The sequence below is a fragment of the Camellia sinensis genome, chromosome 11 (genome assembly GCF_055761805.1).
Source record: "Camellia sinensis isolate YWXY chromosome 11, ASM5576180v1, whole genome shotgun sequence".
NCBI lineage: Eukaryota > Viridiplantae > Streptophyta > Magnoliopsida > Ericales > Theaceae > Camellia > Camellia sinensis.
In genome coordinates this window covers 159610001-159682089 of record NC_138971.1, presented here as the reverse complement: position 1 = coordinate 159682089, position 72089 = coordinate 159610001, and the positions used below count along the sequence as shown (strand labels likewise).

The 72089-nt window shown below is 35.0% G+C and overlaps 4 protein-coding genes across 4 annotated transcripts; all 4 read right to left on the bottom strand.

Annotated features, from left to right (window-relative positions):
* Positions 1-592: 592 nt before the first annotated feature.
* On the bottom strand, positions 593-3857 carry LOC114300796 (transcription factor MYB114). The gene is made up of 3 exons (XM_028245663.2): positions 3589-3857; positions 3328-3457; positions 593-1017 (listed from the first exon to the last, which is right to left on the bottom strand). The coding sequence occupies exons 1-3, from the start codon at positions 3728-3730 to the stop codon at positions 702-704; spliced, it is 588 nt and encodes a 195-aa protein (XP_028101464.1). The 5' UTR covers positions 3731-3857; the 3' UTR covers positions 593-701.
* Positions 3858-36275: 32418 nt separating this feature from the next.
* On the bottom strand, positions 36276-42055 carry LOC114300793 (splicing factor-like protein 1). Its single transcript, XM_028245660.2, has 2 exons — positions 37916-42055; positions 36276-36631 (listed from the first exon to the last, which is right to left on the bottom strand). Exon 1 carries the CDS (start codon positions 40365-40367, stop codon positions 37953-37955), a length of 2415 nt encoding a protein of 804 aa, XP_028101461.1. The 5' UTR covers positions 40368-42055; the 3' UTR covers positions 36276-36631; positions 37916-37952.
* Positions 42056-43467: 1412 nt separating this feature from the next.
* On the bottom strand, positions 43468-48202 carry LOC114300794 (sphingomyelin phosphodiesterase). The gene is made up of 4 exons (XM_028245661.2): positions 46482-48202; positions 44686-44832; positions 44347-44463; positions 43468-44243 (listed from the first exon to the last, which is right to left on the bottom strand). The coding sequence occupies exons 1-4, from the start codon at positions 47952-47954 to the stop codon at positions 43641-43643; spliced, it is 2340 nt and encodes a 779-aa protein (XP_028101462.1). The 5' UTR covers positions 47955-48202; the 3' UTR covers positions 43468-43640.
* An 18318-nt stretch (positions 48203-66520) lies between these two features.
* Positions 66521-68017, bottom strand: LOC145802812 (uncharacterized). Its single transcript, XM_082895605.1, has one exon. It carries the CDS (start codon positions 68015-68017, stop codon positions 66521-66523), a length of 1497 nt encoding a protein of 498 aa, XP_082751731.1.
* Between the last annotated feature and the right edge of the window lie 4072 nt (positions 68018-72089).

Here is a 72089-nt window from a genome sequence, read left to right as displayed (position 1 = left end):
GGTGTATTTTATAAAGATTGTTTATAATTTTTTTTAAAGAATTTGTTTCACTCCGGTGTTTAATATAGTTTTTATTTATAATTTTTAAGACTAAATATTTTTAAAAAATTGAAAGCTAAGAAATAAATACTTTTAATTTATCAACTTTAAATTAAAAAAAAAAAAAAAAAAGAGAGACAGAGAGGGACTGTACCAAACATGCCTTAATACCATTCAACTAGCTTTTGGTTCAAGCTGAGTTCTAAGAAAATTTATTCACAAACAAATCTCAAACAGTAGAAGTTTACGAATCAGAAAAAATACCGAGAAATTGTTTCAAATTTTTCAATGAATTGTTCATATTTCAAGTTTCTAATGTGGGTTCATTATTAAGTAAATCTTGACTATTGATATGAAATTTTGAGTATTTTTTAAGTGTATATATATATATATATATATTTGGAATGATAGTGCTGCTGAATCTCAAACGGTTATGTTTAGAATGGTACTTTTTTTTTAAAATTTATATATTATTATTCAACGTTGTCTCGACCATTGGATTTTTTACTGTCCCTCACATGGTAGACGGTAAAAAAATTCAGTAGCATAGAAATGTCTTAAATCACAAGTTTATTCAAATTTACTGAAAAAAAAAAATATTATTCAAAATTATAGAAAAAATTTTACGCCAACTTCACAAACTTCTTACATTTTACAAAACCTTACCTTTTCTCAGAAATCCACTGGCCATCATCTAGTTCAAGAAATTTATTCACCCATTCCAACCCATTGGTACCTTCTGTTGAGAAATCAAAGAATTCATTCACATTGAAGGTAACTTCTGGATTCCTACTCCCTCCCCCGCCTTCTCTCTCTACCTCAGAGACGCCGGCGGCGGCTTCTGGGGTTGTTCTCTCTTGTGCTGTTGAAGTTGATGTTGTTTTTCCTTTATTTATTTTCTTGTTCAAATGAGAATTCCAGTAGTTCTTGATCTCATTGTCTGTTCTTCCTGGAAGTCTTCCCGCAATCAACGACCACCTAATAAACACAAAATAAGCCAATTCTATTCTTTTTTTAGCTTTGCTTTATAATCTCACAATTAAGGCTGCAAAACAAATCTAAATATTTTGGCTTTTGTTTAGTTGGTTAAAAACTTGTTAAGTTTTGAAGCTAATCTTGAACACTTTACTATTCTGATTGGCTCGATTACAGTCATAACTTGCTTGACATGCAACACTTTTAGGCCCCGTTTGTTTTGAGAGATAGAATGGAGGGAATTAATAGTGAGGGGATTATTAGTGAGGGAATTGATAGTGAGGAGATTGATAGTGCGGAATTGTTAAATTATTTTTATATAAAATAATAAAACAAATAAAAAAATATAAAAAAATTAAACATTATATTTAAAAAAAATTCCCAATATATAAAAAATAAAAAAATTTCTAATCCCCTCACTATTTTTCTAATACCATCTCTACATCCTCATTACCAATCCCCCTTCAAAAAATTCAAAAATTCTATTTTCTCTTCATTTTTGCACATTTTTTAATAAAAATTCAAAAATTCATTCAAAACATATTAATTTTTTTTGCCTCATATTTTAGCTAAAAAATCAAAAAATTACTAAAATAGTCTGTTTCCAAACGAAGTCAGTATAAATGATCAAATTACTCATGCTCGGCTCAATTTTAAGTTTTTTTGAAATGGGTTAAAAAAATTAACAAACTAAATTTAAATACATTTTGAAACTCGGTAAGATCTCAATTCAAGGTTGAATAATGCTCACCTTATTTCAGTAGTAAATAGAATTAAACTCACATTGTCACTACAAAGTGCTCACAAGTTTCTATTTAGTTAAAAGAAGTAGATATATTAAGTTGTTGAGAGGAATCACTCCAAGCCATTATTTGGCTGTTCGTGAATGATAAGTCTTATTTTTTTAAGTCATCATTTGGGACGTGGGTTATTTTTTTGATTTTTTAATTATTTTAATTTAGGATTAAAAAGTCTCGTTTAAAATGATTTTTATGATTTTTGTGAGAAAAAATGAAAAAATTATGATTGGAATATGACATTTTATTTTATTAATTTTTTAATTTATTTTATTTTTTTATAATTATTTTAATCCAATCTCTCCATACCAAACGAAGCCTAAATATGGCCTCTTTTGGTAAGTTAGTAAAAAATCAGCTTCTAATTTTTTTTATCAATTTTAGCTCACATTACTTTTCACATAACTTACTCACAAAAAAAACAAAATAAACTAAAACAATCAAAAAATTAATTTTTTACCAACTCCTCAAAACACTCCTATATCAGGTTACTATTAAACATGTCTTTTAATGTGTATGTTCAAAATTTGTGTATGTCTTTTAATGTGTATGTTCAAAGAAAAAATGCTTGGGAGCACTAATTAGTGCTCCCACTAATTAGGTGGCAGTGGGTCCCGTCATTAATGATGTGATGTTTTGGTCTTGAAATTGTATTTTTTTTTTTTTTACTTTTTTAATGCATTAGTGCTATTAGTGATGGTGTTTTTAGTGGGATGAATCATTGTTGATGTTCAAATCACTAGGATTTTGATCAGTCCACATGATTGAATATGGTAGGCCCACTCAGCCTCCGTTTGGAAAGTGAGTTGATTTTTTGACTTTTTTAACTATTTTAGCCTCTGTTTGGCAAGATGGTTTTCAGGCTTTTTTGGCTATTTTAGGCACAAAAAACAAAATAGGCTATTTTAGCCATAACAAACAAAACATCACATCCAACCTATAATCATTACATTCTTCTCTCACAAAAAAAGTCAAAAAATCCAAAAAGCCAAAAAGCCCTTCCCAAACCAAGCTTTTTAGCCCAGGCTAAAATAGCCAAAAAAGCCAAAAAGCCAAAAAGCCAACCTACTTCCCAAACCAAGCCTTAATCTGGGTTAAAAAATTTGATTTGAAAAGAATTTTTTGACTTTTTAACTTTTTTGACTTTTTTTGTGAAAGAAAAATATAATGATTATGAGATGAATGTGATATTTTATTTTTTGTGACTAAAATAATTTATTTTATTTTTTGTGACTAAAATAGCAAAAAAAAAAAAAAAAAAACCGTTTAGCAAGCTAAACGGAGCCGACAGAAGCTGATGGCAATAGTGGAATTAGCGGGCATTATTAAGACTTCAGTTTCGAAAAATGTTTTTCACATTTCAAAAGTAAAAAACTTTTCTGCTTCCAAATGAGTTTCTTTTCTTTTTCTATAAAAATACTTTCTGTTAATTTTCGTTTTCGTCTTACAAAACGTCTATCGTTTTTTTTAATTTAAGATAAAACTTTTTTCAAACAAATGAAACATTGATACTAACCTGTTTCCCAATAGCTTATGAAGCCTAACAATCAAGTCCTCTTCTTCATCAGATATGTTGCCTCTCTTGATGTTTGGTCTTAGATAGTTCAACCATCTCAATCTACAGCTCTTCCCACATCGATTCAAACCTACAACAACAAGAAAACCTGTGTCAACTATCTCATTCTGAAACACTTTTCCAAATATTTTTTTTGAATACGTAACATTATGTTATTGAATGTAAAAATAAAAATAAAATGTAGATGATGAAGATATAAACCTGACTTGGTTGCTACCGTCTTCCATTTCTTGGCACCATGGACTTCAATATACTGAGTCAGTTTTCTATCCTCTTCAGATGTCCATGCTCCTTTGTTATAAACTTTCCTACCAGCTCCATTATTCACATTCCTTGGTGCCATGAGAGAGAGAGAGAGAACTAGATGTGTGTTTGATGGGAGAGGGAAGGAGAACAAAGCTCTGTGGTCTGCAAGAGAGAGACAGAGAGAGACCAAGAAGTTTGTTGTTTGAGGAACGAGACAGCGAGAGCTCAATATATTACCAAGGATCCTCTAGAGTGAAATTTTTTTAAAATTTTTTAGAAGGTTATATTGTGTAGTTGAGATTTACTGGCAAGTCACATCATGTGACTTGCCAGTAAATCTCAACCATACAATGTAGCACTTTAGGAAATTTTAAGAAAAAATCACTCTAGAGGATCCTTGCTCTCAATATATCGAGGGCTAGGGCTCAATTTTTTGCCTATAATTTAAATAAAATTTTTAAAAAAATTAATTTCTTAAAGTCTTGTTTATAAATGTTATGGTAATTCATTATATTTAAGATTTTTTGAATCAATAAGTTCTATATAATAAAATTGAGAATATTATCAATTTTTTTTTAATTTTTAAAATTAAGAATATTATCAATTTTACATGGCTTTGTTTGGGAAGTGGGTTGGCTTTTTGGCTTTTTTTGCTATTTTAGTCTGGGCTAAAAAGTTTGGTTTGGGAATGACTTTTTGACTTTTTTTGTGAGAGAAGAGTGTAATGATTATGGGTTGGATGTGATGTTTTGTTTGTTGTGGCTAAAATAGTCTATTTTGTCTTTTGTGACTATTTTAGTCAAAAAAGCCTCTTCCCAAACAGAGGCTATAATATTCTAGATAATTGTTTCACAAACTGATGGAAAAAAAAACAGAGCATGAGATTAAGCGTTTTTGCCTTTCTACTTATTGATTTGATTTAACTATCTAATAAAATCGAGAATATTATCAGTTTTTTTTCATTTTTAAAACTGAAAATATTATCAGTTTTTCATTTTAAAAAGTTTTTTTTCCTAGTTTGTACATCAATATTCTATCATCATGCTCTTTTATAGATATAAAATTTTCAGTTTTGTACAAAAAAAAATTTAGTTCTTCAATTTTTTCATAAAAAATTAGTTTTTTTTTTTTGTGCACATAATTTTTTTTAAATTTTTTCAATTTGAAAGTTAATGATTTAAAGTTTTAAAAATCAAAATAAATATCAAATCAGCATGTTCCTCTATAAATAATCATAAATGATGAACAATTATTATTTAAAGGATAATTTCGACTATTCAAAATTTAATGGGACTTGAACATTTAAAAAATTTTAATTAAGACTTAATAGAGTATAAGTTCATAAATTAAGATTTGTGTATAAATGTCAAAAAAAAATAAAATAAAACCAATTTGACCTAATTTAATTGGCCTCTATGATTCTCCTAAAGATTCAATACCAAAAGAAAAGTCATGTTTCACCAATCAAAAATAAAATAAAATAAATAAACGGAAGATTCTCAATTTTCAACTCATAGGCCCCGTTTGTTTTTTGTACTAGCAGTACACTCCGGAGTGATAGTAATGAACAGTAAAATTAGCTTAGGTTTGTTTTGAATTTCTGATCCGTAGTCCCTTTGGTTTAGGATAGGCCTTGGGCAACAAATTAACAGTCTGGGCTGGGAGAGGATATTAGCGAAGTAGTCCGTTCGAATTGGATGTTACCAGACGTCCGCTCGGAAGTTTGGCCGGTCAACTATAAATTTTTTTTTTTTACTTGTTGGGTATTTTTTTTAAACATTAATGTTTAATGTTTTTGTATTTTTTGTTAAGTAAAAATTATAATTTTATTTGTTTTATTATTTTATATAAAAAATAATTTAACAATCACCACACTAACAACTATCATCAAAACAAATACAATTTTACTAATCCTTTTACTATCAATCCCCTTCATTCTACTTCTGAAAACAAATGGGGCCATAATCCTTGTATTATATCCTAAGACTCTTGCATGATTGAAAAAAAAGAAAGGTAAATTACAAATACACTTTTAAAGTGTTCTTATAATATGGATTGGCTTTCATAATTTAAAAAATTACAAATATTTTCTTATTAGAATTTTTATTTAACAAAATTAACCAAAAAAATGAAATTCCTAACTACTCTCCTATATAATAATAAAATTATTTGAATTATTAATTGAAATATATTTATCACATCCTTAAAAATTATTAATTGACTTAATGATTTATTAATAAATTGAATTATTTGTTATAAAATTAGAAACTTGAAGAGGCGTGATGTAATTTTCAAAATCACATGGAATAATTCATATTTTAAGTAAATCTTAGTAGATATATTTGTAATTTATCAAAAAAAAGTAATGATACACAAATAAAAAAAATATATTCTTAATTTATATATTGAATAACATGACTGAATTAAGACTTGTCATTTTAAAATGGAAAAATGATTGAGGGCCCGAAATGGCTTGGCTCGAATGTGGCTCGAATTTTTTTTTTTTTTTTTTTTCTGCCATTTTCGACGCAGAGGAAGCGGAGGAAGAGAGAGAGGGAGAGGGAGAGAAAGAGGGAGAGGGAGAGGGAGAGGGGTCGCCGCCGTCTCCGATCCGTCGCCGATCGCCGCGCCTCCGCCTCCGTCGCCTCCGCCATGCCTCTGCTCGCCATGCCTCTGCTCGTCGCCTCAGCCATCGCCGATCGCCGCCTCTGCCATCGCCGATCGCCGCGCCCCCCGCCTCCGCCTCCAGCCCATTTTTTAGGCCCCCTCCAGTCCCCCTCCTCCCCCTCCCCCTCCCCCTCCTCCGTCTTCGTCTCCCCCTCCCCCTCTCCGTCTTCGTCTCCTTCTTCTGCTGGAAAAAAAAAAAAAAAAAAATTAAAACCACGAAACGACGTCGTTTCGTGGTTTAGGGGCATTCGGGGCGGAGGAATTCGGGCCCTGTAGCATTGTTGTTTAAAATGGGTATATCATACTTTTCATGCTTGAATTTTTATTTTACTCCCTCGTCTTCTAAGTGAAATAATCAAGTTCTCAAACTGTAATCTATGTTTGAACGTGGTTTTCTCATTATTTCACTGTTTAAAATTTGCGTGAAAGTTAAAATATAAGAAATCAAAATCAAATTTTAGTGAAAATTGAACTATAAAAAGTATAATTTGTGATACAAATATTTTCCTATAATGCCTTTAAACTGTGCTCACGTGATGCACATTTTTCATCCAAATTTTTAACGGTTAGTGATGAAAATACTACATGAAAACAAGAGTTTATAATCTAAAGACTTAACCTTAAAGCGAATCTTGTTGCCACATCATTTTGGTAATAAATTTTATAATATTTTGATCTGATTAATATATTTTCTTAAAAGACTTCTAATTTTTTAAGATAGTGATAAGAAATTTGATAATAAAAGAGTTTTTTTTTTTTTTTTATCGGCAAAGTAAAAATTCATTAAAAATACAAAATTAAAGGTACAAAATAAGGTGCACCACCGAGAGAGGTTCAAGAGAGAAATTTTCCCTATTACTGCAACTCGCATCCATAAGTGAGAATCCTTGGTAGCTTTTATTGGTTAATTAGGGGAATTACTTGCTAAGTAAAATTCTATGATTCTCTATCCACCGTTCTTGCTGGAGAGGGAGAAAAGAAAGAACAGCAACTAACAGTCGTAACAATTTTGTGTATGTGTGTGTGTGAGAATGGGAAGTCCTGTGTACCTCATCAAACAAAAATAAAGTTGGTTGGGGCTGCGACTGTGTAGATTCAAATCGATGAGAACATGACGCTTCCAAATAGTCCTTTTGTTTTGCTAAAAAACACTAAAAATTAAAAATGAAGAAACAAAAAACACTTTTTCTTTCATATCACTGAGATGACCTTTTTTTTGATAACTCAAGTATCTTCAACCCTCCAATTTTTAGGGAAGCCAGGACTAATCCTAAGGGGTATTTAGCCGGTGGGAAATCACTGAGATGACCGAGTGATTCTATGAATCTGTATGAGAAAAGATTACTATAGTGCCGTTTTGGGAACAAAATAAAAAACCATGTTTTTGAACAAAATGTCCAAAAATGCAAGTGCCAAAAACGCAACAAAATTGGTTTGGGAAGTGCCAAAAACGCAAGTGTAAAATTACAAATTAGGGCCTATGACAAAAAAATAAAAAAATAAATTTCTTATGTTGGGTTAGGATATTTTGGTCATTTTAATTTGATTTGACACCATAAACAAATATTAAACTAAAAAAATCAAAAGTCAACTTTTTACCAACTTTCGAAATCACTTTTCAAAAAGCTAAAAAGTTTGGTAAAAAGTCAAAAGTCAACTTTTTACTAACTTTCCAAAATATTCCTAAAATATAGGGTTCACATTTAAATTGTTTGATGAAAAGATGTTTTGAAATGTATAAAAATAGTAAAATGTTTGATTGTTACAAAAATATACAGCAAATGTGATTATGAGAATGATTATTTGTTTTGGGAGGAATTACTGCCCAGTGGGGGCAAAGAAAAGTACTTACAAATCAATGAGAAAGTTTTGCCCTCACCGGATAATAATTTTCTCTTTATTTTTTATGATAAATGTGATCTAATATTTGATCAACTTATTTTTTGTAAAGTGATAATATGAATGATATAAATATCCAATATGAATACAGCGTATCCCTAAAAAAAATGGTCAATATGAAGGCTTATGTTACACACTTGTATTTTATCATTTATTTATATATAATTTTTTAGGTGAATACTTCGTTTGGGAAGTCTAACTTGAGACTTTTTTTGACTATTTTAACCACAAAAAATAAAATAAGCTTGTTAGCTCAATAAGACAAAATATCACATCTAATCAATAATCATTACATTCTTTTTCTTACAAAAAAGTCAAAAGTTCTTCCCAAATCAAACTTTTTAACGCCAAACTAAAATAGTTAAAAAAAAAAAAAACTAAAAAACTAAAAAATCAACCCACTCACTTCTAAAACGAACCTTAAAATTCCATCAAATTCTTATTGGTCCCAAACCCATTTTTTATTAAAAAAAGATATAAAAAAAACAAGAACAGCGTTAACACACAAACAAAATTTAAAAATATATTTTGGTGGGGAAAATGATTTGTCCCCCGAAATTCTTCTCCTCGAATCCCCCTAATGGCCAAAACGATGTCGTTTTGGCCATTCTCTTTTTTTTTTTTTTTTTTTCCTTCTTCTATTTTCGACCTGCAACGCAGAACAGGGAGAGGGAGAGAAAGAGAAAGAGAGAAGAAGAGGGGAAGAGATCATCGCCCAGCCAGTCGCCGCCGATCGCCCAGCCAGTCGCCGCCGTCGCCTAGGTCCGATCGTCGCAGTAGCAGCTCCGCCGTCGCCTCTGCCTCCGCCTCCTCCCACTGTTATGGCCCCCTCCAGTCCACTCCTCCTCCTCCTCCTCCTTCCTCCTCTTCTCATTCTCTTTTACTCCTCTGCTTTTGAAAAAAAAATAGAAATTAGGGGGATTCGGGAGAGCTCGTTTTCGAGCTCCCTAGCACGGTCCTTGTTGGTCCCAAATCCCTCAAATAACTCCGTTGCAGAGGCGGAGCCAGCCAGTGACAGGAGGGTCACTTGCCTCTCCTGTTGTTTTGATAATTACACCACTCCAATATATAAAGAATATATGTTATTTATTTTTAATAAAATTATAATAATAGTGTTCTTTTTAAAATTATGTAAAATATTTTGTATTTTAAAAATATTCTATTAAATTTTCTTTTTTATTTTTGTACACTCTTAGCTTATGGTTTAAGGCAAAAATTAAATTAATTGATAATTTATTTCCTATTATGAAATTTGTTTAGTTTATTATTTATTTTCATTAGTTGAATTGATAGTGTTGAACTTATTAATTGTAAATTTATTTGTTTGTTTGTTTCTATTGTTGGTGTACGGGAAAGAAATACGCCTTCTCGTATAATCCTGTTGACCAAGTCCACGCTCCTCCATACGACGTCGTTTTATCACCTGAAAACACAAACGTGAGCTAGCCGGCAGGTGTGTGCCGGAAACCTCTCCGATGCCTAAGTCAGTAAATTTGACAAATAGACAAAGCTCTATGTTTTCAGAAAGTAAAATTGTGTGTTACCTCCACCAAGGTGATGTTTGTGAGCTTTTATAAGTTTCGAATGGCACAATCTTAGTAGGACTTTTATTCCTCCATGCAGAGTCCTCCTAGGATTCATACTCCTAAGGATAATGCTTATCCTTTTACACCCCCCCCCACTGCTTAAACCAAGTGGGATGGTTTTTACTTTGGCCGAACTACGATATGACCGAAATAAGCTTGGCTATGCAGAGCCACTGAGTAGGCCGAACTATTCTTAGTTCGGTTCTGCTTTTACTCCTCATCTCGGTTCTCTGCTCAACCCATAGCACAGCTGGACCAAACTTAACAAATCGCGACCGGTATTACTCCTAGGTCGGTCTAACTCAAAAATACCGCTAGACCGACCTATTCAAGATACATCACGACCGGACTAACTCTGAGACCGGCGTAGCTCCAACTTGCCCGGACTAAAGTAGCTTTACTATTCTTGAGCCGAAGTAACTTTGTCTTTCTTGGGCCGGAGTAACTATTTCTATTGGGCCGGAGTAATCATTACGGCCTTTTTACTCAGTCGTTCGTACTTTGGGCCACAAAGCCCAATTCACAGCTCGGCCCAATTTTTCCCAAAAATTACCCTCTCAATTGCCCCTTAATTCCATCTGCACAACATGATTGGGATTACAAGTCTTCCAACCGAGCTGAAGTTCTTCAAGCCTTTCCAACCGAGCTAAAAACCCTTTAGCGTATCCAGCCGAGCTAATTTTACTCCGGGCTCTGTTTTGTCCGGTCAAAACGTCTCTTCAATCACGACTGTAACGCTTCCCTTTTCAATGACACGTGGCGGGCTTTTATAGGCTGGGGGCAGCTGTCACGCCGCCCTCGTACTACGAAATTTTTGAACAGTCCCGCCTCTTCTCCTTTCGTCCTTTTCACAAAACAATCCTACCCTTTCACTTTTGAATCACTTATTCTTCTATTCTTCGTCTTCTCTCTCTGTGCCTCCATTTCTTCACTTCCAAGCCCTTGCTTCTCATTGCTGCAACTACTCCATCTCCAGTTCCCTCTTCTTCAATTTGGTAAGCCAATCCATTCTCTCCTTCTGTTTTGCTTTTGTATCCCATTTTCTATGTTTTTGCGAAACATATTTATACATTTTTGTTTTTGCTTCTGTACTTTCATGAGAAAACCAGTAGAACTCATGCGTGTATGAATTATCCTGTAGAAAACTAGTCTTGGATCCAAAATGATATAGCAACCAAACTAGGATACTGTTTGTCCTATATAGGTAGATCACCTTAGACAATAACCGAACTAGAACTTGTAGAGATGACAGCAGCTTTAAAAAATATTCTGTTTCATCCTAGCCGAAATAAGATCACCGAACAAAGTTAGAATACATTAAACTAGGAACTTCAGTCTTCAACCGAGCTAAGCCTTTGGGGCTAAGCCAGCTTTCTTAGTTTTTATACCAAACTTAGAAAGCTGCCCCTAGAGGCTCAACCGAAGTATCAAAACACATAGCTTAACCGAATTAAGTCTTCGGGGCTAAGCCAGCTTTCTCAGTTTTTTAGACCGAACTCAGAAAGCTGTCCCCAGACGATGAACCGGTCTAACCTGCTCAAACCGAGCTACCAAACCTTTTGATGAACCGAGGTAGAACCAGTCCATTAGGCCGGAGTAGGACTCATATACCTTGCTTTTAATTTGTAGCACGGTCCAATGATCTGTGCTTAACCCCTTTGTTTTCTACTTTGCAGACTTAGGTTACCCAGGCACTCCTGCGTGCGCTCAACCGAGCTACCGAGCACAATTTTTGCACCGATATAACTTATTCGTAAATTAAACAACAAATGGGTAAGTATAGGTATCTAGTAGAGACCCCTGGTGGTATGGCCGAATTCCGAAGGGATTATGGCATTCCAGACGATGTACACCTTACCCTAGCCAAGCCGGATATCATACCCTGGGGCGAAGCAGGCTTTGTACCTTTTACCCTGCTTTCAATAATAGAGACCGGACTAAGGTTCCCAGTCCAGCCTTTAATTTGTGAGTTTCTTAGGCAAACCAGACTATGCCCAACCCAGCTATCCACCAATACATACCGAATAATAATGGGTATAGCCGAGCTAAACCGCCAAGCAGGCCTGAACCTCGGTTTAGCCGAAATCTTCCACCAGTACTCCATAGGTTCCAAAGAAGATGGCTAGGTTTATTACCTTAGGATACGCCGCCGTAGAGAAAAGATAATACAAGACATGCCGGATAAGGACGTTAATGATGATGACTTTTTCTGGGTATCGGGCAATTTTGAAGATCAGCAAGCCCAAATCCCAGGCCGAAGTATAAACTGGAAGAAAGGAAAACCTGGTAGAGTTTACTTCGGTTTTATGTATGTTTTTTCTTGTACTTTGGTTTCGGATGTCATAACCGATCTAACAGTTGTATCCTTTTTGCAGACTCAGCTAATCTTGCTTCCCATTATAGTTACCCAAATCTGAACACACTCCGAGCCGCATTACGTGTTAAAGAAAGGAGTTGGGCTAAGCTTCTAATCTTTGAGCCGACCTACAGATATAGCGGTTGCCGAAAAGCCCGAGTGACCAATTTCCTTCTTGAAGACGCACCTGAACCGGACCCAACCTTGCCCGAAATACGACTTGTCCCACTAACCGCTGAAGAAGAGATGGCAAAGAAAAGCAGAGTTAGGGCCCTTCTGACCGTAACAACCAGGGCCGAAGTACCACCATCAATCCAAACGCAGCCTGCCGTTGTGGCCCTCCCCTCTCAACAGCCTTCTTCATCTCACCCCTCTAAACGCGCCCGATCTACATCGACCGAATAGCAACTTGTCGATGAGGTTGAAGCCATCCCCCAAAGTCCTCAACCTACCCTTCAACCGGAGCAAACTGACCGAACAGAATCTTCCAAATGGGCTCCGAAGCTAACCTTCAACGACCGAGATATCAAAGACTCTGATTCGGTTGTTGCTGAAAAAGATCATCAATTGGCCTTTAACCTGGCCAAGAGTGTGTGCCTTCCTAAAGATATGGAGCACCACCTAAAGCAATTAAACACTGAATTGAAGTCCATCCGGTCTTCATCGAAGTCCATGATTTTGGTAAGTAGCTTTGTCCTTTTTTCTGTCTAATTTTTCCAACTTTTACTTCGGCTCAAGGGAAGTCTTCGTTCTGTCAGGCCTTACAGAAAAATAACATTACTTACAAGAAAGTCCAAGAGCTTAGAAAAACCACAAGGCAAGCAATGGCGGAAGCCGAAGCAAAGGTGGCCAAGCTAGATGTAGCCGAAAAGAAAATGGCCGAGCTGGAAGCTGAGAACGGCCGACTTGCCAGTCTGGTTAGTTCGGCCGAAGCAGAGAAGCAGAAAGCCGCCATCGCTATGAAAGACAAGTATCTGCGCGAGTTGGTAAAGCTTGAAAAGAGAAAAGATACCGAAATGACTCTACTGAAAAAGAGCGCGAAGGGAGCCGAAAAGCAGGGCTACAAGAAGGCAGAGGATACATATGTCAAACAATGCGATGCTGCCAAGGGGCTGTTCTTTAAGTGTGGCTGGAGGGCGGCTGTTGAGAAGCTCGGTCACGATCCACAGACCGAGGTTTTCAGCCCTCCAGCCTATTTTATACCGAGCTCCCTTGCGGACTATGCTAATGCCCTGCAGCAGGAGTTTCTAGAAGACTCAGATTCCGACGACTCCTCTGCTTCTGAAGATACTCCGGTTGTCAGTGCAGACCCATCAGTTCGATTGGAGCCCATGGTGGAAGACCTGACTATTGAACTACTAGGTGAAACCGTGGTTCCAACCGAAACCACTCTGGCAACCGAGACCGAGCTCCCTCATGAAACCGGTCTTCAAGTTGATGGTGATGCAGCTTTTGATGCCGAAATGGAAGAACTTTTCTCTTGATTTTGTACTTTTTCCTTTTGTTACCTTTTGTCCTTGTAATCGGGCTATGCCCCCTTTGTAATTACCTTTCAATGAATGAAAATTTTGTTTGAACTCTTATTCCGGTTTTGATTCGTATGCTTGCATTTGTAATGTCTTGAATGAAGATTTTACTTGAACTCTCATTCCGGTTTTAGCTGGTTAAACTATGCTTACCAACCAACCACTTCTTAGCCGATATATTTACTTCGGCTGAGGAGTATACAGTGTTTATTCCAGCTAACCATTCTTCAGCCATACCCTTACTTCGGCTGAAGAGTAACCAGAGTTGGTTTATTCCAGCCAACCACTCTTCAGCCATACTTTTACTTCGGCTGAAGAGTAACAAGAGTTGGTTTATTCCAGCCAACCACTCTTCAGCCATGCTCTTACTTCGGCTGAAGAGTAACAAGAGTTGGTTTATTCCAGCCAACCACTCTTCAGCCATACCCTTACTTCGGCTGAAGAGTAACAAGAGTTGGTTTATTCCAGCCAACCATTCTTCAGCCATACCCTTACTTCGGCTGAAGAGTAACAAGAGTTGGTTTATTCCAGCCAACCACTCTTCAGCCATACCCTTACTTCGGCTGAAGAGTAACAAGAGTTGGTTTATTCCAGCCAACCTCTAAGTTAGTTTTTCCAGCTAACTTAGAATAATGTTTGGTTATTCCGACCAAACGTCCTGCAGCCTGGATCCTTATCCTGGGCTTAGGAAGGGTGTTGGTTTATTCCAGCCAACCTCTAAGTTAGTTTTTCCAGCTAACTTAGAATAAAGTGCTTGCAATGTACCTAATCTCCGCTAAAGCTAACTTTTACAAAGGACAACTTGTGCTGAAAAGAATTGCTTGTTTTTATTGAAGAAAGAAAAAATTACATATGTTTGAAAGAGAAAAAGCTAAAAATAAAATAACTTGAGATTGGCTGTGTTCCATGGCCTAGGGATTGCTTTGTCATCCTTGTCTTCTAGGTGGTATGCCCCTTTGCCTGCTAACCCAACCACTTTGTAAGGACCTTCCCAGTTCGGCCCTAACTTGCCATCTCCTGGTACTAAGGTGTTTCCCATGACTTTGCGCAGTACCAAATCGCCGATCTTGAATTGCCTTGGATGTACCTTTTTGCTGTATTTTCTGATTAACTCTTGTTGGTACGAAGCAATGTGAACCAGTGCTTTTTCTCTTCTTTCTTCCGCAAGGTCGAGTTCCAATGTTATGGCTTCTCCATTTAAGTCTGGATCAAAGTTTTCGCTTCGAATTGTGGGGAGGCCAACTTCTAGTGGGATTACTGCTTCTATTCCGTAAGTTAAGGAAAATGGTGTTTCTCCTGTTGATCGCCGAGGTGAGGTGTGGTGTAGTAAGCCCATAAAACATGAGGAAGTTCATCCGCCCACTTGCCTTTTGCCTTCTCTAGCCTTTTCTTTAGTCCATCCAAGACGACTTTATTTGATGCTTCTGCTTGACCATTTGCTTGAGGATATGCCGGTGTAGAATTGTAGAACTCTATCTTGTACTTTTCACAAAAGCTTCTGAAGATTCTGCCGTCGAATTGTGTGCCATTGTCTGAGATTAGGGCTTTTGGTATGCCAAATCGAGTGATGATGTTTTGCCAGACGAACTTCTTCACATCTTTTTCTTTGATTGATGCCAATGCTTCTGCTTCAACCCACTTTGTGAAGTAGTCTGTTGCCGCGAGAAAGAACTTCCTGCCGCCGGGTGCTGTTGGAAGTGGTCCTATTATGTCTAAGCCCCACATTGCGAAAGGCCATGGGCTAGTCAATGGTAGGAGTTCTCTAGCTGGTTGATGTATTTGATGTGCGAATTTCTGGCATTTTTCGCACTTCTTCACATATTTCTCTGAGTCTACCTGCATGTATGGCCACCAATAACCTTGCGAAATGGCCCTGTAGGCTAGTGACCTTCCTCCTTGATGGCTTCCGCACACCCCTTCGTGTATTTCGAACAATAATGCTTCTACTTTGTTGGGATGAACGCACTTTAGGTAAGGCCCTGAGAATGACTTCTTGTATAATGCCAAAGATGGAGATAGCCAAAATCGCTGCGACTTCGCCCTTATTCTGTTGGCTTCTTTTTTCTTTTCTGGTAGGATGCCATCTTTGAGGAACAGGATGATGGGATCCATCCAAGAGGGGCCTAATTCTGCGCAACATACTTCTTCTGCTTCGGGGTCTTCTATGCTTGGTCTAGGTAGGTAGTCGATTAGTAGTGGATGAGGTATGGAGGAATCTGCCATTGAGGCGAAGCCTGCTAGTTCGTCTGCTCTGCTGTTTTCCTCCCTGCCGATTTGCTCTATCTTTACTACTTCAAATTTCTTGATCTCTGTTCTGACCAACTCTTGGTACTTGGCCATCCTATCATCCTTCGCTTCATAGTCGCCAGAAATTTGATTTACCACCAGTTGTGAGTCACTGTAAACCATTAGTTCGGTGGCCTTCATGTAGCATGCTGATTTGAGTCCTGCGAGAAGCGCTTCATACTCCGCTTCGTTGTTTGATGCTGGGAAACAAAGGTTGATTGCTTGCTCTACAACCAGGCCGTCTGGGGAGATGAGGACTATGCCAAGCCCTGCACCATGCCGGTTGGATTCTCCATCCACAAAGAGCTTCCACATCTCCCCAACGAACAACTTCCAGCACGTGGAGGGGTCAGATGATGTCGTGGGGTCAAGGATGGTGTTTTCTTCAAGGTCCATGTTTGCTGTCTGCCCTTCGTCATCTGATTGTACTGTTGGTGAATATTTGTTTGTTTCTTCCTTGTTGTCCTTAGTCTGGTCTGCCTTGGAGTTTGACTGAGTATCTTCTACTAGGGGTTGCGCTATTCCGACGTCAACTTCCGTCCCTAGTTCGGTTGTGTCAGTCAGGTCAACTGGGCAGATATGATGACTTCCAGGAGTAAACTCTGCGATGAAGTCTGCCAAAGATTGGGCTTTTATTGCGGTCCTGGGTTGGAACTTGATGTCGAATTGTCCCAACTCTACTGCCCACTTCAAAATTCGCACAGAAAAGTTTGCCCTCTCAAACAAAGCTTTTAGCGGAAAAGCTGTGAGGACAACTATTGTAACAACCCTCATACTGTTTACCGACTTATGACTGATTGATTACCATTAAACTGAATTGATTACGACTGATAATTGAACTGATTAAAGTACGGAACTGACTGACTGAAATTTAGAAACCGAATTGATTGAGTATATGTTAGTTAAATTGCATTCTATCTGTTTGACTGGATGATTATCTGTTCATGCTTATATGTTTAAACTGCTAATTGAAGGCCATATCGGCGGCCGAATTAGAAACCGATTGATGTTCCATGATCCTCAGAATTAATGTGATTTTATGGTATATTTATCTGAAAATTGATTAGGTATGATTAAATTGGATTAAAATAAGTTAATTGCAATAGTTGCTCTATTTACCTTATTGCCATTGTTAGTGGGCCCTTATTATAACATGTTAAAGCCTTGGTATGCTTGAATCAAACATTTTGCTCAGCTCATTTCTTGCTTTTGCCGACTAGAGGGAGAGAGTTAAGGGAGAGAGTTAGATTTCACCTCTTTTGGCTTGGTTTTGCTTGGAAATTGAAGAAATTGTTAAGGAGATTGCATATTTGAGCTCCCTTCTTGAACTACAAGACTAAAGGTAGCTCCATTGTCTTCTTGTTCATGTTTTGAGTTGATTGTTGCATGGTCCAGGTTAGATTGTAGAAGCTAAGTCATGTTTTGGGTCATTAATGTTGAATTGAAGCTTGATTGTTGCATGCATGTTGCCATTCTTGAGTTTTGAGGTTGTAAGTTCATGTTTCCTCACATGCATGTCCATAATTTTGTAATGGTCCATAATTTCATCATGTTTTGGAAACAATTAGCTCCTTAGAGCATGAATTGCAGCTTCAAAATTGGTTTGAATTCATGCATGTTTGCATGTTCTTCATATTCTTGAAAATGGGTTTGAATATGGTTTTAATTGACTCACCTTTGGGGCTTGAATTCATAAATTGAGCTTTGAAACTTGTTATACATTGAATTTAGTTATGTTTTCCAGAATTTGGGCCCAAGAGGTCGAGTTTGGAGTGGTAGAATGCTTGGTTTGAGCTTGGGAGGCAGATCTGGAAATTCCAGATTTGGCTTCCTCGCTCGAGCGAAGGATTACCCGCTCGAGCGAGCACCTTTGTCTAGGGATCTGCTCGAGCGACCATCGAGCGACCATCGCGCGCAAAATCTCAGCATCCAGTATTTTTACTGTTTTGCAGACCGCTCGAGCGAAGGATTACTCGCTCGAGCGAAGCCTTTGATTTTGGACTTACGCTCGAGCGTAGAAAGTCCCGCTCGAGCGAGGCTCCTATTTTCAGCAAACTTTGCAAAATGTTTTCTAAGTGTATTTTTGCATCCTCATCCCACCCTAGGCATTCTTAGGCCTAGTTTAAGGCATCTTAATGAGGATATAGATGTAGAACACACCAAGGCAAATTAGGGATTAAGTTATGATATTTCCCAACTGTGTAGCTTAGTGTGTGTTCAACCTGTGAACTGTGTAGGGTTGGCAACTGGGGAGACACGCTCTAGCATACTGTAGCCCAGAACTCTGTGAGTAACAATTGTGTAAAGATATGTTCAACTGATTATCTTTTGGATACTGAACTGAACTGTTTACTGAACTGGTATTATTTACTGAATGAATGTATGTCCTTTATTTCTGAACTGTACTGTGGCATCCTTAGTACTTACTGTTTACTATTACTGTTACTGCGACAGAATTCTTTGTCGGTTCCCTCGTGGAGCCACTACTGTTTACTGACTGATGGCCATCATTACTGTTCGGTCTTTTAAGACCTACTGTTACTGTTATGCTAATGGATGTACCACATATGACTGTTTACTGTACTGAACAACTGAAATACTGATTGAATTGAACTGTTTTCATTACTGTAAGGACATTCATTCTAAACCCCTTTACGCTTTATGTTATTCACTGGGCTTTAGCTCACTGCTCATATATATATGTAGGTGTACAGGCACCAGATCGGAGCTAGGAGCGTCAGGGTAACTCCAGTTTTGTCAAGCCAGCCTTTGTGCCTCACTGCGAGGTTCCGAGTTGCCATGCTATGGCTTTGGGGTGTTTTGTTTGTTTCCCCCGTCTGTCTCCATACTGTTTGGATTACTATATAGACTGTCTGTTGCTAACTGTACTGTTATAAAGGGATTAGGTCCCTGTACTGTGTGACTGTAAATTTTGTATAGACTGTACTGTTTGTGTATGTATGAATGCATGAAAAATCTTTTTGGCATACAGACTGTCACAACTCAATGGACACTATTTACTTACTGTATTGGCTTCCGCCAGGCCCTGTACTCTGTTTTACTGTATTACTGTTAAGCAGGCCTTCGGTAATCTCGGATTACTGGCCGGTTACGGTGCTAAACCCATAGGGCCGGGTTCTTTTCATCTATTTTTACTTCTACCAAGTCCTCCATTGCTTTTTGATCCGCCGCTTTGCCGCCATCTGCGAATAGTTCATTACTTTCCGGTTCTTCCACCGAATGAACGTATCCTTTGGCAGCGCGACTGCCATGCACCGTGGCGAAACATTACTTTGACATGATCTGATCTCCATAGACTTCTTCAATTATACCAGTGTCGTTGGGGAACCGCATTACTTGGTGGTAAGATGACGCCACCGATCGCATGACATGCAGCCATGTTCTGCTCAGGATGATGTTATAAGTGGAGGGGACTTTCAACACCCAGAACTCCACTTGTTTTGTCACGCTTCCTGCTCTGACTGGAAGAATTATCTTGCCGACGGGCCATTCTGGCATAGAGTTGAATCCAATCAGGGGAGACACGGCTGGCGCCAAGTCTTTGTCTTGTAGCTTCAGCTGTTTGAATGTTTCGTAGTACATGATCTCACATGAACTACCCTGGTCAATCAGAATCCGCTTGACATCAAAATCCTTGACTCGGAGAGTGATGACCAAGGCATCATTGTGGGGGCAATATATTCAATCTAAGTCTTTGTCCGAAAAGGACATGACGTTTTTTGTCTCTGTCTTCCCCTTCTTAATGGTAGGTTGGGCACTTTGTACTTCGCTAAAGTACTCTGCCTTTTTGATTGATCCCTTGAGCTCGCATACACGCTCAAGTTCAAAGATTCCATGTATTACATTGATGATGCCTTGTGGTGGGGCGTCGATCGGCATCCCATTGGGGTTATTATGATCCAGGGGGGCTGGCTGTGTCCCTCCTTCAATGTATTTGTCCAAGTGGCCTGCTGCCACCAGTTCTTCCAAGTGCTGTCTCAGTGGCGTGCAATTCTCAGTTCGGTGCCCCTTTTCTTTGTGGAAGGTGCACCGTGATCTGTCGTCATAGTCTTTCTGAGCTTCTCCCAGCTTGGCTGGCCACTTGACGAAAGGCTCATCTCTTATTTCGCTCAGAATCCGATATATGGGTTTTTTGAACACCGTTGTTATGGCAGTGCGGATTCTCAACCATCTTTTGTCTGGGTCTTCTCCGTTATCTCGTCTGCCACGCCCGTTTCTATTATGCCGATCTACTGCATTGACCTTTGCTGAGGTTTTCTTTTCTAGTACTGCGGTCGCACTAGATTTTGCTTTGGCACGTGCGCCATCCTCTTCTACCCTGATGTGCTGATGCACTCTTTCCATCAGGGCCTCCATGGTGAGGGGTGGCGTCATGGTGATCGAATCCCTTAGTCTGTTCCCGACTGGAAGGCCTCTTTTGTACTGTGCAATGGCGAGATTGGTGGGGCAGTCCCCAATCTGATTGAATGTCTCCCAGTAACGACTATTGTAGGATCTAAGGGTCTCTTTATCCCCCATGTCGATGGAGAGTAACTGGTCGATCTCCACCGGTGTTTTTGTGTTTGTTCGGAACCTTGTTACGAACGCTTCTGCCAATTGAGCCCAGGAGGCTATGCTGCCTTCTAGAAGTTTCTCAAACCAAGTCAAGCCTAGGTCGCCAAGACTTGATGGGAAGAGTATGCACATTAAGGCCTCGTTTCGTCTGTATATAGCCATGACTTGGCGGAAGTGGCTCAAGTGTGAGTACGGGTCCGTCTTCCCTTCATATGTGGTGAATTTCGGCTGAAGGAAGCCTGATGGTAGGGGCGCATTTTCGATGGCTGGAACAAACGGTGAATTCTGCAGTCTTGCTAATGCCTTGTTCGTCGGTTCATAGGCAGGGCGCGCGGTATTGGCATTCCCACCTCGACGCTTCCATGCATCCGAGGAGCCAACCGCTGCAAGGCTAAAACTCTATGTGGATCCCTTGCCCTGGCATCCTCCTTGCATCGTGCTTTCTCTTCGAGCACGGTTCGTAAGTCGGATGATCTGGGTAATTCCGTCTGTTTAGATCTGGTTTGGTGCGAATGTGAGGGCCAATATGTGCTTCCTTCAGTGTATGACCTTTCAGATCTCGTCCTCTCAGACCTGGAGTGACGAGTTCTGGAAGACCAGGATTGAGTGTCGCCTGTCCTGAGGGTTCTGCTCTCTCCTTGTGAGGGTGTAGTATTCCTACTACGATTTTCTGAGTGGCGGGGGGGCGTCTTGTTTTTGCGCCCCTCTCCTGTCGCCACTTCTTTTTTCTTCATCTGGCGTTTCAAGGCCTCCATGTCCGCCGCCATCTTTCTTATCAATTCATCTTGTTCTTTCACGCGGTCTTCCAGAGCTTGAGGGTCAATCCTCCGTCTTTGCCTGTCTGGACTTTGTGAATGAGAGCGATGGGGGCTGTTATTCCGCCTTCCCCTAGCATCCCTCCTGGAGGTATGTCGTTGGGGCTCCAAGTCCGCCATGGGAGGGACAGAAGGTAATCCTTCACGCCTTGCGCCCCCTTCTGGAGTTAGTCCGTCGACGGCGGACTGCGGCAATTCTTCTATGTGTGCCATTGAATGAGAAAATGAGAAGCTTAGTCAAGAGGTTTCGTTCTGTCTGTTTTTCCCACAGATGGCGCCAATTGTACGAGAAAGAAATATGTCTTCTCGTATAATCCTGTTGACCAAGTCCACGCTCCTCCGTACGACGTCGCTTTATCACCTGAAAATACAAACGTGAGCTAGCCGGCGGGTGTGTGCCGGAAACCTCTCCGATGCCTAAGTCAATAAACTTGACAAATAGACAAAGCTCTATGTTTTCAGAAAGCAAAATTGTGTGTTACCTCCACCAAGGTGATGTTTGTGAGGTTTTATAAGGTTCGAATGGCACAATCCTAGTAGGACTTTTATTCCTCCATGCAGAGTCCTCCTAGGATTCATACTCCTAAGGATAATGCTTATCCTTTTACACCCCCCACTGCTTAAACCAAGTGGGATGGTTTTTACTTTGGCCGAACTACGATATGACCGAAATAAGCTTGGCTATGCAGAGCCACTGAGTAGGCCGAACTATTCTTAGTTCGGTTCTGCTTTTACTCCTCATCTCGGTTCTCTGCTCAACCCATAGCACAGCTGGACCAAACTTAACAAATCGCGACCGGTATTACTTCTAGGTCGGTCTAACTCAAAAATACCGCTAGACCGACCTATTCAAGATACATCACGACCAGACTAACTCTGAGACCGGCGTAGCTCCAACTTGCCCGGACTAAAGTAGCTTTACTATTCTTGAGCCGAAGTAACTTTGTCTTTCTTGGGCCGGAGTAACTATTTCTATTGGGCCGGAGTAATCATTACGGCCTTTTTACTCAGTCGTTCGTACTTTGGGCCACAAAGCCCAATTCACAGCTCGGCCCAATTTTTCTCAAAAATTACCCTCTCAGTTGGATTAATAAAATTTAGTTGTTGATTATGAGTTTATAAATCATATTAATATAAATTTCATAATAACTATAATATTATATCTTACTAATTGAAAAAAAAATTAAATAAAAATGTATAAATTTAATAATATCTTATTATTGCTTATCGTAGGGAGAAAAAAAAAATATTATAATTAATATATATCCCTTATGCATTGGATTTCTGACTCAGCCGTTTCACTTTTTTTATATATGCAAGTTATATGTGGTGGTTTGTAAAGTTGTAAACAGTTAACTTTTTATTTTTTTTTAATTTATTTTAGTTTTTTGTGAATAAAAAATACAAAAAATAATATGTCTTAAAATAGATAAAAAATTAAAAAACACCCTATATATATATATGTATATGGAGCGCGGATTCACGACCGCCCTACCCAGCAGCCAAACCCAGCAGCCCCCAAAACGACGTCGTTTTGGGGGCAAATTTTCAAAAAAAAAAAAACGCAGAGGAAGAGAGGAAGGAAGGAGGGAGAAGACGGAGGAAGAGGGAGGGAGGAGGAGGAGGAAGGGGGAGGGAGGAGGAGGCAGGACTGGAGGGGGCCATAACCAGTGAGGGAGGAGGAGGAGGAGGAGGAGACGACGAGATGCGACTGTCGGCGACGAGCTGCGACGAGCTTCGATGGCGAGGCGAGACGACGATCGGACGGCTGCGACGGCCGGCGAGGCGAGACGACGATCGGACGGCTGCGCAGCCTCCTCCCTCCTCCTTCCTCCCTCTTCTCCCTCTCCCCTCCCCTCCCTCTGGTTTCCGTTCGAAGAGAGAGAAAACGAGAAAGAAGAAGAAGAAAAGAAAAAAAAAAAAAAAAAAAAAAAACCCCCAAAACGACGTCGTTTTGAGGGGCTGCCGGGTAGGGCGGCCAGGTAGGGCGGCCGAGGATCCGGATTCATGTATATGTGGGTGTTCTTTCTCTTTTGAGCTATATATAGCCTATAGGTTACTTCTGCCATAGAAATCTTATCATCTCTTTTCTGCCTGCCTATTTCTCCTTATTCTCTCTCCACATGGTGAGAAGACTTTGCATGATTTTCAACACTATGATTATTTTTATTTAATGCACAAATTTTGAGTGGGCCCTATCATCTTCAATCATGTGGACTGATCAAAATCCTAGTGATTTGAACATACACATTAAAAGACATACAACATACACATTAAAAGACATGTTTAATAGTAACTTGATATAGGAATATTTTGAGAAGTTAATAAAAAATTAATTTTTTAATTATTTTAATTAATTTTATTTTTTTATGAGTAAATTATGTAAAAAGTAATGTGAGTTAAAATTGATAAAAAATTAGAAACGTTTTTTACCATCTTCCCAAAAGAGGCCATATTTAGGCCTCGTTTGGTATGGAGGGATTGGATTACAATAATTATAAAAAAATAAAATAAATTAAAAAATTAATAAAATAAATGTCATATTCCAATCATAATTTTTTTATTTTTTCTCATAAAAATCATAAAAATCATTTTAAACGAGACCTTTTAATCTTAAATTAAAATAATAAAAAAAATTAAAAAATCAAAAAAATAACCCACGTCCCAAATGAAGACTTAAAAAAATAAGACTTATAGTTCACGAACAGCCAAATAATGGCTTGGAGTGATTCCTCTCAACAACTTAAGAGAATCCTCAGCAGATTTCCTAAAATTTTACCCAACAATATTATTATAAAATTTATTTTTTATTTTAGAAATCATTTTTTTCATCTACTTTTTCCAAAAAATATCATATTCTTTCTCTATTCTAATAAAATATTATTTTTAATTATTTTATATTTTATATTTTTGGAGATAGAGATGCTTAAGAACCAATGATGATTAAATAAAAAATAGTTTTATGTTTTTGAGGGTGAACAGGGGTGAACAGTTGCTCCTTACATATGGGAGCAATTGTAACATTTCTTATAATAGGGAGTTGCTTTAGGGGAGTTGATGGGGTTGATTTTATGAAAAAAAAAAAATAATTCCCAAAATAGGTAAGGAATGAATTAATGGGGATGCTCTAAGGCTTTAAAATAGTTGGATTGATTATCCAAAATTCATATACCTCACTAGCGATTAAGGGTTTAAATATTCACTTTTGTATAGACTTATTCTTTATATTCATTTAAAATTTCTTTTACCCAACTTTCTTAATAATAATATGTTATATTAATTTTTAGGACTAACTATCTAAAAAAATAAATAAATAAAAATTAGGACTCAAATTCCCTACTGTTCGGGTCTGTATTGCCCACTATGGGTCATGTTTCGATAATTCGAACCGTTCAATATGTAGAGCACGTCAAGTATTTTATTCCTTTAAAAAAATTAGGTTGATCAGATATCAATAACTACTTAATCAGATCAAATTTTAGTCAATAATTTATTTTGAAAATTATATTTACCATTGACAAAAATATGATTTGATCAAAGTGACTATCGATATCCGATTAAGGTGATTTTTTACAGTAATAAAATATTTGATGAGTTTTACACATTAAACAGTTTAAATTATTGAAACAAACTTGTGGTAATCCTACGAACTCAATAATATGCTCCAAGCTAATTTTACACTGGGGAGAAACTTACCCTAATTTTTGTTATGAGGTAATTCAATAGGTTTTAACGAAGCTCATGTCATAAATGCTCACCAAACCAAAGTCGATAAGACCAAAAAATATTTGGCATCATATATACTTACTTTTTGAGTTGTTTGTTGCTTATACTGTTTTTTTACATTGTGATGTGATTGAATTATGAGGTGTTTATTATTATAATTATGAGCTTAAACATTTCTCGTAGTATTCTTATGCAAATTGGTTTTGATTTTATTGGAACTTTTGCTATATTTTGAAGTTCTAAAAAGTTTAGTTAAAATTTAATAAAAAATGGATTTCTCGACAAAAAGGACTATTGAGAACCCCTTTGATAAATGGTTATATATTTATGAGAAAAATATATTTTATATATATATATATATAGTTTTTTTATGTCCAATATATTTTGAAGCATTACAAATTATGATTTGAAAAATATAAATATAATCCATGTTATTTGTGTAAAAAATTTTTCTTGTAAATGATGTTTGGCCTCACATTATATCTTGGCTCTTGTTGCTATATTTTTAAATTTTTTTTTAAATATAATGATCCTATATGTACGCATGCTATATAATTCTATATAAGAGGTAAAAAAATTGAAAAATGTTTTAAAAAATAATATTATACCTAGAGAGGCATATCCTATTTATTACTTTGCTCATATTTCTCCTTGACCCTTCTTAATTTTTGGATAAATTACACAAAATATAACAAGGCCTATAATTTTAACATAATTATATTGGGATTTTAGTTCACATAACATTTTTATAATTTGTTAGTCATATAGATGGAAAAATGATTTTGTTATCTTTTTTTTATTGAAACAAAATTTTTCCCTTTATTTTATCGTTGCATCATAACAACATTTATATTAATTCTAACTCCTTTAATCTAATTAAAAAGAAAATCAATATAATTATATGAGAAATGTAGATCTGGTTGTGTTTTCTTCAAATATCAAGGAGTATATATATCCTTAAATTTTTATTTTTTTAACAAAAAAAAGGGACAAAGAACGACAGTAAGGGGACCTAAAATCTGAGGGATCTGTTCACCTTTCGCTTCAATATGACTAAAATAATGGTTTTTTTTGTCTTGATCCCAAAGAAGGACAGAAAGGGACCTATAAATATTTGTCTTGATCCCAAAATAAGAGAAGCACAGTTCTTTATTCAAGATGTAACCCATCAATGGCAATAATAATACTCTGTTTTAAAATAATGGTTTTTTTTTTTTAAATGTTTGAGGGTCACAATTTTTATGGTTTAAATGGTTTAAAATTATTAAAACGACGTTGTTTTGACAATTTTAAAGTTGTTTTGTACTCAAAACGACGTCGTTTTGGCAATTTCAAACTATTTGAGCCACAAAAATTGTGGCCCTCAACCATTGCTGGTTTTTTTTTTAGAGAAATTTAATTTTTTTTATAATACAATTATTGAGTAATGTTTGAGGCCCGAAATGCTTGGCTTGAATGTGGCTCAAAATTTTGGGTTTCATTTTTTTTTTTCTTTTTCTTTTTCTCTTTTTTCTCTATTTTCTCTCAATGAAACAGACAGCAAAAGGAGACAGAGGAAGAGAGAAGAAGAGAAGGGGAAGGCAGAGGTGGGTGGATGGGTGGAAGAGAAGAAAGAGGGAGGGGGGATCAGAGACAGAGAGAGAGTCCGAATCACCATCGCAAACCACCGGTGCCGCCATCACCATCGATCACAAACTCCTCGAGCCACCGACGCCACCTGTGTGTATGTATACACACACAGATCTGTGTGTATACACACAGCACAGATCTGTATCTCTCTCTCTTCTCTCTCTCTCTCTCTCTCTCTCTGTTCCCTGGTCTTCTTTTCAATCAATAATGCCATGAATCTTATCTTTTCAATCAATAATGCCAGATTCACAAAGTGTTTGTTTGTGTTCCCATGCTCTTTTTCCTCCTCTGTTTCTCTTCTTTTTCTTTCTTCATCTTCTCCCTCCTCCGCTCTTCTCTCCTTTGAGTTCTGAAAAAAAAAAAAAAAAGAAGGTGCCAAAACGACGTCGTTTTGGCACCTCGAGCTATTCGAGCCGGAAGTCATTTGGGCTACCTAACAGAACCGATAATTATTACACTTTAAAAATGTTAAAATTTTAAAATTATTTATTGATAAATAATATATTTTTTAAATAATATAAATTATCATAATTATACTTTTTGTATTGTTAATGAATTTAAAAGAATGACAAAATAAGAAATTTATATTATTTTAGTTCTTGATTTTTGAAAATGAACTAATATTTTGAAATAATAAAAAATGAAATAATGGATTAATATTTTTAGACGGAGGGAGTATGGAAAATTAGTGAAATGTGCCTCTCTAACTTTGTGTAGTAAGAGAGTTTTAAGATTTTTTTTTTTTTTTTTTTATATTAGCTAAGGTCCCTCAACATTTTCATAGAGAAAATTTGACTAAGAGAAATTTTGCCTGACTCATAGAAATTTCAAAATTTCTCTATGAAAATTGAAATTTCTCCGAGTCAGGTAAATTTTCTCTTAGTTGAATTTTTCCTGTGAAAATATTGAGAGACTTTAATTACTATGAAAATATTATATGTCTTTTATCCTATAAAATCTTAATATTAGAGTCCTTAAAAAAAATTCCCAAATAATAATAATAATAAACATGATTTATTTGCGATTAACCAAATGAAAAAGATTGGTACACAAGAAAACAAATGTTAAGACTCTAAATATTTTATTAATATTTTCATCAAATGTCTGTGAGTGTGGGACTCACATTATGGGATGTTTTGAGAAGATGGTTAAAAGTTAGTCTTTTAAATTTTTTTGACTTTTTTTTTAAAAAAAACGTATAAAAAATGTAAGAGATTATATGACCAAAAATGAGTTAAAAGTTAGAAAGTCACTTTTAACTCACTTTTCTAAAAAGGCCTATATAATTTCCATACCTATATAAAATATTTAATAAAAATATTAATAAAACATTTAAAATCCTTATCATTAGTCACAAAGGGAACCTCCTCCCAATAGACCGAATGACGTGGCACCGAACAAATCCAAAAAAGACTCCCGCGCATCAAACTCTCTTTCTCACTTCCCTAGGACTACAAACGAACCGAATCAAGCTAAGTTTTGTTGAGTTCGAGTTCGACTCGTTTACTTATCGAGCTCGTTTATTAAACTCTAACTCGACTTAATAAGGAACTAGGCTCAAGCTCGACTCGACTTATTAATATTAATAAAACTTGAGTTCGGCTCGACGGGTTAGTTTGGCATGTACTAAATAAGCCAAAAAGTCAAAAAGTCACTATCTTATTTAAGTCACATCATCTTATTTAAATCACATCACCTCTCTAACACATCACATCAAACCCAACCCAAACTCAACTCAAACCCACCAATAAGTCAAAAAGTGCACTTTTTTAGGACATCCCAAACCAACTAGTTTGATAATTTTTTTAAATATTATTTATATTATTTAATATATAAATAATATATTTATTATATAATTACTAAATGAACCGAGCCGAGCTTATTCATGAACAACTCAGTATGTTTTTCAGAAAATTTTTGGGAAAAATTCTCTACAAACAAATTTTCAAGAGTAATCAAACCAAACAAATTTTTCCAAAAAAAGTCTCAAAATTTTGTTTGTTTACCTACTTTCCAAAATTACTCTCTCTCTCTCATGCACATTAAATCAATCACTTTTTTTAAAACTCTCTCCCCAAAATAATTTTTCAAAACCATTTATGAAAAAAGGCAAACCAAACAAGTTTTCGCACTTTTTTATCTCAAAAACTACTCTACAAACACACCGAAATCTTTGAATCATGCATGGACTGAAATTGTTAGTGAGAGGGTTCATGATTTTGAGACCCGAAAGGGAAGGGAAATCAGATGTAGAAAAAACAAGGGGCTTGTGGTGGTGCGATGGAACTAGATGCTAGTGGTCGGAGAGAAAGCCGTTTGAAGAAAGAGAGAGAGAAAATAAGAGAAGAGAGAGTGATTCGGTGGCATTAGTGAGAGAGCAATTGTGGAGTGTTTTGGAAAGTTAGTAAAAAGTTGACTTTTTGACTCTTTGATATTTTTTGGTCATTTTTTTGGCAAAATGCTGGGTTCTTTTTGTCACGATCCGCTCCTCGTACCCAAGGGTTAAGTATCGTGATAACCAGTAACGGAGGTTACCTCTGGCCAATTCTTAAATAAATTAATAAGTGCAAACGGAAAGAATATTCAAGTGAGGGTATCAAAATAATCATCGGAGTTTTTATTTTTATTACAAAATTTATTAACAAAAAAGACCAATATTTACATATAAAAATATCATAAACGTGTTGTGTGTGTTTATTTCGCAGCCCCGCGTCTAAGACTTCCTAAAAGTTATTTCTGAATTGTATTGTTTTTCTGAAAATTGGTAAACAGTTATAAGCACATGACAGAGTGAGAAATATTATATCAAGAGTATAAGAGACACAAAATAACCATGGATAGTTATGTAACTGAAATATTTAAAATAACTTAATCTGAACAAATAATCATTTAAGTAACAAAACTGAGATTATGTAAATAAATAACCATAACCACGGTATCGAACAAAACAGAACAGAGGTCACATGAGTGATAGTCAGAACAAAGGTACGGATTCAAGAAGTGCACTCGTATGAACTCTAGAGGAGGCTCCTACAACAGTGTAGCACTTAGCTCCATACAACACTTTGCTCTGCACAAAATAGAGGTCAATGGATCCATGACAGACAGAGAGTTACAAAGTGACCAAACAAAAGCCAATGGTTACGTACAAAATATATTTGTATATAAGGTCATAGTCAAATAATCATTAAAAGTTAAACAAATATATTCATGAGTTTCATTTTAAGCAAATAGGATTCAGAAAATAATCTACGTAGTTGGAATATTAATATAACTTATAATAATTTATAAAACATAACTTTTATAAAATAAATTATGGTAAGTCAAAACATACGTAAAATATATTATAGTGACTCAAGGTATAATATAACTCATCTTAACTTTAATACTTCACTCTTTCTTTCCACTATCAAAGATCCTCTCGACTGTCATTATTTTTTTTTTCCTTTCTTTCCCTGCTCTTTCCTCTATTTTCCTTCATTTCTCTATTTCTTTCTTTCCCTTGAGTTGATCACTCCTTTCTATTTCCCCTGGGTTGATCACTCTTCCCTATTTATAAGGAGGTAAGAGCATCTCCAACGGTGTACCAAATGTTTCACCAAATCTGAGTCAAAAATGGGTCATTTCTTTAATTTGATACTTCGCGCTCCAACGGTTCAACATCAAATCCGTTTCATCAAATTTGTGCTGGGCGACCGGTTGGTTGACCGGCCGGTCGACCGGTAACGGCAATTTTTTTTTTTTTTTACCGGTTTGAACCTTTTTTTTTGAACTTTTTCAACTTTTGGTGGTCAACCGGCCGGTCGACCGGGTGGTCGACCACCTAGGCAAAAAATTTTTTTTTTTTTTTTTTGGACTGGTTTCAACCTTTTTGTGAACTGTCTGAACTTTCTCTGGGGCGACCGGTTGGTTAACCGGTTGGTCAACCGGATGGTCGACCCGTTCGTCTCATCCCAACGGTTAGGAACAGTGTTTTGGTGAAATGCTTCGCCTGCACTCAGTTTGGTACCATTTTTGCTGAATTCTGGATTTGATATCGATTTGGTGAAAACGTTGGAGCTTAAAAAAGTGACTTTTTCACCAAATTTTAAATTTGATGCCAGGTTTGGTTCACCGTTGGAGATGGTTTAAGATCATACGTGGCCAGCGTATCCTCCACATATTCGTCCATTAGTTATATAGATTCATACTTATTTTTAATAAATATTTAAGTTAATTATACTTTGATCTAATTTTTTAATATAATTATATAAATAAAGTAATCCCTAATTAAATTATACTTTATCGTATATTAACAGTAAATTAATTAACTATTTTACTACAACACCTATTATTATTATTATCAATATTATTATTTATTTATTCTTACTTTTATATTTATTTATTTACTATCTTTAATTTTAATTTGGCCCAACTAGTATTATAATTTCATATTTCTATTAATTTAACCCCAAATAATAATTCCTAATTAATCCCACATTTGATAATCCAATGCCAAATTAGATTTTATATTTATTATTATTTATTTAATAATATATTATCACATACAATCATAATACTAGTATAAAATTTAAGGGACAATTTGAATTTTCGAGTTGTTACACTTTTGGGTAAAAAAACTGTATTTTTTGACTAAAAAAACTAAAAAAACAAAAAATTGCTTTTTTTAACTTGTTGCCAAAATGCTTCTGAGGTCTCGTTTAGGAACAAGCTAATTTAGTAACTTTTTGACTATTTGGCTAAAATATGAGCTAAAAAAAACTAGTATGTTTGGGATGACTTTTTGACTTTTTACGAAAAGATGTGCAAAAAGTAGAGAGAAAAGAGAATATTTGACTTTTTGATATAGGTTGTTGACTTTTTAACTTTTTTAATAACTTTTTGACTTTTTGACTAAACCAACCTGTTGTCAAACGAGGCCTGAGTTTGTAGTTTGAGAGAGAAGAGTCTGCGGACAGTTTGAGAGCCGTTTGTATGTTTTAAAAAAAATTTAAAAATATGTTTGGTTACAAACTTTCACAAAAAAAATTTAAAATTATTTGTCTTTCTATTACACATCAATCAATTTCTCATCTCTCATTTTTAATCATTTTTTCTCTCATACATATTTACTCAACTACAACAAAATATCAAATCATCTCAAACTTTCAAATTCCAAAACTATTTTCAAAAGGGTAAATTACAAACATCCCTTGAGGTTTTATTAAAATACAAATTACCCCACGTGGTTCTAGAAATTTCATTTCACCCTTGAGATTTTTAATTTCATAACAAATTACTTATTTTATTAATAAATCATCAAGTCAATTAACAATTTTTAATGATGTTAAAAGTATGTTTCAATTAATAATTTAGATAATTTTATTCTTATATAGGAGAACAATTATGAATTTTATTTTTTTAGTTAATTATGTTAAATAAAAAATTATAACAAGGGGATATTTATAATTTTCAAACCACAAGAGGCAATATGTAATTTAAGCAAATCTCAGAGAGTGTATTCGTAATTTACTCTTTTCAAAATATACAATCAAACAAATCAAAAAAATTTCTAAACTTACTTTTCATTTTTTTTTTTTTAAATTTATCTTAAAATACAAACCTAACAGTCTGAAATGGGCTTTGGTAGAGTGTGAAACACAATCACTTTTGGGGCAACTGTAGCAAACTTTCCTCCAAACCCATCCAGCTCATTCGGGCTATTCGGGGCTGTTATTCAGTTGACAGAGCGGAAATGTAACCATAATAGGCATTATTTATATCAATCGACAATGCTACATAACTTAAATTTTGTGGTTCAAAAGTGACTTAAATGGCCAAAACGACGTCATTTTGAGTACAGAATAACGTTTTGGCCATTTGAGTCACTTTTGAGCCACAAAATTTGAGCTACAAGACATTTTCTTATATCAATAATGCTACATAACTCGAATTTGAGTTTGTCTGAATGATTCGGGTTTTAGATTATCAGGTTTTCGGTCGGTCATTTGGCAAAAATGTGATAGTCGCAGTCGATAAAGGTGACAATCTCGATAAACAAGTGTTACACTAGACGGTCGACCGACATGCACAAATTCAAATAATTCAAGTAAACTCAAATTCAAATAACCAAATGTTTTTCTACTTGTATACAATTTTAGTATTTTGCAGTGTTAAACAGATAATTAATTCATAATCATTATTTTAATTATGATTCTTTTTAACTCTACCCCTCCCTAAAAAAAAACGGATCTAGTGTCACTGTTGTGCGTGAAGCACAACGGTAACTGTTGTGTAATTCGTGAGGCTTATTTTGGGTCCTATTTTGATAATTCAAACCGTTAAAATTTTAGAAAACATCGAGAACAATATACCTGTAAAAAATCAAATTGATCAGATATCAATAACTTGTTCATCAAATCACATCTTTATATTAAAAAAATGAATATATATATATGTATCAAATTAAATACAAATGTTATTTGATAAAGAGGTTATTAATATCCGATTAACTTGATTTTTTATAGGTATATTGTTCTTAATATTTTTTAAAATTTTAACGATTTGAATTATCAAAATAAAATCCGAAATGAGTCCCACGGATCTCACAACAGTCACTGCTGTAGTAGTGACACTGGAATCCAAAAAAACTCTGCGTAATAATGGATGATGTTATTCTCACTCACTTTTTAACTAATACTTTGTTTGAAAATTGGCTATTTTAATTAAAATTTTAATTTTTTATGCAAAAAAAGTGTCAAAAAATAGAAAAGGTGATGTGATAATTTATAGTGACTTTTTAATTAAATACACAATTATCCTTTGGTTTTTGTTAGACAAATTTACAATAATGCTCTGTTTGTTTCAACTCAAAATACTTTCTAACTAAAAAAGTTTTTTACAAAATATATATATATATATATATATATATATTGTCTTTAAAATTAATATATTAGTACTGGTGTTAGTGGTGCAGGTGAGGGTGGTAATGGAAGAGGAGGTGATGGTGATTGTGGAAGTATGTAATATTGACAAGATTTTAGTTTAAAAAATATTTTTACATTTGAAAATTAAAAAATATTTTTTACCTAAATAAATTTGTTTTCCTTTATCTCAAATGACAAAAAGCACAAAATATTTCTTAAAAAATATTATCTACCCAAAAAAACAGAGCGTAAAACTTTTTACATTTTGGCAACTACTTTAACTGACCTAAACTATAGATCTCTTTTTTTCATCTCTTAAGAGAGGCAATTTTATTTTTTGCAATAAAGTTACATAAAATAAGAACAAAATATAAAATAAATTTGGTGAAAAAGAGAGTAAGAAGAGTGCCACTCTTAATAATTTCCTAGTCAAAAAAAGGCAATGAATTATAATACTTACGACAACACGAAAAAGAAAGTAGAAAAGGTTTGAGACCATTTTGAGGGCTTATTGTTATTGATATGCCAAGACACAAAATTCAACATGCTTGCATTCATGATACATGGGCATTAATTCCTATATAAATAGTCATAATGTCAGCCAAATCATTGCTCATTCAATGAGGAATTAAAACATGAGGAATGGGCATCTCATTGCTAGGAATCTCCATCCATCAAGTAGACTTATTTAAGAGAAAAATATGTTCTAGTATGGAAAATGTTTGGTAGTTCAAAAATTTGTAGTTTAAATAGCTTAAATCTGTCAAAACGACGTAATTTTACATTCAAAACGACGTCATTTTGAGTGATTTGAGTCATTTGAAGCACAAAATTTTGACCTACCTAATATTGTTGTTCTAGTATTTAGCACAACAAATTGAAAACTAACTTATTTGGGTAAAAATTTTCTTTCAATTTTGCATAGTAAAAAATATTTTTCAAATTAAAATCTTAACAATACCATCATACTATTACCGTCACCACCACTACCACTACCCCACCACCACCATTAATACAATACTAATTTCAACTTGCAAAACGTTTTGTACAAACTTTTTGTTTTTTCTAGAAAAAAATTTCCATGATAGTACTTGGATTATGCAATATTTATTTCAATCCCCCACCACCACCATTAATACAATACTGATTTCAACGTGCAAAACGTTTTGTACAAACTTTTTTTTCCTAGAAAAAAATTTCCACGACAGTAATTGGATTATGCAATATTTATTTCAATCCTTAGTTGTAATGTTGTATTGTGATGATGTACTCATTCTTGCCCTTTCCTTAATATTATGATGCATCTTATGTGTCAAAAAAAAAAAAAAAAACAAAGCAACAGCAACCATTGGAGAGACATTATCATAAGCATCAATGACTACCAGAAGTGCTACAGACCCCCACGAACCTATGAGAAAGAGGGGGGAAAAAAAATACATAATGAGTAATCACCAATTAATTGCCAGTCATGAGAGTTACCCATTTTGAGGGTATCAAGCATTTTTCAAAAACTAATAACCGTACCCTGTATGAGAAGCAAAAGGATGCAATGTAGGCTATCTCATCCTGTGTAATGCTTGCAGCTTTGACGAATAGACCGTTGTGCCTGGAAAAGCACTTCAACATATTTACTTCTTTTGATTATCAAATAAGGAAAAAAAAAAAAAAAAAAAAAAAACTTGTGTATGGCCGTGGGTTCTAGGTAAAATTTTGCATCAACTGAATAAACTCCGCCGTGAACAAAATCGATGCTCAACAAATCAATATTAAAGCTCACTTTGACCCTAACAAGAAGATGCGGTTCTTCTTCTAAAAAAATTCCTAAATTGTGATGAATGATCATGATCTTAACTGGAATGTAGATATGCAAAGCAGATACAAAACACTCATGGTCCAATGTAACAGAAGGATAAGGATACCAATGAGGCTCATATATTACCCGCTGAAGGTCTCAAAGTAAAGGTACTAGTTACAAAATTAAAATAGAATTTCAGAAAACAGCATATCACAAAATTCCAATATATCACAAAATGGGCATGAGAAACAGTAAATTTGCAAGATACGATGATGGCTCGTGACATCAAAATAATGTACAAGGCGTATAGAATTCAAAGCCCAAACCTATTCCATATGACACCAAAACATATAGCAAACACAGACCCATAGATTCTGCAAGTCACATGAGGAAAACTCCACATTAGAAATTGTGTTTGTTGCACCAAAAAAAAGAAAAAAAAAAAAAGAGAAAACCATAAAGGAGTAAATACAAATAGAAGAAAATCCAACTCGCAAGATAGATCAAAATTAATGAAAGCCAAAATTTGACACTGGATGTGCCAGTGGTCATCAACATATGATGTGCTCAACAACCTGCCGAGACAAACTGAAAAAAGCACATCAGACTTAAAAGAAGAAAATAAGCAGAACCAAGATATATCCAAAACAGGACCATATTAGTTTGTCATATAAGTAAAAAAATACCAATATTAGATAATTAATTGCACATACCAATGCTCATCAACTAACGTGTGGCGTGGATAACTTCCACTCCCTAGATAAAGGGAGCATTTATAACCCAGGCTTCAGACAGGTTTGGAATGAACATATCATCCAGGCCTCACAATGCAAAAAAAAGTCACCATTGACAGAAAAAATAAATTAAAGACAAAAAAGACAAAGAAAATGGGACATTAAAATTGTATCTAATGAATCATTACAGCACAAAACCGACAGAAACCATGTAGTCAATAAAGTTCAAACACAACCAGCACTTGAAAATTGCAAGTAAGAAGATGCTTTCCAGGTGGACCATGATTGGCACCAGATGTAGTCCATATGACCTGCAGAAAGGAGTAACACATAGCTTCTCCATTACAGTTATAGAAAATCTGAAATTCGGTAAAAAGTCTCTGCAATTGTGACAACAGCACAGCAAGATAAAAGATGTGAGTCTGAAACTTCCAACAAGTTGAAGTCATAGCAACATGTAACAAAACAGGCTGACAAGAGCTCCAAGAAAACCTCATGCCTGCCAAAGAGTATGATCATGGTTAACAAATCAGATAAATCACAAACACAGCTATTACAGTGGGGAAAAGGTGGAAACTATTTATAGTAGTGATGCAAAGGTCCAGGAAGCTTTCGTGAGTCTCCATGTAATTGAATTATGTTAAGCTCGTGCTTGTTAGAATCGTACGATGATTCGATTCATACGATTCGATACAAGTTTCAATAAAAACGATTCAAATAGTTCTATTGAATCGGAAATTGAGTGGATCGTACGATTCATTGCAATTCATTACGATTCACATGATTCACTACGATTCAATTTTATTTCTATTTTTGTTTACATAATGGCATGAAACAACACCGCTTTCACCAAACTTTGAAGGTATATAAAAGAGATTAATTAGTTGCATTGATATACATGATTTTATATATATATACATATATATAATTTAGTCATATTAATAATTTATTTTATTTTAAACATTGTATGTACTTTGTTATGTATATAAATATATAGAATTATATATTACATTAAATAAGCTGAATCTTACAATTCACGATTTGATACGACTCATTATTTTAGCAAAACGATTCAAGATTCGATCCACGATTTGAACTTACCAAAAACTGCTAGGATAAAAAGAAGGTTTAAAACCTTATAAACTTTACCAGTGTTTAGATGCCGTTAATTCTGAAGACTCCTCTTAAGCAAAATGAACATATTAATTTCAAGGAACACTGCCCTCCCCACCAAAAAAATATGGAAACTAACAACCAAAATTTGGTTGCCTACGGTTAAAATCTTCATTAAGGTAGCTATTTCCCAGTTTTGGTCAAAAAAAGATTGATCAAAATTAAAGCAATGGTATTGCTGTTAAAAAAGGAAAAAAGAAAAAGAGTAAAACACCAGCTTGATCCATGCAAATACTAATAAGAAGATATGTAATTGAACTGTATATTATTGATCCAAATAAGACTACATCATTGCAGTTTTTCTCTCCAATCCCTTTCCTTGCAACTTGATCAGCAGTCTTTAAAGAAATACATTTTCATGTGTACAGGTTTGTTTGTCCCACCTCTGAACTTTAGGTGATACCGGACACTCTATATAAAATACAAACTAATCTACTAAATACAGCTCCTGTGCATATTCCTAGGTCACATTAACAATGACATTACAAAGTTGCAGTTAATGGTTTTCCTTTCCAGAAAATGGATCTATCAGGTTTGAAAGTGATAATTTTATAATTTGAAATTTTGACCAAACCAATGAAGAACAATGTTGACTATTGAGAGCACTTACTTATTAACATGAAAACATCGTAGTCACTGGAACAGTGTTATTTCATCTCGGCCATGAACTTCTCATACTCAGGATCCACACCATAACTTGCTTGCTGACTTTGTTCTGCCGATGAAATGGATGGTGGAGCAGGTGGCTTAGAAGCCCACGATTCACTTGCAAAGTTCTGTTGATCTGCTGTTGAATGAGACCCAGGTGGAGGAGGAGGAGCTACAGCATAATAAGAAGGATAACCTAAGGAAGATGGATGGTATGTAGGTTGAGAGTTTGGTGGCATCCCCATCATTGAATTTCCATAGATATTATTAGCTCCAGACTGTGCAGAGGCTACAGACGCATTACTCTGAGATTGCACCCCAGTGATGTAGTTTTGTTGGGCTTCACTTGAAGGCATGCTCTGAGACACAGAACCAGAGATAGCAGCTTGAGGTGGTTGGGGATATGGTATGTTGTAAGGGGGCATAGGTTGACCTTGGACTGGGTTGTACATATTTGATCCAGGAACAGGAGGGGTGTAAGGAGCATAAGGCGGAGGAGGAGGAGCCTGTGGGCCCCAAGGAACAGGGGGACCCATGTAGCTGCCAGGTGGCATACTCCCAAGAGAGCCACCTGATGTATTTTGTTGAGATGGGTATCCACCAACTGCCTGATTGGGAGGAAGGTAAGTAGACATTGGTGGAGCAGGAGGTCCAGGGGGTACAACGGGTTGGGGCGGCTTACCTGCAACTCTTACTGCTATTACTCTCCCATCTAGGCGATAACCATTCATACTACTAGTGGCTTGATTTGCCTGATTGACATCAGAATACTTTACAAAACCATAACCTTTGCTCAATCCAGTCACCCGATCCTTAATAACCTTAGCCATTGCTATTTCACCAAAAGGTGAAAACAATCTGATCAGAGCATCATCATCAAGAGTCGGTGGCAAGTACCCAATATACAAGTTCGTATCATCTATTTCCTTTCCAACCTTAGTTAAATTGCTGCCCAGTCCCGGATGTGACGAGTTCCCAGTACTTCCAGCACCGCCACTGCTGGCCCAAGGTGGGTTGCTTCCTGAACTGTTGGAACCCATAATAGCCAATGCTGGGTTTTGCTTGGTAAGAGATTCAGGGCCTGTCCCACCTAATTCTGCCAAGAAATTCTGATACTCATCATCCATTTTCTTTCCCACAGTCCCTTTCACAGGGCAATCAATAGTTGGGTGCCCACCATCCCCACAAATCTTACACAAAACTTCACTCTTAAAAGTTGACATACGAGATGGACAAGCATACTGCCTATGACCAGGCTCACCACACAACCTACAATACTCATCTTCCCTTATCGTACCATTCAAAGCAGCAAGTTCCCGAAGCTGCTGCCTCTTATGCTCGTTCAATCCTTCATCTACAGGATGCAAAAGCATCTCTACCATTCCCGCTGCAGCATCAAGTGACTCCTGCGTCTCAGCCTCAACCAAAACATGCAAGTCTTCATTCTCCGCAGGATCAAACTTCAAATCCCGCTTTTGTCCCAACCTACCTTCCTTAATTGACCCTTTACCCCGAATTACAATTTTCGCACCAGTCTCTTTCTCCATCCTCTTCTGTGTATTCCCTCTCGGTCCAATTATAAGACCGATAAAATTATAACCCGGGTATTCTTTCATTGGTATATATAGCTTCTTCTGAAGCTTCGGTGGCCTATAATCTGCAGGCGGCTTGAACGCAGGGTTTCGTTTTATAATTTGCGAAATTATCTCTTGTCTCTCTCTATTAAGCCTTTCGCGAGCTCTATACTCTCTAGTGTTTATTCGAATTCCTATGTTATCATATATAGGTTCCGGAGAAGGCGATCTAGCGCCTTCGGGACGATCATCTAATGGCAAACCCGATTGCAACATTCGACTAATTTCAAGAAGCCTAGCATTCAAAGCTTGAATTTCAGGGTCAATATCCATACCTCCAGCGAAATCCTTCATGAAATCCGGCAACTGAAACACCGGCTTCGGCTCATCATCAGCCCACCTCGACTTCCTCTTCTTCGCCTCCCCATTCTGAACCTCACCGTCAGCCGGAGGGTCCCACCGACTCCGGCGGCGGCGGCGGCGATTCGTCTCCTCCTCGCCTCCCGAACCGTCCCTGTCCGTACTACTACCATTCTCAGACAACAATTGCCTCTGAAGCTCTTGCTTCTGGCTTTGGTCTTCGGGCAATGGATTCGGAATCGGCAAATCGGGTTCGGAGGGGGGAATCGGGATCGGATCGTCTGAAGATGCTAGGGTTTGAAAATTCGGGGGAGCTAGGGTTTCGGGAGGGGGTTGAGGAGGAGGGTTTGGATCGGAGGATGGTGGAGGCGGAGGAGGATAAGCTAGGGTTTCTGAGGAGGAGAAGGAGAGAGGATGAGGAGGTTCGGGAGGTAGGGTTTCGGAGAGAAGAGGAGGAGGGTTTGGATGCAGTGAATCCATGGATGTTTGGTTTAGTTTTCAAGAACAGAGAGAGTAAGAGAGAGAGAGAGAGAGAGAGTTTTTAACACTCTTTCTTTATTATATCGGGGTAGCTTCTATCTTTGCACGCTATTGATCTTCATCTTCTCAACTCGCATTCTTATCTTTATATTATTATTTTTTTTCTCAAATTATTACTATTATGTTTTCCAAATTTATTTCGTTTTGTGCTTTTAATTTTTTTATGTAATATTTTTAGAATGTTTTTTTTAATTCAATAAAAAAAAGAAACAAAAATATATTGAATTTTGGGTAATGAAAGAAAAATGATATCAATATAAAATAATTATAAAATGATGAAAATAAAAGACTTATTTACACAATTTAATACATAAATTACTTGGACTTCAATCATTTTGTAATTACTAATATCAGTTTTTTTTTGTAATTGTCCCTTGAATTTTTGTATATTTTTATTTAGTACATTTTTAAAATATTTTTATTTTGGGAGACTTATTTATAAATCATTTTTCAGACATTTATGGTAGGTTAAGTCTTGTGTAATTTTTTTTAAAGTCTCTAGTTCTATTTAGATATGAATGTATTCCACAAGATCCTACGTAAACGTAACGTAACGTAACGTAACGTGATACCTACATAAACGTAACGTAACGTGACACTTACATAAACGTAACGTAACGTGTCGCGTTACGTTTCGCAAACTTAATGAGTTTTTATTTTTTTAAATTGAATGTGAAAATGTTGCTGGTTTATGTTGGTGTCACGGTACGTTTCATATAAATATGATCTATGACAACTTTCAATTTCCTAATTGAATGTTACCATAGATGTGTCACGTTACGTTTATGTAGGTGTCACGTTACGTTACTTTTATGTAGGTGTTACATTACGTTACGTTTATGTAAATATGATCTATGGTAACTTGCAATTTATAAAGGAAATTGCATGTTACCATAGATCATAGGTGTCACGTTACGTTTATGTAGGTGTCACGTTACGTTACGTTTATATAGATATGATCTATGGTAGTATTCAATTTTCTATATATGATTTTACTATTATTTATGACATTAACAACTAATATTGAGGGTAAATGTGTTAACAAACTTCCCACAGGACTTATGAGAACATAAGTTTTTTAGTAGGACTATATGAATTATAGGTCTCCCTAATAAGACTTATAAATAGTTTTTTTTTTCTTTTTAGGTGCATCTAAAAATTAAAGAAATTAATTAAAATGTTTACTAAAAATACAAAAATAAAAAACTCAGATTTTGCATTTGAAAATTTCAAACCAAATAGACTTATCTCAATTCAAATCACTTTTTTAAAATTACTACTATGTCATTCAAATAAATTATCACTGAGGATAAAAATACACCCTTTTCACTACTACCAACCATAACCTCCTCCTAATCCCACTCCCGTGATCTCCTTCTTCAGCTTTCTATATAACTATCAATCCCTCCTCAACTCCTACCATAGTAAAACTTCCAGATCTCCTAATCCCACCACCGTGATCTCCTTCTTCAGCTTTCTATATAACTATCAATCCCTCCTCAACTCCTACCATAGCAAAACTTCCAGATCTAAGAGAAAGTAGTAGTGTGAGGAGTGACAGATAGACACAGTTGAGAGATGTTTTGGGAACTTTCTAAAAAAATAAGTTTTTTAAACTTTTTTAATACAAAAAAGTCAAAAAGTCATACAAAAAAATAAAAATAAAAAATTAATTTTTTATCAACTTCTCAAAACACCACTAAAAAGTAGGAGGGTAAAAATAACCTGCGGCCTGTGGCAACCCGGGTTGAGCTTGACCCATTTAGGCCCAGGACCAAGCCCGAGCTCGGCCCAAAGCCCGACCTGCCCGAAGGCCATTGTCTTTTTTAGTAAAAAATAATAAAATTTTAGTAGAAAAAATTTAAAAAATAAAAAAAATAATCAAACCTGCCCAAGCCAGAGGTCCGAACACCTCTAGGCTTGGGTTTAATTTTTTAACTTATGGACTAGTCCAGCCTGATCTGAATTTTAATAGAATCTTGCAAGGCCTGACATGACTCGAGCCGAGCTGGACTAGGCCGGCCAGGCCACGCCATATTTACACCCATACTAAAGAGTACACATTAGGAAAGGAAGAGGTGGCAGAAGAGGAGTGATGACAGGGGAAGTGGCAAATGTGAAGGCGATGGAAAGATGATGGAGCTAGAGATGGCAAGTGTAGTGGAGGACAGATGTGACAGAAAGGGCACAATGAAAGGGGAAGAAAAAATGTAGCAAATGAAAGGAATGGGAAGGAAGAGACGAGAAAAGAAGAGACTTGCGTGTAGACGGCTTTGGGGTGTTTTGGGAAGAAAAAAAAAGAGTTAGGCCTTGTTTGATTTGTATTTGAAAAATATGTTTTGAGATAAAAAGTATGAAAATTTGTTTAATTTGATTTTTTTTCAAAAGATGTTTTGAAAAATTATTTTGAGAGAGAATTTTGAAAAAAGTGATTGATTTAATGTGTATAAGAGAGAAATTTGTTTAAAAAATTTGTAAACCAAACAAGTTTTGAAATTTTTTTTTAAAAAAATTTGTTTAGTTTGATTACTTTTGAAAACTTATTTATAAAGAATTTTTTTCAAAATTTTTTGAGAAACACAAACTAAACAAGGCCTTAATTTTTAACTTTTTACTCATTTTGAATCACATCATTTTTTATATTTTTTATTCAGAAAAAAAAAACAATTAAAAAAATTAAAAAATCAACTTTTACCAACTTTTCAAAACACTATTTTGTTGCCAATGAAGGCGGTGACAGTGAGTTAGAGTTAAGGTTTGAAGGTTGACCGTGAAAACCTCATAGAATAGAGATAAATAATGAAAGAAAATGTGGTGCAAGCTCACTTATTTCAAAAAGGAAAACACAAGTTTTTCTTATTTTTTTATTTTAAATTTTTTTACAAATAATTTGTATTAAAAATCAAGTTTTTATTAAATAAAATAATGATACTTCTAAAAAATTGACAATCTTATAACAACTTAGGCCTCCTTTGTGAGGTCATTTGGTAACTTTTTCAATTTTTAATTTACAACAAATAAAAAACGATATATAAAAATATTTTGAAAATAAATAAACAATAACCTAACCATAAAAGCCAAATGAAATCTCATGTTGCAAAAAAAATTCACCGCTTAATTACAAGATAACTCGATGGCTGTAAAACATGAAAGAAGATAATCTTTTGATTCCTCACCTCTCAATCTGTTTGTTTACTTTTTTTTACACCATATTCACACTCTTTGAGTCTTTGTAATAGCCTTCCTCAGTACGTTCAATACAACAATCGCAAGCAACACTGTTACAACCTTCTTTGAAGCTAGCATCCTGAGATTCACCCTCAAACCATGCTTTTTCATGAACTCAATTGCTGCACAACATGATGTGATAAACCAAGTACCAACAGAACACAACAGTACTTTCATGGTCTCTGTGGGTCCACACACATTGCTAAGATCACCTGAAACCTCCACATAGGACAAAGCAGGACTGTTCTCACCCTGGTTTAGCCCAAGATTTTCATTCAGCCAGCCTGACAAACTGACAAGCAGCTTTGCAAGCCAAGCAACCTCATCGTTGGAGATGGGCCGCTTCATCCAGTCACCCTTGAACTCTATATCAGCTGACCGGCCTTTGCCAACTCGTCTAGGCTTGAAAATATCATTTCGTGATTCTTGACGTTGTCTCCCTTCAAGTGGGGTTGCTACTGACTTGATGATAGGGCCGCCATATAAGCAGCCTATCCGGTTTTTCAGAGAATCTAAGCACTGAAGGTTGACTGCAAGATTATCACCAGAAACAGCTTGCAATTCAGACTCTGCACGCAAGACGAAGAGCTGCAAGAGCAAGAATGATCTCACTAAGTAACTATGGTGTTCACATCATGTAAATTCTTGCAGATTTTCAAATCCATGAAAAGAAAAAAGACAAATAAATAACCTGAAGCAGCTGCTGTCCACCATCATCACCATCACTAAAAAGTCGTAAATCTTTATTCCAGTTTGCGTGCAAAAATGATCCATCAGCATCACTCTCACATAAGCCATCCTCCCAATCCTTAAACAAGCACAAATTATTAAAATAAACACACACATAAGCAACAACCAAAAGTCTGCCAACAACTGTTCTCTGTAATAAGATGGATGAATACCATAGACAGCAATTCTTTGAATACAATTTTCTTTAGCATTTGGTGATCTAGCTTTTAATATAATTAATCTTTATGTGCTTCAGTATAATTATAAGTTATTATAAGAAAAAAAAGAGATGTCAAATTACCTGCAGTTGTTCACGTATTGTTGGAACAAATCTGTACAAACTATTAAGCATTGACTTTGATGATGTAGCCGGTTTCGAATGAAATACAGTGTCCACAATCTTTATAAGGTCAATCAGCTCCCCAGAAGATGTTAATATGTTAATAACCTGCAAAGACAAAAAGACAAAACAAGCATAAATAAGAAAAAGTAAAATAAAAGATATTTAGAGTGAAGTTATACAAATAGCTCACGTTAGTTGAATTGTTAGAAACTCCATGCTCTCAATTGGACATGACTACTAATATATTATGTCACGTCTGAGAGCAAGCCAATTCTTTGTAGATTGCTACTAGATTTGCTTTTAGTAAATGTATTTACAATGTTACCATCTTGATTTCTTAACATGTACACACGCTAAAGAGGAGATGTGTTGAGATCTAAGCAAAGGTTGGTTTCTTTTACATACATGTAGGGATCATTAATTGGTCTTATGGTACAGCTCAGTGTGTAAAGCATGAGAACACAACTCAACTCTAGGGCAGCCACCTCCGCACATGGTCCAACCTCCCAGCTCCGTTGATTGACTAGGGACTGGTACTGGCAAATGGTATTTTTCTTGCAAATATATGTAAAATGACTTTTAAATAAAGTATGTAAATTTCTCATTCTAGAAAAAAATTTCATATTGAATTGAAGCCAGTGTTTGACGAATAACTGAACCAAACCTCAAACTACATCAATAAATGGCATTTTGAATTATGTATAACCATAATCTACTAGTAACTCTTCTAATGCTTTGATACTGCCCTACTACCCTTGCATATACTTTTGGCTGCACGTGTATGCGAAAGTGGGAAGTTTTGTAAAACTAGTTAGATAGCCCTTTAGCAACTGACAAATTCACAACCCAGTGGTGCACCAATAGACTCAATTTTCTAGGGAATTTAAGTCCATAATTGGCAGATTGGTTTCAATCCAAGCAATTATAAGGTTTCAGATTCAGGTTTCCTGATAATATGTCCAACCATGTTTTGCTTCCACCATCCATCATGCCATTTACAGCTATTTCCATTTATACAAACAATGGGAAAAAATTTCCCAAACCTCGGCAGTCCAGTTAAAGGTAATATTTTTTATGACTAATAATACAAGCATAACCTATATATAAATCTAATCCCTCTGATAGAAAACCAGTCACTTCAACTAGTCCTATATATTTAAGCTTCCAAAAGTTCCTCCTACCCATTCTTCAAACCAACTACTTGCAAGAACTTTTTCAACTCTATTATCAAATAATCACAATTTGCATTCTAGACACCAACTAATTATCACCACTATTGGTTTTAGGCAGTCTGTTCATTATCAGAAGACTATGCAAACATGTGAATTCAAGTTCAATTAATTACACATACCAAGTTCTGTGTTCCAATCTCTTGAACTACTCTGTTATTCCACAACATGGATACCAATGAACCGCCCTTATCCTCATGATACCTTCCATAATGGAAGTCATGATTAGACTGAATTGGGAATTTACCACCCAACAGCTTATTCAGCAAGAAATAAAGCGGGTAACAGTCTTTGCACTTTTTAACAGCTGCAATATATCATACATGAGACTACTAGTCTGAATTCGTTACCCACAATCTTCTAAGTTTTGAGCCAAAATTCTCAGTTCAAAAGTCCAAGATAAAGGCCCCGCAAAAAAATTTAAGCATATATTCTCTATTCCCTTCATAAAGCAACATTAATATATGCATAGTGATTCAAATCATAACAATATGTAATTAAAAGAATTGCTAGTGAGAAACAAACCTTTGATACCATTTGCACGATTACTTCTGGATCTGTGTGAAGGAACTTGTGTGCGAATCCAAAAAAATGCATAACCAAGGAACTGTAGAACAGATAATTGGACAATACAAAGGCCTGCCATGAAGATGAATATTGGGGATTCACCTTTGTTGTATTTTTAGCTAATGTACCAACATCTGCCTCTAGCTCCTTAAAATCTTCCAAGCTGATTGTCCAAGGTTCCATATAACTAATCCAAACAGAGAACACCTGAGATGCATTCTTGATAGAAGTCTCCACAGGGCAAAACAAAAAAGTCCTCAATATGAACCGGTACAATGGCCTCTGAATCCATGAGTTCCAGCAACCAATAGAATCCACACCAGAAGTTGCTGACATAGCATTCCTCGACTTGAAAACATCAGAAGATCCCAATACCCTCCACCTAGGACTCTCACTACATTCAACCTGATCAGACACTTCAGTAAGCGCAACTGAACTCAAATTCAGATACTTAACAAACAAATTGACTACCTCTCCCAACCCAGAAGTGGGCGGAGTCTCGCCAAGAACCGAACGAAAAGGAAACGACCCTCCGAACGATTTGCATACATTCACAGGTACGGGTGAGAAATCGTTATCGACTAACCAAAAGTGTTTCAGGGCATTAACAATGAACTCGGCTTGATCGACAACAGAATTATCATAGCTCGAATTGTAATGTAGAAGCGAGCTACGATAAGGTTGGTGTGTATTAACAGAAATTGGCACAAATGCACGAAGATAAGAATAAAGAAGGCGTAAATACAAACCACACTCAACTTTCTGCTCTGAGCCACCACGCTTATTGGTCGATAATCCAGGAAATGAAGAAGCCCAATTCTCCAATCGAAACTTTCGACTCCTCCGAACCCTCACGGTATCAGAATTCTCATTATTTCCTCTGCATACAGGGTAATAAGCAAACCAGAAAAAGTAATACTCAAACACATTCAATTGAACTTGAAACGAACCCTTAATTGAATCTTCCTTGATCCTACCTTTAAACAAGGGACAGAAATCGGCCAAAACCCGGCAATCTCGCTCGCTCTGAAGCAAAAACCTAACCCACTCAGGCAATCGCTCGATCGGAAACACGTACTTCATCAACGAAAGACGATCGACGGCCGAAATCGAAGACATCAAGACACCAATCGGGGAGAGGAGGTTGAAAACCCTAGAAGCGAGCTCAGAATCGACCGAGTCGACCCAGGCGGTGGGGGACTGGGGAGGCCGGTGAGGTGGCGACTCGGCGAAGCCGAAGATTTTGCAAATTAGGGTTGGGAAAGTGATGGAGAAGAACCAGCGAGTCTGGTCCGGGGTGTGTTTGTGGAGAAACGACTCGATTGCGCCGCACACGGCGGCGATCTGCTGCGGCGTTGTGGCGGCGAGGATTTTGGATGCGAGGTCGGTGGATTTGGTCTGGGTGTCCGTTGCATGTGTGTGAGAAATCATTGTAGAGATAGAGTAGAGAGATTGGGGATTAGGGCACACAAGGGTTTTGAAGATTTAAATGAGAGAGGAAGCAAATGGCGCCCTTTTATGCCCAGCTTGGAAGAGAGAGAGAGACAGAGAGAGAGAGAAGATGGTTTGTTGTGGACCGTTAGATGGACGAGGATCTGGAAGGTCGGTATCATGCGAAGGGTACGTGGAGCAACAATTACTGTGTGGGTCGGCGTAGCGGTGCATTTGCGCGACACTATAATCCCGCGTAGTTGGTTGTTTTGAGTATTATTAGAGTATCTTTGCTTGTTGCTATAATATCATTATTATTGTTATAATTTAATAATAAATAATACTATTTTATTAAATTATAGTAATTATATTTCAATAGTCACTTGTTATTTTGGTAATTTTCAATTAATTTTTCTTTCAAAATTATAGATGTTGTTTGGATATAAGTTTTTTTATGATTTTATTTTTGTTTATTTTTTGTTTTTGTGACTTTTTTTTAACTATTTGTAAAAAAAAAATTATATATATATATATATATATTATTCCCGACTAGACAAATATAAAAAATAATAAATAATTAGAAGAAAATATATATATATATATATAATTCGGCCCCATCAAAAAATTACTTTATTTTCTACTGTTTCAATTATGTTTTTTCAACTGAATTTGGAGTCACAAATCTGTTCATATTTGCTGATGTAACATGTTTGGCAGTTGCTATTCTACTTGCCAAATTTGAGAATAGAAATGGCATACGCCATTTTTGGCAAGTAGAATAGCAAATTATTGGAGACCCACTTTTTGTCACTATTGCCAAATTATAACTTTGCCAAGTATTTTGAAAACTCCATTGGAGATGTTCTTAGATATTCACAATTTACTTATAATAAAGTGATAAGAGAGTGAAATTTTATATTATTAAAAATTAATACATATAATATCACATTATTATGAATATAATTGTGAGACTTTTTTACAAGTCTTAAATAGTTTTTTTTTAAATTTTTTTTTTATATATCCTTTTATTATCAAGAATTTTGTTATTAAATATCTTATAAAAATATTTTCATAAAAATTTTACAATTATTTTAAAATCGAAGCTTCTAGTTAAGATTGCAAAAACAGATTAAATTATTTGAATTTGAATTTGAATTTGACTTATGTTTAGATAAAATTCCCTTTGACATTGAGTTGTTAGGTAAGCAATAAATTTTTAAATTTGAACAAATTGGACTTATTATAGCCTCTTAATCTTTGTTTTCTTCCATAGCACATGAGATTGGATTACGAGCTTTAGATAAGTTATTTATGTCTATTTGTATAAAGGAAAATGTTTTGAATCTTTAATTTTGGACTCTCTAAATCAATTCCAACATGTGTCATAAGTCACATTACTTGGATATCTCATTAAAATGTAAAACTATTCAATGAGTGTTTACCATGTCATTAGAGGTCTAAAATTAAAAGATTTGATATTACTGTTTATAGAAATAACTACCGGACTAACAATTCTATGAGATCAGAAATATCCCTAGTGAAGAGACTAGCAATCCATAAGAGAATGTGGTATTCAAATTTATTCCCATAGGATTAGAGGCGAAATTTTTGTTTTATCCCTCATTGTAGATAGCTTAGAAATAGTAGAAATAATCCATGTATTTTAACTTTGATCTCTAAATAGAATATTCTATCACTCTTTGACGTTGAAATTATCAAATTTTTCTTCATTTTTAATTCAAATTCCAACAACCATTGTGTATTTGTAATGGAAAATATCATACAATACAAGTTGACTCAACTAACATGTAATTCATATTACGGATAATTCACGAAAATAAAAAAACATTATACAAATGTAACCCTTACATTTTTTTAACTTTTAAAGTGATGAAAGTGTAATTTGCTTTTTAAAATAAAATTTACAAAATAAAATCATAAAAATACATAAGATGTTATGACATTAAGAATAATTTATAAAACTTTTATTTTTATTTTTAATCAAAAGCGTTACATTTTACCAAATTCTATCAATTGAGGAAGAAAAGTTATTAATTCCTCCTCATAAGAGTAAGAGTGCAATTCGGATGGATTCGGTCATGTTGGGAGGTTGTCTAACCCTAACTCAAGTTGTACGGAGATCTGCCAGGCCTGCTCAATCTCGAATTATAACCCGAGGTTGCCTAACTAAACCCGACCTGAGTTAAATCCGAATTGTTCGAATTGTATTTTTTTTTTTGTAGCTACATTATTAAATTATTAAAATTTGACTCTATTTATATATTTTTTATATATAGAAAATCATTAATACAATCAAAACAAATAATTTATATAATGTAAGAGAGATGCCGTTATAGTAGTCTTTACAATTTATGAGTAAAAATAAAAAGTAAGACTTTATGTTATTTGTATATATAATATATATTCAATATGATTTAATAATCTAAAATATTTTAATATTATGTAATGACTAATAGTTGGTATATATATTTAATATTTTTATATAACTATATATATATATAATTCGGATTTTGGGTTGCTTGGGTTGTTTGATGTCTTTGCCCAAGCTCGTTCAAATTTAATTCGGACTTTTGAATTTTTGTCTAAGTCCATACCGAATTTAAAAATATCTTATCCAAGCTCTAAAAAAATTCGAACTAAATTCGAATTACTCGAGTTGAGTCTGCCCAAATTGCACTCCTCCGTAGAGTCATTGATCCCCCTCATAGAATTTGATTATCTATCCTTCTCATCCCATTAGATATTATTATATACTAATTAAAACTTGACGGGCTTTGATCAAACAAAAAATGAGATCTAATCTAACATCCAATAAAAAAAATTGTAACCTCAAAATTTCAGACCAAACTCATGAAATTCACTAACTACAAAAATATGTCTGAGTTTGGTTTATTAACCTAATGAATCAATCTTAAATAATTTTAACAAGTTGAGCCCACGTAAAATTTGAATAATTTTGTTCATTTTACAACCCTTTTTTTTTAATAAAGCTTGTCAGATTATATATATTTTTGGGTCTGGACCAGATTATATATGTATATTTGGATTGGGCCTCTTGCCACCTTATGGTAGAAGGTTATTATAAGATTGGGTTGTGTCCAATTTGTGAGTTGGTTCGGCCCAAATAATGTTTTATAGCCTCTTCTTTTAAAAGATTTTATTTTTATTTTTTGGATCAAAAAAAAGAAAAAAGAAAAAAAGAGCAATGTTTCATACCATGGAATAAATAATACCGAAATATTTGCTATATATCCATCTATACATTAAATATTTGGGTAAATTACATTGACACCCCCTGAGGTTTATATTTATTACAGTTCCCTTCACCTTTTGAAAATTTCATCCATTTTCTTAAGGTTTAAAGTTTTATTACAGATTGTCCCTGAGATTTAAAGTTTCATAACAGTTCCCCCTTCACTGTAATGATCATCATACATAAAATTAAATTAACAGGGGGGTCAATGTAATTTTCCAAATGTGAGGGCATAAACTGTAATAAATATAAACTTCAGGGAGTGTCAGTGTAATTTACCCTTAATATTTTCAATTTGTTGTAAAATCATCAATCAAGAAATTTTATAAAATTCAATAAATTTCTCAAATTTATCTATAATGAATTTTTTTTGTCCATGGGCTCTCTATCACACACATTTGGGCCTTATGTTTGGGCTAGTTCTAAACTAGTTACAACATCTCTAGTCCAAGCTTTGGCCCGAGATGAAGATGAGCCCATGTGTGAAAAATCGTCTACTCTAAGTTAAGAGTTGAGATTCGGATCTCCCATTTAAAATGAAACAACATAGAAGAGAAGTCTCATCAGTTTCACTGTAGGACCCACTTCTCATGGACCAATACTATTGTGAGAATTTTATAAAGTTTTTGTTAACATATGCTTAACGCATGTTAAGAAAACATTAAAGGAATATATTTATGTCGACTTCTATAGAAAATAGTATAACATAAAATGTTATCTTAATTAATTTTTTTATATTTATAATAAGAGTAAAACACCCTTTTTGCTTTGCACTTTTTTCCTCCCTGTTTTTATGTGCCGATTCACTTTTTCTTTAAATTTGATATTTTATATTATTTTAATTTGGTGAAAAAAATATCAAAAAAATAATTTTCAGAAAATTCTGCTTTATTATTTTTCATATTTTTTTTTGTTTTTATTGAATTTTTTTAAAATATTGTATGCAATTTTTTAAATTTTTAGACACATCCAACATAAATACACTCAAAAAGTAAAATTTTTGTGAAAAAGTCTTTAAGAAAATTCACTAAATACCAAAAATAAAAAAAATACGAAAATTTAGTATATTTTTCTTGTTTTTGTATATTTATTAATTTTTTAAAATATTTTTTCACAAATATTTTACTTTTTAGACACCTCTAAGTAAGATGCATCTAAAAAAGTAAAAAAATGCTTAAAATTTTAAAAATATTCACTAAAAATAAAAAAATACAAAAAAATAAAAAATCAATTTTAAAAAAACTTAATTCAAAAAATTCAAACCAAACACACTGATTATTTTCATGACTTTTTAACATAAAATAATATTTAAAAATTCACATATATATTAATATTTAATTTTGTCAAAATAATTTATATATATATATATATATATATATATATATTTTTAAAAATAAACTCAAAATATAAATTTTAAAAATTAAATTACAAATATCTAAAACTTTTAAAATTATATAATGTCGAGATTTGTTGATGCGCATACAAAATTATTGAAAATAGAGATACGAGATCTCAGTTGTAGAAGCTCCTGAAGTCATTATGGAGTTGATATAATTGCACAATATGTGCCGTGCATGAATAAGTAACAAAAGATGGTAAATAATATTAAATATGTTAAAAATTAATAATTAAATATTATGATATTAATTTAAATAATACTATATGTATCAATTAGTGTACTAATTGATGATATGATATAATTTAAGAATTTTTTGATATTGGTAATGTGATTAATGAGTAGGATAATGATGGGTCGTTGAACACACCAAAATTAAATACTAAACTATACTAAATTCAATCAGAATAATGGCAAGTCTAGGTATCGATCCACATGGACTATTGTGAAATTAAATTAATTCAATCGCAAAATTTCTAAATTAATTTTGATTAAAACGATAAGATTGATTCTATACCTAAACAGCAATTAAATAAAATTGAAGAATTATATTGACAATTAAAATCTAGGGTTTGAGATATTAATTTTCGGGAAAAAATCCTAGGGTAGAGAATTCACCACTAACCACATGAATGAGACTTAACATCAACCATCAATCGCAATTCGGTTTGAATTATCCAATATTTCACAACTACAAGTTTGAAATATTGATCAAGAGGGTTGTTGCATTCAATGTACAGGCACGAATCATCCCGAGTAGTATGAGTCGTTTGCTCTAAACTATGTTAGCAAAACGACCCGTCTCTCATAGCATGACTCGTCTCGTACTTTGAATACAAACACAAAGAATACTAATGTATGAGAAACATTAAACAATCACAGAGAGTAAAATGCTTGAAGAGAAGAACGAAACAATTATTTATAAACTTCTAAAACATCCATACATTCATTCAAACCAAGTTACAATGAAAGCTCGTGAAAAATTCCATTACATTGCTAGGGTCTCATCAAAACCCTAGAAAAGACGACTAGCCACTCATGGAGGAGTGGAAAGAGGAAGAAGATGAAGAAGAAGCCCCCATGGAAGTGTTTTCCAAGCTTTGGTAGTGTCTCTCCCTTTGGAACCCTAGCCTCCCTCTTTTCTGTATTCAATTTTCGAACCTTAACTGTGACTGATTTTCTGTCTTTTATTCGGAGCAAAATAGACCAAAAAGTCCGTGCACGTGTCCCTAGGTGAGCCGCTCGTGCGGTGGTGTGGGCCGCTTGTGCGGTGGCCTGGTGGACTTGGATTTTTCACGTCTCGCTCGGAGAATCTGATTTCGCGCCCCCTTTTGATTGAATTTTCATATTTCCTGTCAAATCTGTACAAGTGCACGAAACACATCATCTCCACCAAATAAATAAAATTAAAAGACAAAAAATGTAACTTAAGTGGCCTCAATGTGGTACCTTTCGGCCTACATCAGGTAACCCAGGGGTGGGTGGCATTGTGGTTAAGGTTTGGGGTTTAAACTCCAAGGTCACAAGTTCAATTCTCTCCCCCCTAGGCCAATCTTCTGGGCGAAGCACAGTTGGTTAGGAAGTTGGACCTCAAGTTGTCTAATCAGCACTTGGTGTAGGTTCAATGCTCCCCTGCTATGCGAGTCCTGACTTATGCGGAGCTTGTCTTGGGAGGTCGAGGCAAGTTCCCAAGTTATAGTCTCCTCCCTCGGAACGACTAACAGGACACCTTGGTGATCTCTCCAAGGGGCGCTGCCTTGGATCTGCGGGAGGATAGGGAGGATTTTCCTGTAACAAAAAAAGATTAATGAGTAGGGTTAATAATAATGTCATAACTAATGTTGATACACTAGTTAGTACACTAATTGGTGTATATAGCACCACCGTATAAATTTAGATAAGTACTTAGGGGGTATTTGATAACATAATTCAGTACTTAAAACTGAATTGATTAAATGATAATCAATTTAGTCTATTTGATAACCATTATTGATATCACTTAAAAATTTAAGTACTTCTTAAAATATAGGTTAAAACTTAAGAAAATTTGAAGTCATATAAAACTTATTTAATTCTGACTAAATTTATAAATATTAAACATAAGTATCAATATACACTATTATAAATTTACTACCACCATTGTTACCACTATCACTGCCACTACCATCACTATCACAACCATTATCATCATGCCACCGTTACTATTACCATCACTACTGCTACCACCATGCCACATCCATCGCCACCACTACCATTACCGCCACCATTATGCCACCGCTACTACCACCACCATCACCACTATGCCACCGCCACCAATACCACCGCTACCGTCACCACTACTACTATCACCTTTATCACCATTGTTATTAATGCCATAAACACTACAATTATTTACTATTACCACCATCCCTACCACCATCACCACCGCTACCACCACCATCACCACCATGCCACTGCCACCATTACCGCCGCCGCCGCCGCTACTATCATCACCTTCATCACCATTATCATTAATGCCATAAACACCACCATTATTTACTATCACTACCATCGCTACCGCCGCCGCCACCACCACCACCACCACCACCTCCATGCCGTTGCTACCACCACCACCACCACCACCACCACCACAATATAAAAGTTAAAATATATAATTTGAAAATAACAAATTTCAAATTTAGTTTTATACATATCAAACAACTTATTTTTAATTAAGCACTTAAAGTTTTATGAAATAGCTTTTCAACTTAAAAATTTCAGTAATAAATTTTTAATATTTAATTTTCAGTTTTCAGTTTTGAACTTTCAACTTTATCAAATAGTATATTAAATAATAGATTTGATTGATCTCAACTAAAAAGGAAGAGCAAGAGTGAAATTCTATAAATATATGATAAAAATAAAAGTAAATTAAATTTGAATTTGAAGATAAACTATAAGATTATAGAAAGTGAAAATAAGACAAATCCTAGAAAAAAAATAAACTTAATTGAAAATCAAGAGTAAGAGTAGATTTTGTAAATATAAGATAATGATTAAAAAAAAAATCAAGTGTAAATTTGAAGATAAAATATAAGAATATAGAAAGAGAAACTTAGATAAATCTTAGAAAAATGAGATAGAGGGAAATTTAGTAAACATCAAATGAAGATTGGAAAAACAATTAAGTTAAAATTTAAAAATTTAAAAATAAGATAAGATAAACTTGATAAACAAAATCTAATAGAACTCTAATAATAGAAGAACTAGAGAGAGTAGTAGTTTAAAAATTAGATAAGAACTAGAGAGAGTAGTAGTTTAAAAATTAGATAAGAGTAAAATGCCATCTATAATTTTTTCAAATTTGTAAAAAAGAAAAAAACTCAAAAATAAGAACCATAGTAAGTTAAAAATAAGAGTTAAATGCCATCCATAATTTTTTAAAATATAAATTTTGTGTGTAGTTAAAAAATAAGCATTTATGTTATTTTATTATACAATTTTTAACTCTATTTTGTGTCCACTACCTATAATTTTTAATAGTTTTTGTATTCTAAAGCTATTTAATTACAAAAAAAATAATAATAATAACAATTCAAGGATCACCTTTTATTTTTTAAAATTTGTTTTGTATCTATAACCTATAAATTTCAACAACTTTTGCATTTTGAAGCTACTAAAAAAAAAAAAAATTGCACCAATTTTTTTTTTAACATCTTAGTTAATTTTATTTTTACTTTATGTTATATGATAACATAATAATTTATTTTAAATTATAAATTCTTAACCATAGAATGCGCATGACATGAATATTTCTCTAGCAGTAACACGTGAATATAAAATTCAGCAATCATAGATAAAAATTTATTGCCTATGATTTTTGTCTAAATACATAAAACATATTTATTTAAATTAAGTTTTAAAATTTTGATTATTAATATGTAATGTGTTTATAATTTCAACACAAACATAGTTAAATAATAATTTTATTTATAAGAAATTAACCAAACTTTTATTGAAGTATTCACATATTGAATTTAATTTGTTTAAAATTACATGACATTCAATAATGTAATTGAATTAACTATTAAATAATAATTAAGTGAAAAACATGTATATTGACCTTGTCTACAATTGGTTTTCGTTATATATATATATATATATACACACTAGCGTATGCCCGTGCCTGAAGGCACGGTGTAAATAATGTTGGGATTAAAATATAATTGTAATGTATACGTAATATGTTTAAATTTATGGAGTCTGTAACATTTTTTGATAAATATATTATTTTTCTTAAAGAATTTATAACCATTTTACTTTTACTACACGCTCTACAAAACTTAAATAAAATAACAACTTCCCCTAGTGTATGCCTCATGCCTTTAGGCACGGTGTAAATAATAATGAAATCAAAATGTAATTAAATATAATTTACTTAATTTGTTACTAAAAATTTAATAGAACCAATTTTATTTTTTTTCATGACATTAGGTTTCTCAATAAATATATGTTAAGTATCTGAATAACTAAAGCTACTTGATATTTTTTATTTTTTTAATAAAAAAATAAATTATTAATATAAAAACAATTATTTAAACAATCCTGTGCAATGAACAATCCTGTACAATTATTTAAACAATCCTGTGCAATTATTTAACTAAAGCTACTTTTTCATTTCTTCTTCTTCTTCTACTTCTTTGTGCTTTTGTTTTTTTTTTGGGCAAAGAGCTCTGTCTCTCTTTTTTCTCTACGTCTATTTGAACTCCGTTGTTGAAAATTCATTAAAACACATTAAAAAGCGTTGGTTTGTAAACATCTCAATTAATTATTTGAAACTATGTTAACTTGGTGAAGCATGATCTAAAATAAAACAAATGCTTAGAAAGCTATTAACCTTGGTAAATAACTATATAGAAAAATTTAGAAAGGAAGGTGGCTCATATCCACCATCCAGACATCCACAGCTAGGTCTCCTCCCATGTGCATGAGCTTCCACTGGTCACTTAGCTCTTGTGCTGCCTACAAGAAGTACCTCCCATCGGTCCAGAGCAGCGCTTTATTCATTGTAATAAGTGCCAAACTTGAATGGAATTTAGCATCATTAACCCTACAAAACTAAAATTGATTAATCAAAGGTTTGAATAATTAACACGTCAATACGCTGCATGGAAAATAAGGCTACCATTTTGTACGATGAAAACATATAGGATAACTTTACAGAGAGGCACATAAAACCTACATTGATCACATGTAAAAGATATAATCCAGTACCAAGGTAATGGAAGATTCCCCTAAAACCAGGCACATAAAACCTACATTGTTCACACAGCAAAAGATATAGACTACGTTCCAATACCAATGTAATGGAAGATTCCCCTAAAAGGTGAGATAAGCATAAAAGCACCATTTCAATGTACCCATAATGTGGCTAGCTAGCGCTCAAAAACAAAAGCATGGCGCCATCATTCATTCATTCAACGAAAGAAGATCCCTTAAAAATTCAAGACCATAACTTCCCAATGATAACCAATGTTTCATTTTAACAGAGGCAAATTCCTCAAGTATTGCACTATGAATAATAAAGTTCGAGGTATGTTTTCTCACAAAAAAATAAAGTTTGAGGTATGTTTTCTCACAAAAAAATAAAATAAATAAAATAAATAAATTTAAGCTATTGTTTGGTTGGGATTTAAGATGCAGTTATAATCTAATAAACAAATTGAGTAAGAGAGTGTTCGATAACTTAATTCCACACATCAAGTCCCTTTGATAATCACAATTCACATCACTTAAAATTTTAACAACCTATTAAAAAAAAAAAAACTAAAATTTTAAGCCAAAAATTTCTTACTTAATGTTGAATGCTGAATTTTTAATTGTTTATGCTTATATTATCGTTAAAGTGTATCATCACCACTATTGTTACTCTATACTACTGCCACTATTTCTGCCACCACATTGCCGCCGCCACTACCACCACCATCATCATCCTACTTTACCATTACCGTACTACCACACAATAGCCATCACCGCTGTCACCACCACCACATCAACATTGTCATTACGCTGCCCCTCAAATACCATGCCAATGCCACTGATATCACCACTACCGTCATGTCACTACTGCCACCATTTTTGCCACCACAATTGTCACCACTGAGTCTACCCAGCACATTGCCACCGCCGCCATGTTGCTACCAACCCAATACGTAAACAAAAAAATATATATAGAAAATAAATTTCAAACTCACCTTCTAATATACATATCAAATAGCTTGATTAAATTCAACATCGAAAACTTTTTGTACACACTTTGAATATTATTTCAAATTAAAAAAAAATTCATTTTCCAGATTTCAATTTGATCAACACCACCAAATTCTGGTGCTTAAAATTATATAAACAATTAAATAAGCATAATCTATTGGCCTCACAATAATCAGTAAAAAGATATAAGACGGAGCTAACTAACCAGCACTTTCGGTAAAGCCAGATACAAATTCATGCCTTTTATCCTTGTCAGATACATACTCACTCTGCCACAACATTCAACAAATGAAAGAATAATCCTAGGTTTTCAATCAATCAAACATTGATAAAACAATGAAATATCATAGAGAGAAATAGAGAGAGAGGATCTGATAATAATCTCTGAAGGAGGAGCAACGTTGTTGGAATTGCAACAAGGGAAATTCAACCTAAACAAACCCAGCCAAAAACAAAACCAACAGTCAATGGTGGGTATATGATTTAAAACAGAACACATGAAACAAAGCTAGTTATGATAAAAGAAAACCCCTCTCAGTTGTTTTCTGTGAGATTGTCTCTTCAATCTCTATACTATGTTTTTAGATAGAGAAAACGGAAATGGCTCAGTGAACTCGTTTGGCAGAATGTTTTGTTCTTAAAACACAACATAGTCAAATGAGATCATATACAGATTTAAATGGGAATCCAACTGCATTAAACAAAATTTGGCTATCTAAATGCTATTCACAATGGAACAAAAATCAGAGCGCACAAACACAATAAATAAATGAATAAATAAACTCAATAACAGAGACTAAAAAAAAAATACTGCAAAGAGTAATCAAGATAATCCGAAAAAATATGTACTCAATAACAGAGGAGAGGGACTAAAAATTTGAGAAATTCCAAACCAATATCAAGGACTCACAGATGTCAATGAAGGTGAGAATAAGGATTGTTTGATCATAGAAGATAGCTTCCAAGGACTTACATATGTCAATTAACATGAGTTATTGAAAGCACTATACATACCTATACAATATCTGTTTCCTTTATTATATGTGCTCACAGATGTCTTGGCCTTTTTGTTCAATTAGGTCTGCGATTTCGGTCTCAGAGAAAGGGAAACCAGTTAATTCTGAATAAACAGTTTATATAACCAAAATTTTGAGAAATTCCAAACCAATATTAGTCCACTACCATCACCGATGAACTTGAATAACTGCTAGTGTATAGATCTCTGTTCGACAGAAGATTCTCTGAGGCGGCGGTGGTGAAATCATCGGTTGTCTGTATGCTATACCAGATGAGGAGTGTGTGAGAGCTATGGAACTCACGACCGACGGTGGTGGTGGGTCTAGATCTAAAAGCGACGGCATCGAAACAGTGGCACCATTGAGCGGTCAGAGAGAGATGTATCGGTGGAAAGTAAGGCTGTTGATCTAGATCTAGAAGCGACGACACCAAAATGCAGCACAATCGACCGGTCGGAGAGAGATGTTCCGGTGGAAAATAAGGCTGAGAAAGAGAGAGAGAGAGAGATGAGCGTGAGTGGGTGAGTGTGATTTGAAGTGAGGTGATTGTAAAGTTTTAGGTATTTTTGAAGTGTGGCTCTTGAACGGGAAGTTGAGGTAGAGTGAGAAAGAAGGTTATCATCTCTGCCGTTCATTCTCAAGCAAAAATAAATCCTAACCGTTCAAATGTCCTAGTAGGACAAATGTGTGTAAGATAAATTCAAAAACCCTTCTCCCTAATTATATAGATATATAAAAAGAGTATTATGAGTTGAAAACAAAGTAGTATATTTGTATATTTATTAAGGATTTTGAGATCCAATCTTGTGCTTCAAATGTTCCTTTGTGCAGAGAATTTTTTACTGTAAAAGAGAAACTTATCATTTAAAAACTTAATCATACTTAATTAGTGTACTCACTACATATATGCAAAGAAACAAATTTAAACTCATGAATATCTCAAATAAAAAAATAAAAATATAAGCAAAAATATTTTAAAGCTACTACATAATTAAGTTTATTATATCTGGATTTAAATTAAGTGCTTTCCTTATATATTACAATAAAATCGAACACATAAATTAAAATAATTGAAGAACAAAATATAATAAAAAATAAATGAGATTGAATACAAACTTCTTTCAAACTCATGATTAATATGTTCCAAAGACCTTTCTCGATTGGTATAATTTTTCTTTAAAAAAATGGGTGAACTCCAACTGCATCGCAAAACATCACTCTTTGGGTCCATTTGTTTTTAGAGGTAGATTAGGTGGGATTGTCAATGGGGGTGTGACGCCCCAAAATTTTTTTTATTTTTTTTTGAAACGTCATAAGATTTAAATAACGATAACTTGCTAGATAAAGTTTTAACTACTAATTAAGAACTTTTAAGTTCTTACATAGTCAAAATCCAACAACAAAATAAAACTACAAATTCACACCCAACGTCACAACATAGTTAAATCCTAATACAAGGGATAACAGGATTTTATTTCGATAAAATCTTGACTCTAAGTCAGCCATGGTTCAATATTGGCAGCAGCTCCAATTTCAGCCTCAGTCTCTTCTTCAACATAATCTGGCATGAAACGCCAGGGCAACAAAATATATGCCATGAGTTTTGCAACACAGTAAGAAAACGTAACCAACCTACCATTCTTTTTAAGAGAAAAATAATATTCTAAACATGAGATAACAATATAATTATACACAGAAATTACAACCATTAGAATAATTTCAGTAATTTTTATAAATTAGGTGACACTCGAAATCTCACCAAAGAGATTTAACTTACCAACCACTAAGCATGGCAACGGTTAATTTGAAACCCTCCCTTGGTCAAATATTTAAGTGTTACCAACTGTAACTACCAGGGATGCCCACATTCGGAGTTATATACCAAAGTAGTGGCATCCGTGGTCTGCCCCAAGGAAACGGTCTGCTAGGGGTAAGTAACCTCCCTGTGTGCCACCTGCACATCCACCCTTATTCCAAAACCGAATACCGAAAAGGGGTCAAATAAGTCCCGTGCCATCTTAGAGTTTCGCAACACAATTTACGTGAGAATTCTCAAAACCAGGGCTCACCTTGAACAACCGGTGTTAACCGTCAACTCTTAATTCCGTACAGTCTTTAAACCAAGACTCACCCCGAACAACTGGTATTAACCGTCAATTGTTAACTTTGTATATGCCGTTAATCATTTCAGTTAATTTTGATATTAATCACAAATAATTCCAAATTTTTAATCACAAGTAATGTTATACCAACTCGTTAAAATTCTCAATCATAAAATATTACATGTGTCACACAATACTAAATAAAAGTACAGAATTTAAATAAACAATTTATTTAAACCATGGTATGAACTAATAGCTTAGATACAAGAATTAAACCCTAAATACACACATGCACAAATTTTTGATTTACAAAATTAGACTAGCATAATATTAAAGTGGTGATTTTATTCTCTCCAAATTTTTTTTCAGAGTATATATCTTGCAAATAAAATTATAAATACATTACTTATACAACTCTAAAATTCATATCAATCTACAGGATACTCAATGAACATGTTATGGTTATTTTTCAGAAAGCATTTTCCAAAAATAACTTATAAATAATTCTAAACAAATTCCAAGGGTGTTTATGACACAGATTTGTCACATTTCCTTACATTAATTCCATGCTTAAATTTATAGATCAAACCCATAATCTAAAAATTTATCATGAAACTAGACTTCTCAAATTTCATATTTTAGTTAGAAATTACCAGATTTGGCTTAGTATAGAATTTTAAATAAATTTTCAAATACATGGTAAAATCTGTCTCACAGTTTCAGATTTAGTTAGAAATTTTTATAAATTCGTAGAAAACTAAAAAATTGTTTCCAATTTTTTTTGGATAAACTAGACATCATTATCAACAACTTTGTAGAAGAAATCATCTCGAAATTTTGAGTATAAAAGTATCTAAAAATTCGGGTAACATGATGGCAGATTCAAAACAGATTATTCTCAACACAGTTTCAGATTTAGTTAAAAATTTGTATAAATTCGTAGAAAGCTCAAAAATTGTTTCCAAAAATTTCTAGATAAACTAGACATCATTATCAACAACTTTGTAGAGGAAATTATTTCGAAATTCTGAGTATAAAATTGTCTAAAAATTCAGGCAACATGCTGGCAGATTCAACATAGATTATCTTCAACACAATTTAGACAATGTATCATATGTACCCAATTTGAAAATTTCAATTATGTAAAAAAAATGAGAGGATTGAGAGGGTTTTCTTACCTAACAGTAGGATTCAAATGGTTGATAAAATGGTAGAAAATTTTTGCTTCCTTAACCTTCCTCTCTTCTTCTCCTTCTACTGTTAGATGAGATTTTTTTTTTTTCTAATTTTCCCTCACTTGTACGAAAGAGCAAACCAAGCCTCTCTTTGCATGGGATTTTGCTCAGCCATTCATGGTGTATATATGCTGAGCTCCCCCACTCTCTCTCTCTCCCTCTTTTTCTCTTTTTCATTATACTCCCCACTACACTTCTCCTTAACCCAAGAATGATAATAGGATGGAAGTTACCAAGCTTACTTGCAAGCTTGCATGTGGCATATACTGCCACCAAATAAGATTCCTCCTTTTTTTTTTTTTTTTTTTAAACTAATAAATTATAACAATAGTTATTAAACATCCACAACCTTTTTATTCTTAATAAGGTCTTTGTTAGTGATTGAATTGAGTCAATTTAAAACTAGCTTTTACACTAATATACAATTCAGATAGACTGTAGACAAAATTAATTAATTAATTAATTAATTTATTTTCTTTAAAGAATAATTAAAAGATGAGTTTTCACAATCTACCCTCCTAAAAGAAAATTTTGTCCTCGAAATTAATTCGTACCTTTAGACTCGAAAAGTTGAGGGTAATTGACACGTATCATATGTTCTCGCTCCCACGTTGACTCTTCCGTCCCACGATGTCTCCAGAGAACTCGAACCAATGGTATAGTTTTGCCTCGTAATTTCTTCTCGCGACGATCTAAAATCTTGACAGGCTTTTCTTCAAATGTCACGTCTTCATCAAGATTAATTTCCTCCCAATTGATGATGTGAGAAGGGTGTGGCTCGTATTTCCGTAGCATAGAGACGTGAAAAACATTGTGTACTCTAGCTAGTTGAGGCGGTAGAGCCAAACGGTACGCCACTTCTCCTATTTTGTCCAAAATTTCGAAAGGCCCTATGAAGCGAGGTGACAACTTTCCCTTCTTTCCGAAACGAACAACTCCTCGGCGAGGCTGTATTTTCAGAAACACATGATCTCCAACTTTAAATGCTAAAGGTCTTCTCTTTTGATCTACATAGCTTTTCTGCCTACTCTGAGCGGTCTCAAGCCTTTGCCTAATTAGTTTCACCTTCTCGGTAGTTTCTTGAACTAACTCTGGCCCTAAAAGAGGTGCTTCTCCGACTTCTGTCCAACATATTGGTGATCGGCAAGGCCGTCCGTACAAAGCTTCATACGGTGCCATACCAATACTTGCTTGAAAACTGTTATTGTAAGAGAATTCGACTAGTGGTAAATATTTCTCCCAACTACCTTTAAAGTCCATCACACAAGCTCGAAGCATGTCTTTTAAAGCCTGAATTGTTCTTTCTGATTGACCGTCAGTTTGAGGGTGAAAAGCTGTACTAAAACACAACTCTGTACCCAAGGCCTTTTGCAGACTTTGCCAGAACTGTGACGTAAAACGAGAATCACGATCTGACACTATTGAGACTGGTACTCCGTGCAATCTAATGATTTCTCGAATAAATAATCGACTTAAAGATTCGAGTGTGCCTGCTGGTCCTATTGGTAGGAAATGTGTCGTCTTAGTTAATCGATCAACCACCACCCAAATGGCATCATGGCCTTGCGGCGACCGGGATAATCCCGTTACAAAGTCCATTGTTATGTGTTCCCATTTCCACTTAGGTATTGGTAAGGGTTGGAGTTTCCCTGCTGGTCTTTGATATTCTGCCTTCACTTGCTGACACGTCAAACACTTAGATACGAATTGAGTAACATCCTTCTTCATTCCACTCCACCAATACTGTCGCTTTAGATCCTGGTACATCTTATTTCCTCCCGGATGAACCGCAAAAATCGAATGGTGAAATTCTTTAAGTACTTCCTCTCTTAATTGTTCGATGTTTGGCACAAAAATTCTACCAAAATACCTTAAACTACCATCTTGATGGAGTGTCCAATCCGGTGAAGATTCCTCGGTCACTAATCGGGCCTTGATGAAGTCGGTCTCCTGATCAAATCTTTGGGCTTCCAACACTTTGGTAAGAAGTTGGGGTGTTGTAACTATTGTAAACAACCTACCCTTCCCATTCTGAGTCTCTGGTTGTAACTAAAACCCATTCACAGTGCTTACCATTTCCCATTCTTTAATTGATATGTTGGCTACAATCTCCCTTGTCTTTCGACTTAGTGCATCTGCTACAACATTAGCCTTTCCGGGATGATAAGACAAGGTAAATTGGTAATCTTCAAGGTACTCCATCCAGCGTCTCTGCCTCATGTTCAAATCTCTTTATGTGAACAAGTACTTCAAGATTTTGTGATCGGTAAATATCTCAAATTTTTCGCCATAAAGGTAATGTCGCCAAGTCTTAAGTGCATAGACCATAGCTGCCAACTCCAGATCGTGAGTAGGATAATTTTTCTCATGATTCTTCAATTGTCTTGATCCGTAAGCCACTACCTTCCTGTTTTGCATTAACACACTACCTAACCCTTCTTTAGAGGCATCACAGTAAACAGTGTACCCAACGTCGCGTTCGGGTATGATTAATATTGGAGCGCTTGTCAGTCTCTTCTTGAGTTCTTGAAATGACTGCTCACACGCTTCGTTCCATTCAAACTTTACTCCTTTTTGCGTTAGGCGTGTCATTGGCTTGGCTAATTTGGAGAAATCCTGAATGAATCTCCTATAATAACCTGCTAATCCCAAGAAACTATGAATCTCAAACGTATTCTTAGGTTGTTTCCACCCCATTACTGCTTCTACTTTAGCAGGATCCACTGATATCCCTGATTCAGACATAACATGACCTAAGAACTTTACTTCCTTCAGCCAAAATTCACATTTGCTAGCTTTAGCATACAATTGGTTTTCTCTTAGAATTTGCAAAACGGTTATCAGATGTTGCTCGTGGTCTTCCTCTGATCGTGAGTATATCAAAATATCGTCAATGAATACTACCACAAATTGGTCCAAATAGGGGGTAAAAATTTTGTTCATTAAACTCATGAATACCCCAGGCGCATTCGTCAAACCAAATGGCATTACCACAAACTCATAGTGGCCATAACGGGTTCGAAACGCAGTTTTGGGTATATCTTCTCCTCTGACACGAAGTTGGTGATATCCTGACCTAAGGTCAATTTTGGAAAAACATTTTGAGCCTCTTAATTGATCGAACAAGTCATCAATTTTGGGTAAGGGATATCGATTTTTAATGGTGGCTCGATTTAGTTGTCGATAATCAATGCACAATCTTAAGGTTCTGTCCTTCTTCTTCGTAAATAATGCTGGCGCTCCCCAATGGGACGTGCTTGGTCTGATGAACTTTTTATTCAACAGTTCTTGCAACTATTCCTTCAATTCTTGAAGTTCAGCTGGCGCCATATGATGTGGTGCTATTGAAATCGGCGAAGTCCCAGGTTGAAACTCAATCGTGAAATCTACGTCTTGTTTTGGGGGTAATCTCGACAATTCGTCAGGGAAAACGTCAGCGTACTCGCACACCACATGGGGTAATCTTGGATCCTCTCGATTTTCGTCTTCCAAAATTAGGCTTGCCAACCATCCGTTTAGTTGATCATGCCATCGCGACTTGCGACACGTTGGAGTTAGAGAATCTTGTCTATCTCCTTTAAATTGAACTTTCGTGCCGTTAAGGGGGGATACTGTCACTGTCTTACAGTAACAATCAATAATGGCTCGATGAACTGACAACCAATCCATTCCTAGGATGACGTCAAATTCAGACATATCCATAACTCTTAGATCACAGATCAGAAATGAACTGGAGATTTCTAGCTCACAAGATTTACATACTAGATTTACTCGAGTTTGACCTCCTAAGAGTGAAGCGACACTCATAGCTATCCCTAGCATCTCTGGCTCTAGACCCAAACTTGTCACACATGCAGTGGATATAAAAGAATGCGAAGCTCCAGAATCAAACAATACTTTAACCCAAGAATTCATAAGGATTAACATACCTTGAATCACTGATGGGTTATCAACATTTTCTTTTTCTTGGAGAGCATACATTCTCTCTACTGCTTGTTGGTTAGCCTCTCCTGGTTTCTTCTCATTTCCAACTCCTTGTGGTTGTGTTCTTGGTCGGCCTGCATTCCTAGAGGCTTGTGGCTGCCCCTTGTTGGTTTGAGTATTTTGAGTAGGCTTAGAACCTTGCCCAGGTTGGCATCTGTTGTATTGTTGTGCCCCTTGCTGATCCATAAAATACTCCCCACCTTGAGGACACTCACTTTGACGATGCCCCTGTTGACCACATTTGAAACATCTTCCTTTCCACTCATTTACAAAGTTTCCTCCTTGCTGGTTTCCTCGATTCTGCCTTTGTTGCTGTTGCATTCCTCCGGCATAGGGTGCTGGCACAAGATGGTTTCTGGTGTTGCGGACTGGGCCTCCTCCGCGTGGTTGGTTGTTGTTCCTTGATCGCTGATTTCGAATGCGTTCGGAATCTGCTAACTCTCGTTCCACAATTAAAGCTCGATCCACCGTCTGGGCATAGGTGGAGAGTTGCACTGCGATCAATCTTCCTCTAATGTCTGTGTCCAAGCCCCATTCAAATCGCCTAACCTTATCCTCTTCATTTGCTACTATGGCTGAAGCGTACCGTGAAAGAGCTTCAAAACGGTTCGCATATTGAGCGACTGACATTTTTCCTTGTTTCAGTTGAAGGAACTCTTGAATCATTTCTTGTCTTAGCGAGTTAGGAAAATACTTTTCCATTAACAGGTCTTCAAACTGTCTCCAAGTTAATGTCTCTACTTGTCGAGTACTTTTGATCATTTCCCACCAATGATCTGCTTCCCCTTCCATTTGAAATGACGCCATGGTCACTTTATCTTGTTCATTTCGGATGTCGGAAGTATCTAGCAACTTCTTAATTTGTCTTAACCAAGCTTCAGCTTCATGGGGGTTTGATCCACCAAGGAATTTGTGGGATGTAGCTTTTCAAATTTTGCTATCATCTCCGATTTGTTTTGATCTTGGTTTTGGGGTGGTATATTGCCTACCCTATCAGCAATCGCGCGTATAATTCGAGCAACATCGCCATCAGGCACTCCATCACCATTATCGTTGTTATTATTTCTTGTTCGTCCAGCCATTCTGCATGATGGGATTTTCTTATGATTTATTCATTTATTTATTATCATTATTATTATTATTATATTCATGTGCAAGGATAGTTTAAAAAAAAAGACTTCATTAATTAGATTAGATAAGGTACAATTAGCAAAATACAAATAAAACAAAGGAAAAGGTTAAATAACATACTACGGGCAAGAGATAGCCCCTACAATCCGAGTTAACTCCTACACTCACAATTCTAAACTAGGCAATTTTTACATGTGAGCATACAAAACAATCAGTTAGCCTAGCTTATAGTTCCCTTAAGATCCCTTAAAATAGCCAAGGAAAGTCTCTCCACACCAGGGCTTCTGGCTCCCATGTGGCTTGGAAAAGTCCCATGAATCGCCACAGCACCCTTACGAAGATAGCAGTTTCGCACACACGATGCCCTAGCAGCAGCACCGGCTCCTCCCAATAGGTCCTCCAGTCTCTAAAGTCCACTGACCCATCCCTCCTCACAATTCTGCTTGGGTCGAGCATGATACACTGAAGGCTCCAAAAGTCAAAAAGGTCGCCCACCTTATCGGTGAAACCATTCAGGAAAGGGCCTAATTGATATACCCAAGGAGTCTTTTGTCCTAGAATCTGGACAGGTCCGATATAGGTACCCACCCAACTCTCAGCTTTCCAAGCACAACCTCCTAGGGGATCAAGTCTGATATATACAAAAGAGCCAATCTGCAACCCATTTTTCACATCCCAACCCTCAAACGTGGCTCCTATATCTCCAGTGTTCTCCTCGGTATTGCCTTCTATAGACTCATCTTCAGTGTCTGACTCAATCACAATAACCTCCGGGGGGTTGTATATTGGCACAACTTCTTCAACTTCTTCAGACTCAGGTTCAGGCTCAAGTTCAGGATCAGGTTCAGGGTCAAGCTCAGGCTCAGATTCAGATTCATAGTGTTCTATAGGCATCTCCACTTCTTCACTTGGGTCAGATTCTATAGATTCATAGTCTTCTATAGGCATCTCCACTTCTTTACTTGGGTCAGATTCTATGTCATAGTTTTCCACCGAATTTTCCTCGTTAGAGTTAATGTCTGATGACCCTGGCATCCTACAATAAAAAGGTTCTAACTTAGTTAAGTCACCGAGAATTACAAATTAACTTAAGTTTTTTTTTTTTTTTTTGTAAAAATAATAAACTACTACCCATGGCCCAAAGGTTCAAACCTAGGCTTTGATATCAAGCTGTGACGCCCCAAAATTTTTTTTTTTTTTTTGAAACGTCATAAGATTTAAATAACGATAACTTGCTAGATAAAGTTTTAACTACTAATTAGGAACTTTTAAGTTCTTACATAGTCAAAATTCAACAACAAAATAAAACTACAAATTCACACCCAACGTCACAACATAGTTAAATCCTAATACAAGAGATAACAAGATTTTATTTCGATAAAATCTTGACTCTAAGTCAGCCATGGTTCAATATTGGCAGCAGCTCCAATTTCAGCCTCAGTCCCTTCTTCAACATAATCTGGCATGAAACGCCAGGGCAACAAAATATATGCCATGAGTTTTGCAACACAGTAAGAAAACGTAACCAACCTACCATTCTTTTTAAGAGAAAAATAATATTCTAAACATGAGATAACAATATAATTATACACAGAAATTACAACCATTAGAATAATTTCAGTAATTTTTATAAATTAGGTGACACTCGAAATCTCACCAAAGAGATTTAACTTACCAACCACTAAGCATGGCAACGGTTAATTTGAAACCCTCCCTTGGTCAAATATTTAAGTGTTACCAACTGTAACTACCAGGGATGCCCACATTCGGAGTTATATACCCAAGTAGTGGCATCCGTGGTCTGCCCCAAGGAAACGGTCTGCCAGGGGTAAGTAACCTCCCTGTGTGCCACCTGCACATCCACCCTTATTCCAAAACCGAATACCGAAAATGGGTCAAATAAGTCCCGTGCCATCTTAGAGTTTCGCAACACAATTTACGTGAGAATTCTCAAAACCAGGGCTCACCTTGAACAACCGGTGTTAACCGTCAACTCTTAATTCCGTACAGTCTTTAAACCAAGACTCACCCCGAACAACTGGTATTAACCGTCAATTGTTAACTTTGTATATGCCGTTAATCATTTCAGTTAATTTTGATATTAATCACAAATAATTCCAAATTTTTAATAACAAGTAATGTTATACCAACTCGTTAAAATTCCCAATCATAAAATATTGCATGTGTCACACAATACTAAATAAAAGTACAGAATTTAAATAAACAATTTATTTAAACCATAGTATGAAATAATAACTTAGATACAAGAATTAAACCCTAAATACACACATGCACAAATTTTTGATTTACAAAATTAGACTAGCATAATATTAAAGTGGTGATTTTATTCTCTCTAAAAATTTTTTCAGAGTATATATCTTGCAAATAAAATTATAAATACATTACTTATACAACTCTAAAATTCATATCAATCTACAGGATACTCAATGAACATGTTATGGTTATTTTTCAGAAAGCATTTTCCAAAAATAACTTATAAATAATTCTAAACAAATTCCAAGGGTGTTTATGACACAGATTTGTCACATTTCCTTACATTAATTCCATGCTTAAATTTATAGATCAAACCCATAATCTAAAAATTTATCATGAAACTAGACTTCTCAAATTTCATCTTTTAGTTAGAAATTACCAGATTTAGCTTAGTATAGAATTTTAAATAAATTTTCAAATACATGGTAAAATCTGTCTCACAGTTTCAGATTTAGTTAGAAATTTTTATAAATTCGTAGAAAGCTCAAAAATTGTTTTCAATTTTTTTTGGATAAACTAGACATCATTATCAACAACTTTGTAGAAGAAATCATCTCGAAATTTTGAGTATAAAAGTATCTAAAAATTCGGGAAACATGATGACAGATTCAAAACAGATTATTCTCAACACAGTTTCAGATTTAGTTAAAAATTTGTATAAATTCATAGAAAGCTCAAAAATTGTTTCCAAAAATTTCTGGATAAACTAGACATCAATATCAACAACTTTGTAGAGGAAATCATTTCGAAATTCTGAGTATAAAATTGTCTAAAAATTCGGGCAACATGCTGGCAGATTCAACATAGATTATCTTCAACACAATTTAGACAATGTATCATATGTACACAATCTGAAAATTTCAATTATGTAAAAAAAATGAGAGGATTGAGAGGGTTTTCTTACCTAACAGTAGGATTCAAATGGTTGATAAAATGGTAGAAAATTTTTGCTTCCTTAACCTTCCTCTCTTCTTCTCCTTCTACTGTTAGCTAAGAATTTTTTTTTTTCCTCACTTGTACGAAAGAGCAGACCAAGCCTCTCTTTGCATGGGATTTTGCTCAGCCATTCATGGTGTACATATGCTGAGCTCCCCCACTCTCTCTCTCTCTCTCTTTTCTCTTTCTCATTATACTCCCCACTACACTTCTCCTTAACCCAAGAATGATAATGGGATGGAAGTTACCAAGCTTACATGCAAGCTTGCATGTGGCATATACTGCCACCGAATCAGATTCCTCCTTTTTTTTTTTTTTTTTTTAACTAATAAATTATAACAATAGTTATTAAACATCGACAACATTTTTATTCTTAATAAGGTCTTTGTTAGTGATTGAATTGAGTCAATTTAAAACTAGCTTTTACACTAATATACAATTCAGATAGACTGTAGACGAGATTAATTAATTAATTAATTAATTTATTTTCTTTAAAGAATAATTAAAAGATGGGTTTTCACAGGGGGATTATTAGTGA

What these genes read in the sequence shown, in the direction of transcription:
- LOC114300796 (XM_028245663.2), bottom strand. Translation starts at nt 3,730, where the DNA reads ATGGCACCAAGGAATGTGAATAATGGAGCTGGTAGGAAAGTTTATAAC. An exon ending in GACGGTAGCAACCAAGTCAG is followed by an intron (nt 3,458 to 3,588) that starts GTTTATATCTTC and finishes TTGTTGTTGTAG; the next exon opens with GTTTGAATCGATGTGGGAAG. An exon ending in CATAAGCTATTGGGAAACAG is followed by an intron (nt 1,018 to 3,327) that starts GTTAGTATCAAT and finishes TGTGTTTATTAG; the next exon opens with GTGGTCGTTGATTGCGGGAA.
- LOC145802812 (XM_082895605.1), bottom strand. Translation starts at nt 68,017, where the DNA reads ATGGCGTCATTTCAAATGGAAGGGGAAGCAGATCATTGGTGGGAAATG.
- LOC114300793 (XM_028245660.2), bottom strand. Translation starts at nt 40,367, where the DNA reads ATGGATTCACTGCATCCAAACCCTCCTCCTCTTCTCTCCGAAACCCTA.
- LOC114300794 (XM_028245661.2), bottom strand. Translation starts at nt 47,954, where the DNA reads ATGATTTCTCACACACATGCAACGGACACCCAGACCAAATCCACCGAC. An exon ending in CAATACGTGAACAACTGCAG is followed by an intron (nt 44,464 to 44,685) that starts GTAATTTGACAT and finishes TGCTTGTTTAAG; the next exon opens with GATTGGGAGGATGGCTTATG. An exon ending in GTGGACAGCAGCTGCTTCAG is followed by an intron (nt 44,244 to 44,346) that starts GTTATTTATTTG and finishes TTGCTCTTGCAG; the next exon opens with CTCTTCGTCTTGCGTGCAGA.